The sequence below is a fragment of the Lathyrus oleraceus genome, chromosome 1 (genome assembly GCF_024323335.1).
Source record: "Lathyrus oleraceus cultivar Zhongwan6 chromosome 1, CAAS_Psat_ZW6_1.0, whole genome shotgun sequence".
Classification (NCBI taxonomy): Eukaryota; Viridiplantae; Streptophyta; class Magnoliopsida; order Fabales; family Fabaceae; genus Lathyrus; species Lathyrus oleraceus.
In genome coordinates, this window is record NC_066579.1 from 452571840 (window position 1) to 452643928 (window position 72089).

The 72089-nt window shown below is 36.0% G+C and overlaps 2 protein-coding genes across 2 annotated transcripts; both read right to left on the reverse strand.

Moving 5' to 3' along the window:
* Positions 1-10069: 10069 nt before the first annotated feature.
* Positions 10070-10743, reverse strand: LOC127083592 (basic form of pathogenesis-related protein 1). Its single transcript, XM_051023907.1, has one exon. It carries the CDS (start codon positions 10659-10661, stop codon positions 10173-10175), a length of 489 nt encoding a protein of 162 aa, XP_050879864.1. The 5' UTR covers positions 10662-10743; the 3' UTR covers positions 10070-10172.
* A 25493-nt stretch (positions 10744-36236) lies between these two features.
* LOC127083581 (probable pectin methylesterase CGR2) lies at positions 36237-40775 on the reverse strand. The gene is made up of 7 exons (XM_051023899.1): positions 40480-40775; positions 39087-39233; positions 38507-38546; positions 37913-37954; positions 37120-37494; positions 36822-36877; positions 36237-36740 (listed from the first exon to the last, which is right to left on the reverse strand). Exons 2-7 carry the CDS (start codon positions 39207-39209, stop codon positions 36588-36590), a joined length of 789 nt encoding a protein of 262 aa, XP_050879856.1. The 5' UTR covers positions 39210-39233; positions 40480-40775; the 3' UTR covers positions 36237-36587.
* Between the last annotated feature and the right edge of the window lie 31314 nt (positions 40776-72089).

The following is a 72089-nucleotide window of genomic DNA, read 5'->3' on the forward strand; positions in this document are numbered from 1 at the left end:
AGAGGAGTCGCCAATTCAATTGACGACTCCCTCATAAAATGCCTTTTTTGTCTTATAAATAGATGTGTTGTGTGAATAATTGTTCTACAGCTCATATAATCATTTGGCTATCATGTTTGGTGTTCGTCGCCGATACGGTAAGGTGATTTATGCGAGAGACAAACCTCAAATGCTGATGTTGTTTTGGAACATCACCACGTTCGATCAACTGAAGAGGGAGCTGGTTCGATGGTTAGACGGGAAAATACCAGAAGGGGAAAAAATCAGAAGTATTGAGAGACTTGACAGTATCTTTAGTTGGGTGCGAATGAAGACTGATAAGGATGCTACGGAAATGATGTTTGGTCGAGACGACATTAATTTGATTGTTGTAATCAGTTAGAATTATTTATGTTTTCAAATGTCTTGTACTGATGTTTGTTATGAAACTCGTTGTAACAAGAACTTAATGATATATAATGATTGATTGTTACAGAAAAACATTGTTACAAAAAGCTTAAGATCTAGATGATGCTCCTTGATTGGGACAGTTGTTTTTGTTGTGTCCTGGTTGACGACAGATACTACATAATCTTATCATTTTATCTGTGGAATCCATCTTTGTTCTGATACGTGTGTTGTTTGGCTTTCCTTTCTTCTTTCTACGCATCTCTTCATTGTGTCAAACAATATCTCCTTCGTATGGAGGCCAGTAATCCTCTATTGGTAGTACTGAGAAGCTCCGACTATATACATTCATGATGGTGTTGGCCTTGTACACATCAGATAAATGGTTGTAAGCGTCTTAACGAGTATAAGCGCATGTTGCAATGACATGGGAGCAAGGTATGCGGAAGGCCTGGAATTTTCCACAATCGCACCAACTTCTGTGTAGTCTAACAGCGTAGGCTAAATTTGGTCTCCCCTCGTTGTTGCCCATTGTTTCCTGGACACTGAAATTTTGTCTATGACGGTCAAAGACTGTTACAGCGTGTGTCGTAGCTTTGATGCTCTCCTCTTTCATGACCTTCATGCAACACTCACTGAATACTTGTCCGGACATTAACACTGCACTCCATCTTTCACCTCTGGTTGCGAACATAGAAGCCAACCTATAATAGGTTGATCTTACCAAGGCGGTTATCGGCAGATTTCGAATTCCTTTGAAAACCCCGTTCATGCATTCCACAATGTTTGTTGTCATGTGGCCCCATCGACAACCACCGTCAAATGCCCTTGTCCACTGCTCTACTGGTATGTTATTTATCCATCTCCCTGCGTCTTCATTAGACAGTCTAATTTCATCTCGATAATATTGAAATGACGGTTGAGTTAAATCATACCCAGCATTCACCACCTTCTTGCGAAGATTCTTATCTTTTATAGCACGCATGAAGTTTTGTGCAATGTGTCTGATATAGTAGACATGTGTAGAAGGAGGATCATGCCATCCGTTGTCATGGTTGTTGTAGGCACTCTCAATGGCAACATGTCTATCAGAAATCAAACATAGATTGGCTTGTGGAGCCACATGCGTTCTGAGATGTCGAAGAAAGAAACCTCATCCACCATCCGTTTCACCTTCAACAAGAGCAAAGTCAATGGGAAAGACATTGTTGTTACCGTCTTGTGCAACCGCCATGAGAAAAGTACCCTTGTATTTTCCGTATAACCAAGTGCCATCAATTTGCAAGATAGGTTTGCAGAAAGCGAAACCTTTGATGCACGGGTCAAATGCCCAAAAGAGACGGTGAAATATTCTATTACCTGTAGCACAGGTTCCGTCTGGCATCATTGTTGGCACTGTCTCCATAATTGCCACAGTTCATGGGACATATGTTTTTAGTGCCCATAAAAACTGTGGCAATTCCTTGAATAAATCCTCCCAGTTGCCGAAAACCTGTTCAACAGCCTTTGTCCTTGCAATTCATGCTTTCTTGTAAGATGGAGTATAATTATATGTTGTTCGGATATGGGATATAATTATACTCACCTACACTGATGGGTCTTTATTTACCAATGGCAGAATGTCTTGACATATCAAAGTTGTGCTCAGTTTACGGTGATCTTGTTCAATGTTAGTTGCAACACAACTGTGCGGTGGGTCTATTGAAGCGATCTCCCAGGAGTCATTTTTCTTCTTGTAAGACGCAGCCAAATGAAACTTACAAAGCATGTTACGACATTCGATAACATACCTTCTAGAATCAGTGCGTTTCACTGTAAAGTCAGCAAAGTTGTTCATGTGGAATTTTTTGATTGCCAAAACACATTCTTCTTTGGTACGAAACATGTCTCCCACCTTTAATTCGCCTACTGGTCTCGGATACGGATTATAGAAGACACTGTCGGATGTTTCATCGTCGTGAAGATCCATATTTGTCATATGTTGAGGCGGATTGTAGACATGACTAGGAGGTATTGGTGGTGGTTGATCATCATCTTCATCGTCGTTATTCAGCATGTGATCAACCTGTATCTCGGTCTCCTCTTCTTCTTCATCAACATCGTCGACTTCTACTTCTGCTTTTGGGTTGAGTTCATCTGACCATTGTGCATCATCTCCATCATCTTCACCAGCTTCATCCTGATCGGTTAGTTGAGACTGTTGGGATGGTATACATGGTTGTAGAGTAATGTATAACTCGATACAATTGTTGCCTGAATGTTCATGACTAACAAACATGTATTCAACATCTTCATCGTCTCGTACCTTAAGGGGGAACAACTTGCATTGACCATTCTCAAAAAATATTGGATTTTGATATGTTATCTTTGACACAATTCCTGATCCTATAAAGGATTGTATTCTTTTTTTCAAATGCAAAAAGGTTGCATTTCTCTTGGTCGTGATTGTAATGGTATCAGTGTTTCGAAAACAAAAGCCATGAAGTTCAGACTCAAAAGTTTCACCATTGCAGTGAACGTTGACACTGTATAATGATGAAGATGACATTGTGGAGATGAAAACTAAGAAAATACTGCAGATGAATGTGAGTGAAGTGTCTTGGATGTTGATAGTAAGACACTTAAATAGATGGTATTAGTGTGTCACATGCTAGCTAGTTCTGAGATGATGTGTCGGACATTCAAGCTACTCTGAGATGACGTGTGAAGCATCCAAGCTAGTTCTGAGATGATGTGTCAGTCATGTCAGACAGTATGAGTTGATGTGTCAACCATGCAAGCTATCAAGAAGTTAGTCATCAGCATGCAGGAGACAAGACAGCCACGTGTCGGACATGTAAGACAATCCAGAGATGATGTGTCAGTCATGCAAGATAGTGCGAGTTGATGTGTCAAGTTTGCAAGCTATCAAGAAGTGACTCTTCAGCATGCAGGAGACAAGACAGCCACGTGTCGGACATGTAAGACAGTTCTGAGATGATGTGTCAGTCATGCAAGACAGTTCTGAGATGATGTGGGACCGGAGGTCGGTTAGGTGATCCCGGTCATCACCATTAGGACTCTTTGTGTAAACTCCAAATTTTATTAATATCAAGTCGTATTATATCAAATTTATCTTTGTGTAAACTCCAAACATTAGGTTTCTTTGTCTAAACTCCATTTTGGCAAAATTCACATACACATGTTTTGACTGAAACCCTAATTTTGGGTCAACTACCCAACAACCTAACTCACTCATTTTTTATGATGTTGAGGTGGGACAAAGTGCATTGGAAAGTTTGAGATGTCTACTAAATTTTTTATGTTGGACACAATTTCATAATTCTAAAATAAACACATATGATAATACAAAACATTATAGGCCACATAACAATTGAAATGTCAAAGAGTCCAAGTTCAGGTGCCCATACCTTTCTAAAAAAAATGCAAATGATGCAAACTTTTAGTCCAAATTCATTGTATTGAAAAGATCTACAACTTTTATGTTGAAGGTTTTGTCATTTGAGGCTTTTATCATTCAAACAGAAGGGCTTGAAGTTGGTCCCTTTTGGCAAAATTCACATACACATGTTTTGACAGAAACCCTAATTTTAGGTCAACTTCGCAAGGACCTAACACACTCATTTTTAATTATTTTGAGGTGGGACCAAGTGCATTGGAAAATTTGAGATGTCTACTTCAATTGTTATGTTGGACAAGATTTCAAAATTCTAAAAGAAACACATGCAATAATACAAAACATTGTAGGTCAGATAACAGTTAAAAAAAACAGAGGTCCAACTTCAACTGCCCATACATTTCTCATAAAAAATCCAAATGATTCAAAATTTATGTCCAAATTCATTGTCTTGAAAATATATACAACTTTCATGTTGGAGGTTTTGTCATTTGAGGCTTTTTAAGGGAGTTGCCAATTGAATTGGCGCCTCCTTACAATTTTTAAGAGGAGTCGCCAATTCAATTGGATCCTCCTCCTAAAAGTGGGGTAGTTTGGGAATTTTGCTGAAAACTGGGGTATTTTGGAAAAAAATTCGAAAAACTGGGTTATCTCGGTAAAAAACCGCACTACTAAACTAGTACAAAATCAACATAATGGTGGCACACAGATGGCACAAATCTTGCATATTCAACTCTTTTAATTATTTTGTCTAGAGAAATATATATGGTTAAGGAAGTCAATTTTTTAAAATGAATTTTAGTTCTCTATAAATTAATTTCAAGGATTTTACATTATTTTGTTGCAACTACAATTACAACTATATATCTATCGTGTTTATGCTAAATAATATTATTTACATTATTATAGATTTATTATATAATAATAAAGATAGTTTTTTTTTTTATTATCTAATATTTTTATACTCGATTTTATTTTAATACAAAATTTAAAATATGATCTCTTTTGTTAATATGGTATCAAAGAGTTTGATTATTTCAATGAGATATTTGCAATAATAAAAAAATTCATTTGACTTTGTCGTTAGTGTTTATTTTCTTACTCGTTCAATTGATTAGTCTCGTCAATTTCATGTCTATGATTTTTCTTCATAAAAGTAATTGATTGAATTTCTTTTGTGGTTTATATTTGAATTTGTTTGAGCTTTAAATTTTTAGAAAAGTAGTAATGGTTAGTGAAAATGATGATTCTCTTTGATCGGTTAGTATTCAATTCATTTGACAAAATTATGATTATTAGAGTTATGTAATGAAAAAAAATGAAAGGAAAAAGGATGTCGAGTCATGATGATGGAACTTCTATTTAATTCATGGATAGAAAAGATGATGCAATATATGTGGAAAATATTGGAAACATGGAATGTTAGTAATTTGAAGATTCTTAATTTGATTAAAAATTATCTTTCTCATTTAATAGATGTACAACTATCAAAATATGATATTGCTAAGGAGGTTTGGGATCATTTGAAGTATATGTGTAATCACCCTAATTTTATAAAATGGTATCAGTTGTTGAATGACATTATGGCTCTTACACACAATAATATGATCATTCAAGAATTTTATTCGACCATGACTGATTCACGAGATCAATTGGCTCTTACATAATCAGTGAAATTAAAAATTATCAAAGCATACATCGAGTAAAGAAAAAAAATAATGCCTCGTTCAATTTTTTGTGGCCCTTCAGGATAATTTTGAGAGTCTTCTAGGAAGTATTCTACATTCTAATCCTCATTCCAATGTTAATTTGGTTGTTAATGAGTTATTGAAATAAAAAAATTCTTTACAATCATGCATCTGTTTTTGCTGCTCCTATTCACAAAGTAAAATATCAAGGTAGAATTGAACTTGGTAATGATGAATGTGCTTTTTGCAAGGAGAAATGGCATTGGAAATCTCAGTGTCCTAAATTATTGAAAACAAATAAGAAGAATCTTAAAAGTCCATCATCAAATGTTACAGTTGTTGCTCATACTACCATTGATTTTAGTTCTATTTATGTATATCCCTTTGAGATCACTTCTCAAATATTTGATATTGCATAGCGAATTCAAAATATTCTTGCCACTTAGCCACATGTCATATTTGCCTCCTCTATTAAAGGTTTGAATTCTTCTAGTCTATTAGGTATGTTTTCCTCCACATGGATATTTAATTCTTGAGCATCACGACATATGTCATATGATGATAAATCATGTATGTCTTTAAATCATTCTTCATTTATGTTAGTAATGACTACTAATGGTACACATATACCATCAACAGACATTGATTATGTCTCTACAACTAATATGTCACTTTCTGATGTTTATTATATTCTCAATCTTACTTTGAGTTTTGCTTCTTGTCCGTTTAGGAACCAGAAATAGATGTTTTTGTTTCACGAAGGAACTAGAAATTATGATAGGTTAACATCTTTTGATTTAGACAGTGGCTCTGATCTTCTTTACATCGGCGTGGGGTAGACATGCATGGTTAACACACTAATGTCCAAATCAGTTCAAGATTTAAGATGACTAAAGTGAAATTGGATATCAAAGATTGTGTACTTTCTCAACACATGTGAATTGTTTTTATATTCGAGTCGATTAGAGTGATCTTGGTTGGATTGAGTCTTGATCGATTGGACTCTTGATCGGTCCTTAATAGTTGCCCCCAAGATTTTGTAGGGCAGTAAAGGAGGAGAATTCTTCCTGCCCCCCCCCCCCCCAATTAAACCTGGCATCCCTCCTTCATAGTTTCATAATTCCAAACCTGCCTCTGAAACAAATTTTCGTACGAAATTTTCGGTAAGCATATCAAAATTTTCGATACTGTATTTATAATTTCCGATATACCGAAATTTTTAAAATTTACGTGAACTTAAAAATATTACCGAAAATTCTAAATATTCCATTTTATATCGTAAATTTCAACTAGAATGAAATTTCTGGTAGTTCATATTCAATTTTAAAATTAAAAAAAAATTAACACTATCGGAAATTTCGAATTTCCGATAGTGTAAAAAAAAAATTGGATTTTTTTTTGAAAATTCTGTTATTTTTCATATTTTTTTTTCGGAAATTTTGAAATTTTCGGTAAAACAAATGGAAAAGTCGAAAGTTTTGGTACATATTGAAAATTTCCGGTATGAATAGGTAAATTTTAAAAAAAAAATCTTAATTTTACAAAGGGGTATAATGGTAAAAATGCTATAAATGGGGGGTGCTAGATTTAATTCGGGGGTGTCAAGTTAAATGCTCATAAAAGAGTCGGGGTAAGCCTTAAGCATCATTGATCGACCTTTAGATCGCAGTCCTCTGTAAAGTATAATTGAATTGCTTGGGATTAATTTTTTGATAAATATTGGGGTAACAAGTGCATTTAATGTAGTTTTATCATTAAGATGCTTCGTTTCACATTCCTGACATGTGCGATGATGTGACAAACTAGGGTGTGATACAGTTCATAGAGTGCCTCAGTGCACTTGAGTTTGTCGTGTTTTTCTATGTGGAAAAATTGTAGTCGTCGATCTTGTGGTATATGTTCATAGTCGTTATTGATCTTTCAATTGTCATTGCTTTTAAATAAGGGGAATTGAATATTTTGAAGTTTTTGCAACCCTTTGGCTCTCAAACTTTCGGTCACTTTTTCCTATAAAGGCTTTCATTCCTTCTTACTGAGAACACTACTAGAAGTGATTCAGAATTTTGCTTAAAGCTTTCACATATTTTCATTCCTCCTACTTCATCATTCCTTGTAACCATGGATTCTTCTAATTCTAGTTTTATTTTTAATGGGACCCCATATACATCCTTTTAGGATGACCTAATCAAAGTCCGCCTTGTGAACCAAGATGTTTGTGTTGTCAAACCAAACATTTTATTCCTCCTTTTTGGCCAAAACCTTGTGAACTAAAAGTTGTTTGTGTTGTCAAACCAAACATTTTATCCCTTCTTTTCCGGCCAATATGCCTTTACCCTTTGGTTCAAAGTCATTTAACTTTATGGGTTCCCGTGTTACCATTATGTTGGTACAAGTTACACTATTCATCACTTTAATCAGACCCTTGAAGTTATTTGTCGTGTTAGTCCTAGTTGCTTAGGAAAACACTTCCTTATCTTTCCTTTGTTTTTGTGGTTCCACGGACTACGAATGCTCTGATTTTCTCATTGCATAGTGAGAATACGTGCACGGGGATGTGAATCATTGGTGAGCATAATCCTAATTATTCCTCCCGCCTTAGGGCACCACTCATATATTTCACGATCCATTATCTACCTTCAATCATAACCGTTCACCCCAGTGATATACTGTTTCTTTAAAGTCAAAAATACCTCCTTTGGATATCCCTATAAACTTTTTTAGGACGCCTAACGAAAAGTTTGTGTTTGTACCAAGAGTTGTTTGTGCTGCCAAACCAAACATCTTATTCCTTCTTTTTTGGGTTAATTTGCATGTTTCCCTCTATGGTACAAATTTCATTCCTCCTATGGATTCCAATACACCATTTATTTTGGTTTCAAATTATACCTCTCCAGTCACTTGTTACCAAACCCTTCGTTTCTGAGACCTTGGTCATTCATTCCATTCATCTCCATGATGCAATCATATTCTACCTGCATTCATTTCATGTGATATACATGTTATCTTTGAGTCAAATACATCACCTCTTTGAGCTCCATCTTGTATCTCCATGTGAACCAAGAGATGTTTGTGTTGTAAAACCAAACACTTAATTCCTTTATTTTCGGTTATTCCAATACAGTGATACCATGTCGTAGGCCCATCACTTGTTGGTTCATATCAGTTTTACTCTTGGGTTCATATCTCACCCCTTGTTGGAGTTCAAATCATATCACCCTTTGGTTTAGACCATACTTGTTATCACAACTTCTTTTCACCTCCCACCACTAGTTCTATGAACTACGGAGCTCTGAATTCCTCATTGCACTATGAGGATACATAGGCATGAGAGCCCCAATCTTCACCGATCACTATATTTACTTATTTTCTTTTCCATTTATTCTTTTGCGAGTAATCTTTAGATATCACACCCATTCGAGAATGAACAATCAAAACGGTTCCCATGGAGTATCATTGATGTTAGGGGTGATAATACATTCCCCTTGCATAACTGACTTCCTTACCCATCATATCTCTTTCCTCTGAGTTTTATCGATGTTTTCTCTTTCCTTCAGGAATAAATAAAGTTCGATGGAGACTCTGTTGTATGTTCGAGCGTGCGATGCATTCTAGTATATTTTCGCTAGCTTCAATCATTTTGTATTTCTTCTTAACTTTCCTTCCATTCTTCTTCCTTTGATTTTTCACTTTCTTCTTCTTCTTCTTCTTGTTCAACATTACCTTCTTCACTTCCACTTGCATCAACCTCAAACCCCCCCCCCTTTCTTTAATAAAAAAGCCTATGTATAGGCCACTAAAGATCACTGATGAAATTCTTTTGTGCATGTAGATGATAATAATGAGAATGTGCTTCTTGTATCCTCAGCTCTAATCTACTTATGGAATCATATATGGAAAGTAAACCACTACATTATGCATCACTAATATCCCCGATTTGAGTGAATTAGGTGTGCATGTTGCGATCTGAATCATCAAAACTTAAAGGTTCTTGTTGATGTTGTTGGGGTGTTGCAGGTGGAGTGGTTGCATGGTTTTATGCTATATAATTTCCTTCCATATAATAATGGTGAACAAAATATGTGTCCATCTTTGAATCGATGCGATAATGATGGTAGTTTTGGAGATCTAGTTTATATTTCAACAAATTACAATGATCAATCCCAATCCCAAGAAGGCTAGAGGAGGTTTGAAATTGAATGCACAATGAGAGGTGTTTTCGGATCTTCCTCGATATGCAGAACCATGAATTCCATAGAAAATGGATATTTTTTTATGGTTTATCATAACGTCTTTGATTATTCCAACAAGCTTCCTTGATGTCTTGTCAATCATTTGCAATATTTTCATGGTTGTTTTCTTTTTGAGGTCACCAATTCTTTGAACTACTGTGACTATAGTCAAGTTCACACAAGCATCTAAATCTATGTGTATATTTCTAACTTCCAAATCACCTACAAAAATAGGTAATATGACTACACCAGGATCTATTTCTACAAAAAATAGTTTGATGAAACTCTCTCATTTATTCATTTTATCGTCTCAATTAATTCATTTTATAATAAACAAAATTAAAATCTAGATTTTTAATACACAGGTCTCAATCTAATTATTTATAATATAAATATAACAAGAGGAAACAATACAAGCAAAGCAGGCTACTAGTTATTTTATTCTGAGAAAAAACATAAAAGAAAGAAAAATCAATAAGGTCGTTGTCCATCAACATTGCCAGGTGGTGAATAGCTACAAATCACAAAAACCCAACCATTCTTACATTTGGACTTACCACAACCAAGATAAACAGAATCACGCCAAACAATTTGAGTATAATGCAAACATTCATCATGAACACAGGAGTTTGAGTGGTAGTCATAATCAGGCTTTTCAGTTATCCAAAACTTCACTGCATCAGAACCATCCATTTCACCATAACCCTCAGCAAGATTCTCACCAAAAGGTCCCATAGAGTGCTCAAGTTCACAATCATTCATTCTCTTGTTTGCGTAGTTCTGTGCATAGGCTTCAAGGGTATAGTTCCAATGGAGTGGACCAACACCAACCTCTTCTCGAGCTTGGTTGTGTACTTCAAGAAAGTCTTGAGGGGTGTTTTGTGCTAGGGATATATTTATGCAACAAAAGGTTGAGGAAATGAAGAAAATGGCTAAGATTATGTGATATGAAGACCTCATGTTGATTTGTTCTTAGTTGTTGAAGAGTGAAGGAATGTATGTTGGGGTACTTATAGCAAGAGTGTGGAGCATATCAAGCCGTAAGAACCGAAGGATTTTTAATATTTAACTTTTCCACTCTATTATTCACCTTAATTTTCTAGATTACCATTTTTAATAAATCAAAATAAAGTCCACTAACACTAAGCATGACCACATTATATGTATCTACGTGAATTCACCTAAATCCGTTTTAATATTTGACAGTATGTGTGTATTTTTTTTTAATAAAGGCCACTGTATAAAAAGAGAAAGATGATATAAAAAAAGACTAAGTTAACTCCATCAAAAAAGAAAAATCTAAAAAAATATATATATGTTTAACTTATTCTTTACAAAATCATTTTGAATTTCAATAGAGATAGAATAAAAAAAATGGTAGAATTTATGTATATTTGCAAAACAAACAATACGCGTGTTTTCTTTCCAATATGTATGATTGATCATGATGTTAGAGTTACTATAAAGATCCGTGCAAGAATTTTATTTTCTTTTAAGCCTCCAAGGAACCAAAAGATAGTCCACTAACCCTAACAAATAAGCTCATATATCACAACATTAGAGTTGATACCATTAATCTAGTGAAACACTAGAGTTGTGTGATGGATTAGTGGACTACCACATCAAGAATCAATCCAAAATCTAATGGAGTTATCCAACCCCAGAGACTGTGTAATATTATTGGTCATGACTGATAATTCTACTTTAATACCAGCCCAAGTGGTTGAGAAAATGTGATATTTGATAAGACCGTTGGCCTTGAGAATTATGTCCTTAAGGAGAAGGGCCTAAGACTCTTTATTGTTTATCATATTCCAATGTAACTTTAGATTAGTGGCTTCATTCAAATAGGTTAAGGATCTCAACCCAAACCTTCCATATGTTGATATGTAATTCATGGTGTCGAAGCATGTCCTTGTCGAAACATCTAATTGTCAAAGTGTCGAGGAGTTAGCCTCGACATAGATTTTTACTTAGGTTCAATTTTGCAGTGTTAGCAGAATTAGGTATTTGGTCTTTGCTTGAGGAGAAAGCAAGCCCAAAATCTATAAATAGGGAGTAACCATTATTGATTGTAATGCAACACAATAGAAGTGTAGTTGCACAAGTTGAATAAATTCTCAATTTAAGAGCAGAGAGAAACTCTGCAAAAGTTTCTTCTTCTTCCTTTCTTCAAAAGATTATTTGGAGGGAGACTGCGCAGAGAGAAAAATGTTTCTGAAAAACCATGTCTTGTCAGTCTCAACTAAAACTTTGTTATATGCAGGATGACCTATTTTAAGAAACATCATTCATTTTACTTATGATGAAGGGACACCGATTCAACTAGGAATTGAAGCATTGTAGATAGTTTTCACTCGCTCATTAATCCCATAGAGCCACATGTAATCATTCTCATGAGGCGTTAACTCTTTAATAAGGGTGTGATGCACAACACTTTAATTATCGTCAAAGCTAAAATAGTATGAAATCGGCAGTTACCATCAATAGGCACATGCAGTTTTTTCAATGTCTTTGTGCATAAAAATAGGAATTTCCTCAATGTATCTTATTTTTTGGAAATGTGGTGAAGGTGATGGTTTTCTAATGCATTCACCCTTGCTAGAATCATTTTTAAACTATGATGAAAATTATGAAAATTATGAAAATAGAGTATTTGGATGAAGATAGTCGACATACTCGTATAGTGATGGTGACCGCTCAGTTAAGCTAACTTTATAAGCATATTTTACCCTCTTTGGAGCACCTTTTGATTTATATGTTTTGTAGGTGGTGTCATCTAAGGGGTTTATGTATAGGCTATCTGAAGTGTGTTCTCTTAGATGCAAAACTTATAATCAACATTATTAAATATTTCTTAAATCATCTCTAACTCTAATATAATAAGTATATTTAATTTATCATCTTTGATTACACTGTCATTGTTAAATTAAAGCCTTTTGCAGTGAGTGTGTACTTCATCTATATGTATCGGTCTATTGAGTCAAATCATATTGAAAAAGATACAAGCACGTGGAAGATTGTATGTTTTTCTAATTGTACAATCATACTATGAGCTATTAAGACTAGTTTCCATTGCTTGCGCAGCTTCATAATAAATAAAATTCAATCTCCATTGCTTGCTTCATAATAAATAAAATTCAATCTCGTACGATAAATATTACAAACCAACTAAGAGTACAAAACCTTATTCTTAAACTTATGTATAATACAATGATGTTATTTATAAAAGAGGTTTATATTTCATTATGTTATAGTACAATATATTTTTAATTATTTACTAACCCTTGAAAAAATCACCCTCACTATTTAACAAATATTGTTTCAATCTACCATGAGAAGATTCAACTATATTTACGACATGGTTGTCAAGATGTCTAATTAACTCGATGAGTCCAAGAACTTTCTAATTTCTCATATTCATCAAATCTAAGATTGTAGTTTCAATATATTTTAAAAGCTTTGAAAAACTCACGGTCACACTTTTAAATTGCATAATAAAATGAATACAAGACTCTATTATAGAATATTATTACAATATTCCAAGTTTCCTTTATGGAATCTTATAAATATTTATATTGGACACTTTCTCTACTCCTAGCCTTGAGATGTTGAGTTTTATAATCAACTTACATCTAGATATCACATTTTAATGTGATATCGACACCTAGATTATTAAAATCATGATTTAAAACCTAAACTCTATAGGTTTTACGTTTTTAGGTCAGCATTTCGTGTTAAATCGTTGGTTAAAACGTTTTTTTATATAAAATAATATCTTGCGACGATTTTAAACGATTTACATCGCTTTAAAATTAATGAAATCGTGTAAAATCGTTGGATTTTACTCTTTGACCCGATTTTACCTTTTTTGTCAAATTTCAAAAGGTCCACTTTATATTTTCGCTCATGAAAGCTTCTCCCACGCTTTTTTATTTTATCTTTTTTGGGTGTTACTTTTGTGGGTAATTTATGTAGTTTGATACAAGTTTATGAATATTATACTATATTATGATGATTTAATATAGTATATATGTCGTGTATATAAAGCTTATTTTATTTTAATATGAGATAAACTCTACGACTTTACGTTTTGATTTTACTTTGACAAAATGAGTCAAAATAAAAACTCAAATCTGACAACATTGATCGACACGGTAAAGCAGATGAAGTAGAGAAAAAGCTTACAACAAAATTGACAGTGCAATATCACAATAAGTAACAATCATCTGTGGAATATTTTTGGGTCCTTTAACAAATTGCGGCATGTTTCTAGAGCCAAGTAATATTATTATCCTTTTCATATTCCATAAAATCAAAATCAATTAAATATATCATTTGTGTAGAAGTAATACCAACAAATTCAAAAAAAAAAGGTAGTTTGTATATGTTGATCTTATATTGAATCCATTAGCAATATAGTGGAAAATATGTTAAATAATTTGTTGGATTCTTAATTCTACCAAAATACATCTTGAAAAAATTTCCCTCACCATCCAACAATTTCAATATATAATATATTTTAATTCTTGAACCCCTTATATCCTTGTTGTTTATGTATCTGACATTATAAACTTTTTAAATATTTTTTACTCGATCAACCTTATTTGTTTTCAAGGTCGTGAATATGTTATTGGGTAAAATCATGTTCACTGTCATCTAAGCATGTCCATTATCATCTCAACAAAAACAAATCTATTCTTCAACATCTAAACGACCAACAATCAGATGAGATGCTAACTTGTGATCCAATTCAAGATTGTCTACACCACACACCATAATAAATTTTCAAACATTTAAAGTCAGATAGTATCCATGTAACCTGAACAAACATCCACACTTTCTCGATCTAGTGTCATCACATTTTAAATTTTCTATTTTTTTTCTTTATACTACATTCTCCATAACAATGTTGAGAAACAAGTGTGATTTGTGTTCAGAAACAAGTGTGAGTTCTAAGTCTCATATTGCTTTGAAAAGTGGAGGTTGATCACTTTATAAGTAAGAGGACCCATACACATATCACTTTAAGGTTTTGAGTGAATATGTGATATCTCTCTCACTTGTTTGGGTGAGTATTTGACCTTTAGGTGGGTGTTTGACCCAATGTGAATATTTCCCCTTCATGATGACCCATCAGTGATATCATAGCCTGGTTCGAGTAAGGTATCGACTCCTTGTGTCGAAAGTCCTCCTGACACAGTGGTCAAGCGGCGGGTTTTGTTGAAGTGTCCATGACGAGATAAGGGTGTCTTTCAACAGCGGTACAAGTATGTGAATTAAAGAACTTCCACTTGAGGGGAAACATAGTGGATGGACTTAAACTTGAGGAAAAAATTATTGAGAAACAAGTGTGCTTTTTGTTAAGAAACAAGTGTGAGTTCTAAGTCCCACGTTGCTTTGAAAAGTGGAGGTTGAGTGCTTTGTAAGTAAGATGACTCATACACCTATCACCTTAAGATTTTGGGTGAATATGTGGTGTCTCTCTCACTTGTTTGGGTGAGTATTTGACCTTTAGGTGAGTGTTTGACCAAATGTGAATGATTCCCTCTCATGATGACCCATCAAATCAAACCAAGCATAACAAAAGACTTTATTCTATAAGAGCGTTGATCAAACCTCTCAATAACGACATCAAAACTTAACTTAACAGTTACAATAAATACCCATTTAAGAATATCATCATGAAACTTAAACTTTTACTCAATGATAAAATATTTTCCAATGTCAAATTTATCAATATCTAGTTTAGAAACATCAAGCTCAGAGACACTTGATTCACCAACATCTAGTCAAATAACATATGGTTACTCAAGACTGGGTTAACAACATCAGGTTACACCATATGTATATCGGTTGTGTGTAAATAAAACATAATCAAACAAACACTCACATTGTTCCAAAAGGATCTTTCCAAAAGGGATTGAAGGGATTTAGAATGATCCTTATAAATTATTTCGATATTATTATTACAACAATAATCATAATATAAATCAATAGAAACACGTGTATCAGAAGGAATCTTCAGAAACGATCTTTCTAAAAAGGGTCGATATAAGGCTTGAGATCCTCAATAAATGAAGAGGAGGAATGAGAATTTACTTGCACCAAATAATATTGAAATCGTCTCAAGCTCCTGGATGATCAACAGGAGAATGTCAACTTCCCTCTCACTAATACATGTTTGTTATTAAAATACTTTGTGTGTTCATTGTGCACATGTAGGTTTTGTGACATATATTCAACAACATCAACCATTTTCTAACCTTTGGAACATGAAATGTGAGATAAGAACTCAAATAATTAACCATGCTTCAATGTACTTCTTGTGAATATGGTTCTTTTTCATCTCTGGTAGCACTTATCACAAAATTTCCAAACTCTAACGTTAATTTAATTAGCCAAGATTGTTCTCCAGAAAATCCCAATCAACCAAATTAATCCACCAACAACAACCACAAAAACAATATATGAAATGAAAACCATAAAAAATATGGTGGTCAAACCCTCAGAAGATGAGGTTGAAGTGACGTTGGTGGTTCAAGCGGCAGTGGCTAGTACCATTTTAATGGTGGAGGTCTTGGATATCAATGGTAGTAATAAAATCTACGTAAACATTGGGCTCAATGTTCACCTCCTCATTTCTCGTATCCTTCCTAATACTAGGCCAGATCAAATGGCGCCACTAGGCCTTGGCAACTGGGTATGTTGGGCGCAAGGCCACAACTAGTTACTTTCCATGCAAATGGGCTTAATCCAATTGATATAGAATTGGATTTTCATACTCTTAACCTTGTTAAGCTTAATCGATTATGGTATATGGAAACTATAAAAACATTTTGTATGACATTCGTATAAGGTACTCTCTCGTCTTATTTTAATATGACAAAAATAAGGTATAATTGTCGGAAATGATTATTCTATTCCAATTCATGTTTTTGGTAGTGCTAAATTAGTTCATCAACCCCCCCCCCCCCCCCCCCCCCCCACACACACACACACATTTCACCTCCATAAGTGTTTAAAAAAATGTCCTACATCCTCCAAACCTAAACCTATTTAAAATTTTGAATTTTATTTGTAAATTCACTGCAGATAACCATGTTACGATTGAATTTGATCCATTTGAATTTGTTGTGAAGGATTTTTGGGCAGGGATGACATTAATCATATGTGAGATACAAATATAGAAATATCCGTTTACCACCTCCACGACAAGAAAGAACCAAGACAGATCACCATTCTCCCTTGCAACATTGCGTTATCCCCTTTAGCATGGTCGCTTAGGTTTCTAGAGAGCACCTATTTTAGACCCCTCATGTGAAATAAATTGATTGAATATACTAGGACTAAACATACCAATTCAAGTTTTTGTCATTCTTGTCTTGTTCGTAAACATTTAAATTTTCATTTTATGATTCTCATAACTCTACTTATATGTCATTTGATATTTTACATAAGGATGTATGGACATCACATGTATTTAGCTCCTTAGGCCACAAATATTATGTGTTTTCTGGATGACTATTCAAATTACTTTTGGACTTTTACAATCTCAAATAAATCTCAACTGTATTCATATTTTCAAATGGGAACTTAAAAACGTTCAATGTGATAATGGTAGAGAATATGTTAATTGTCAATTTTTAAAATAAATTTTGAAGCAAATAGAGTATTATTTTGTCTCTTATGTTCTTACACGTCCATTCAAAATGGTACAGCCGGAAGAAAAAACAATTTCATTAATAGCATCATCTGCACCTTATTAGTTATTACTTCACTATCATCGTGTTTTTGGCATCATACTTTGTATATGACAACATACTTTTAAAATATTTATAAAAAAAAACAAAAGTCTCATTTGTCAATCACCTCTTCAAATATTATACTAGAAAGACTCATTATACTCTCACCTAAGCCTTTGTTTGGGAGTTTGGAGGAGAATGGATGGGAAGGCTTTTAAAAAAAAAATAACTGAGTGAAAAGAATAGAAGGATTTAGGTGGGGAGTGTTTTTAGGGATTTATTTTTATTAAAAAACCAAAATCTTCTTAATTTCAGCGAAATAAAATTTGTATTAGAGGAGGGGTTTGGAGGGTGTTAGTACCTTAGGATTGGCATTAGTTTTGTAAAACAAATAATGTAATCACCTTTGTTGTTTTAATATGTTGGGTTGAAGAAGTTCAACATCCGGACCAACATGTCATGTAAGATGTCATAACATCGTGACTGTGACATCACGCCTGTGTGTAAAACTGAATTAGTTAATTCTGTTATGTGTTAACTGATTCAATATCCTGGGATTAGTTAGAATCCTATGTGGCGTTATGTGTGGAGGTCTTGAAGACTCAATCAGAATATTTGGTGAATATACAGTTTCTAAATATGGAGATATTTTAGGAAGTAAAAGATTGAAGACCTTGATTGTAGCAGAAGTTTTCTGCTGGCTTTATAACAGCAAAGGAGAAGTTTGCTGCGATTTCTGTAGGCCCAAATCCAGTTGGGTGTTTAGGTTATAAATAGCAGATTGTAACCTAGGTTTGGTAAGCCTCAAATAATGTAAAATTAGGGGTGTGTGTGAGGTAAACCTCCCAACCTGTGGGAAGGTTACCATGTGTTTCTCAGTGCTCGAAGGCATGAGATTATTTGTAACTCAAAGCCTGTAGGTAAGAGTTTGTTATGGTCTTGAACGAAGCTGTGAAGCAAGTTCAAGTTGTTTAGCATTACAGTGTATTTGTAGTGATAGGAATGGAAACTGGAGGTTTCTATCTAGGAGTTCCTAGGTATAAATTGCATTGGGTAGGGATTAAGTGAAGAGTTGTAAACGGGGGAGTTTAACTTTGAATTAATACTGCTGATAGTGGATCTTCTTCCTGGCTTGGTATGCCCCTAGAGTAGGTGATGTTGCACCGAACTGGGTTAACAATTACTTGTGTTTTTACCTTCTGCATGTTATAATTTTGTCTGTTATAAAATAAGGTAAACCTGTAATGTTGTAACAGGTGATGTTCAAATCAATGTTGAGACATCATGTTGATAACTGTGCAGGCTCAACAAAAGTAAGTGCTATGGTTGATCTCTGATGTGTCTTTGTACCAGATGGACAGAACTGGGTGTTCTTCCATACTATGGTGATATAGTAGCAGATGTCGTGACATCTGTGAATGTGTGCATATCAGTGAATGTCGTGACATCTGAACTCTGACTACACCAGAATTTCAGAGGGTTTTGGAGGGCTTAGATAAATTGTTCAAATATAATTTTTGTTGTTGTAGTATTCAAAAAAATTAAAAATATGTTAATGATGAACATTATTTTATCATTCTATACAAAATCGTTTTTTTTAATGTTAACAATTTCTTTATATTTTTTTAAAATATCGTTTTTCGAAGCCCTCATTTCCCTTCCCCACCAAACTCCCAAATAAAGCCCAAGAGTATTTGATTGTTTGTGTTATCAATTATTCCATCGACTATAATATATAAGCTTCAACCTCGCTCCACACCATGTGTTTTCTTAGATTATCCATCACATCATTGTGGCAAGAAATCTTATAATTATCATCGAATAAAAAAATTCATATGCTCTTTTATGAAACTCAATTTCCCTTTTCCAAACTACATATTCCAATATCTACAACATAAACTTTTTTAGATAATGGTTTCTCACTTTACTTCATTAACCATTAACTCTAACTCGCAAAATCATATATCGACACAAACATCGTCTCCTTGGTCTTTCTCTCCAACCCAACCTCCTTATCCTTCCCAACAACCAAGTACCTCTCCATCTAAACCACCACCATCATTTCCTACCAATCTCAATCCATAACTATATCAAACATAACATTTTCCTCCCATTTACCAATCCACTTTGAGTTCACAAACTAAACTTGTCACGAGAAGCCAACATGATATCTTCAATCCAACCACAAATATTACGATATTCACACACAAGTTACAAAATCCTTTTTACCTCGTAACCTAATGCCTGCACCTAAAGACTCGGATTGGAAAATAGATATGGATAATAAATATAATGCATTTATTAAAAATAAGATATGTGATTTAATTCTCCATCCATCTGATTTTAATGTTATTGATCTTTGTGGTTTTTTAGACAAAGAAAAATTGAACAATTATTTTGAGAGGCATAAGCCTAACTTGTAGATGTGAATGTCAACGGGCTAGGGCTAGTGTGATTTGTAGAGAGTCATGTCGCCCAAATTTTAAACCTACAATCATCCAAATTATGCTCAGTATTGCTCTCTCTAAACCATGACACATTTATCACTTGGATGTTAAAAATGATTTACTACATGTTAAACTAATACCAACACTTCATATGAGGGTCCATTTATTTATCGCATTCTTGCAAGAACTCTACAGTATCTTACTTTCATAAGGCCAAAACATCTTCTATGATATACAACATCTTTGTTTATTTAGGCATAATTTAATAAATATTCACATGCAGACTCTTAGGTGCATCTTGTGATAAATTAAAGCGCTAGTCAATATGGGTTGAACCTTTACCCATCATCCATTACATCTTTGATCTCTTACAAAAATCCATATTAGGGAGGTTGCCCAAATACCAATAAATCAACTTTTAGTTATTGTGTATTTCTTAGTGACAACTTACTCTCTTGATCCTCCAAATGCAAACCGCAATATCCCACTCTTGTGTTTAGGTCGAATATGGTGTTGCAAATGTCGTGTCTGAATCTTATTGCTTACATAATAAGTTTTAGAGTTGCATTTCCCAATTCACAAAGCTATCATGATATATTGTAATAAGATTAGTGCAATATCTATCTGATAATTCAATTTAACATCAACAAACAAAACACATCAAAATGAATATTCATTTTATTCGCAAAAGAAAGCATGTATTTGGTTTGCGTCCTTCATATTCTCCGTGTCATCAAATTGTAGACAAATTCACAAAGGTTTTTCGTTTATACTCTTTCAAAAGTTTTAAAAATAGACTCAATTTAGGACAATCTCCTGCCAAGAAGGCAGTTAGGTGTGATAGAATATCTTTTTTAATAAGTATTATTAATTTTGTATATTTATTAAATAGAATTAGTTAATAATCATCTATATTTTTAACTTTTATGGCTCATGTTTAATATGATATATTTTTATTCTTCAACTTATATATATATATATATATATATATATATATATATATATATATATATATATATATATATATATATATATATATATATATATATATATATATATATATATATATATATATATATATAACACTTGAGTGCATCAATACCAATTATTAAAAATATGTTTGTTATACAAAAAATAAAAGGTATTTTGTTTTCACAAGGGATGGCAATTGTAGTTTCTGCATACAGGAGAATCTTTCTTTTTAAATATAGAACTACACAGGAAATTTGGAAAGATATGTTAGATTGGATAAGTTAAAATAGGAATCTCATAGGATGGACAAATGAAAAGAAGTGGCTCATCCATGAAACAAAGAAGAAATCTGTTAAAGATTGCAGTAGCTGAAACAGTATGAAATATAAATAAGTAGAAATGAAATTATATTCTCTCAAAAGCAAATACACACAAACTTGAAAGAAAATATTATTCATAGTAATAGGAGATGCACTATGCATAAAATTCTAAAGATTATCGTAAATGCTAGGACATTAAGCATAGACTAGTTATGTTGGTTGTTCTTGGTGGAGTGTATTTGTTGTTTTTGATAATGAAAAGTTGTTTTTATTAATAAAAAGTTATTTTTTTTTTCATTTCTTTTAGAATAATCTATAATTATTAAATACAGTCGAATTCTAGTAATAGTAAACTCATGTGAGTAACTATATTCTTCTAATATAGTATTGTAAGCATGACTTCATGTCTAATTTGATATACATGTGAGATGAATTTTGCAATTCGGTGCGGAGGGGCCCAATATTTCACATGCGTTTTCAGTTACTTGTGGCCACAAATTTCGGAAGCTCTTTTTCTTTAAGCAGAAAATTAAGGGTGAAAAATATTAAAATTAAATTCACTAAACATTCACACATTTTTAAACATAAATTAAAGTAAAAATAAGTTGGATGAGTTAACTTTGGTCGAATTTCATTTTTGTCTGTTAAAAGTATTAAAGTTTAAGTTTGATTTATAATTTATCATTGATTTATTTTTAAGTGTGAGTTTGATTTTTTTGAAAATCTCATTAATTTGTTAGTCAAGAGAACTTATATAGATTATTTATGACATTATTCATAAATTTTTAATTTACTTTTATGGATAATGCTAAATGCTCCAAAGGCACAAGTTAATAGATAAATAAAATAAAAAAAATCTTGAAATTTGTATGATAAATTTAATACAAATTCATAATTAATGATTCTATTATTTTTTTTAATAAAATTTTTTTATTTATGGATTTCTTAACTTGTGTCTTAAGGACAAAAGTTAGCATTACCCTACTTTCATAAGTTCTTAGATAAAAAAGTTTTGTTTTTAAATTTTAATTCAAAATATAATATATAATAGAATAATAATAAAAAATTATTTATATTTATTTGAATAAATCAGTTTTATAAATTTAAAAGACTTTTTTATAGCATAAAGTCTTGTCTTTTTTAATTAAATAGATTTATAAAAAAATCAAAACTTTTTCTATTTAAAAAAAACCATTTGAGTCTTTGTAGGCCAGGCCTTAGAAACTTTTTTAATTGGTTTGGCATATTTTACCCCATAAGTTACCATTCAATCTCAATCAGAAAATTTTATTAAAAAAATTTATTTTATATATTAAATTTTAAATTTTAAAATTTTGATTAAAGGTTTAAATAAAACAAATTCAAATAAAAAATACAAGCTCATACAAAGAAAGGAATTTTTACTCAACTAACCCACTTTTTCAAAAAAAAATCCAAAATAACTCACTTTTCAGATTAATTCCCAAACAACCCCACTTTGAACAGGTGACGCCAGATAAATTGGCGTCTGCTCTCTAAGTTAAAGAGGTAGCGCCAATTGGATTGGCTAGTGCACCTGGTGTTGCCAATCCAATTGGCGCCCATGTGTAAAAAATGAGAGGAGGCACCAATTGGTCTGGCGCCTTTGTGTATTGCGTATTTTTTTTTGAAAAATATTATATGTTTTAGATAAAAGTTGAAATCAGACTAATTGATATTAATATTAATATGTGTTTACATACGAATATCATAAAGACTAATGTCGTTGACCAGGATGACCTAACCGACCTCCGGTACCATATCCCCTAGCTACCCGAACGCGTGACTCTAACCCACATTGATGATTCATCCCAGGTGTTTGAGGATTTGAGGGCCCAGGAACATCACCACCACCTGCAATGAAGCGCTACCGTCATAGCTGAGTTCGTGACTCATGCCAGAGTAGTTGGGATGTGTTTGAGTTATTGGAGGACGACCAAGACGATTGAAGAGAGACATTGGTGTGAATGATGCGTCGAGGAAAGGTTGAAATGATTATTGTGGTATTTGGTAGTCATATGATTGTTGCATCATCCATTGTATATGCTTCACTTGTCTGGTCAAGATCCATTCAAGGCCCACTTGTTCATGGTCTATTATGGAATTTTCTTTGGTCTGTTAAGCATTCACTTCTTGGCCTTACATGTTCATCTTTTGCTTGTCTATGTTCATTGGTTCAAGCCCATTTCCATGGCATCACCACTTCCACTTGATTCAATTCATCCTTAGCATTGCATCTGATCATATCGTCATGCTTAGTCCATGCCTAACCTATTTCATCTAGCCAATGTCATTCATGTCATTTGCATTGTCATTGTTGTTTGGTCCATGAGCCTTTGATTATGACCTAGTTCATTGTACATCTTGTGCCTTGCTAGGGTTTTTGTTTCATGCTTGGCATTGTTCATCCAAGTTATGGTCATGTCCATTGATCCATGACTAGGTATTCATCAAGTTCATCATTTAGTCTATTCCATGTTGATTCATGTTATCATGTTCATTCATTTCAATATATTTCATATCCATACAACTCATTTCAAATAGTCAATGCATTCAAATATCAAATATAATTTCATACAATCACATTTAAAATTCATACATGTACAAAGACTACAAAACTGACCATTTATACAACAGTTGACTTTTGGTCAACAATTGACTTTTTGCGCGACAACCACAACATTTCTAACTAATTACAACAATCAAACTGATACCATTTGGTCCAAACATCACTTCCATAGCATCCTTATTATTTTTTACTCGCACACATCCACGTAAGGCATCGAGTCTCTCAATACTTCTAATTTTTTTGTCTTAGATATGTTTCCGTCTAACCAACGAACCAACTCGCATCAATGTGGGTTAGGGCCACGCATCCGGGTAGCTTGGTAATGTGGTACCGGAGGTCGGTTAGGTCATCCCGGTCAACGATATTAGTCTTTATGGTATTCGTATGTAAACGCATATTAATATTAATATCAATTGGTCCGATTTCGACTTTTATCTAAAACATACATTATTTTTCAAAAAAAATACGTAATACACAGAGGCGTCAGACTAATTGGCGCCTCCTCTTCTTTAGTCAATCCAATTGGCGCCACCTCTTTAACTTATAGAGCATGGGCCAATTCATCTGACGTCACCTCTTCAAAGTGGGGTAGTTTAAAAATTAATCTGAAAAGTGGATTATTATGAGTTAGTTGAGTAAAAATTTCACAAAGAAAAAAATTACAAATATTTGACGCATTTATTTGAATGTTATTTTATAAATATTACTCGAAATATATTGAATTGATTTTTAAAAATAGATTTGAAGTAAACCGCGTGCATATATTTCAATTTATGTATATATTTTAATATTTATTTGTTTTGTATTCATATAATTTCGTTAATTTCTTATTTGTTAAAAATTAATTTATTTTAATATTATTTATTAATTTAATTAATCTATTTACTTATATTATGTCATTATTTTAAAGATAATCATCATCATTTTATAATATTATTTTTAATATACTATATGTAATTTATATCAAATTTATTATTTTATAGTATTTTATTAATATTCAAAAATTAATTCAAATTAAATGGTATAAAGTTGAGTTTGATCGGATTGAAACTTTCAAATTTGAAATGAAATGCAAACAATTTATCCTTCAATTAAACTATCTTTTACTTTAAAATTGACACAAAATGCTTCGTGTGCATCACAAACAGTCTTACTTTTAATGGTTTAATCTAATAGATGTCTTTGTAGGTCGGTTTAATTCAATTTTGAGATAATCTGATCTCAGATCAACTAAAAATATATAAATTGATTTAGATTAGATTGACAAATTTTTGTGAAAAAATTCAAATTGAATTGAATCGAAAAATAACGAGTTGATTAGGGTTCGATTGGTCAAATACATTAATAAAGTGAAAATAAATATTTGAAAAAATTAATGTATTTATGGAAATTAATTTTCATAATACTATAAAAAATTATAGCATTAATATTGTTGAATTATAATTACTAGATCAGAAATTCTTCTATAATAGAATCAAAAATATCTAATTAGAAAAACATGAAACATAAAGGCTTTTGAATATACCATTAGTCAGTTGATTTAGTATTGTAATGAAGTTGTTTCATAGCTTTAGGATTAGTTAGCACAATACACCAGCAACTTTTTAATAACAAATATAGATATCGCTTCACTTTTTTCTTCTTGTTACTAATTTTTATTATAATTATTATATGAATTATGATAATTAATTATTATTACTCAGATAGAACATTGAAAATCCAAAGCTTGAACCAATTGTTATTGGATTTCATTAATTTAATTCGATTTTTGCCCGTATTAAAAAATGTTCAACCTAAATGCCACAGTTTGGTTCGAATTTCCAGATTTGATTTGGCCAACATAAATTATAAAAAAAAAAAATCATTAATATGTCATGGGATTAAGTCAAAAATAAAAGTCATTATTTCATCCCTAATTTGCGTTCTGATGGATCCGTAAAAATCCTTATTGGGATTAAGTAAAAGTCATTAATATGGACATGTGAACTTTCTTGTTCCTTTTACTTTGTGATTAAAGTTGAGCTCTGAAGCAATTATCTTATCCACAATTTGCGTTCATGTTATATTAACTAAAATGTTTAGTAATTAAATGAAGGAGCGAGTTAAAATAACACGACACTTTTTATTTACTTAACAAATAGTTTAGGAGAAAAGGGATGATAAGTGTAAATTTATTTTATACTATCAATCAATGACGACCCTACATTCAGTCAAGTCAGATTGAAAATTTTAAAATAATTGTATAACATTGTAAAATAATATATTTTTATTGGATGACAGTGTAAATTTTTTTTACCATTAAACCAATAATTTAGTAATTGTGATTTGTAAATATAAATCACTAATAAATATTTAATGATATTATGAAAAGATGAACCTTTACCTCAAATTTTGAACGGTATAAATTATGATATAACTTTTTAAACAAAATTATAACTTTTTGTTATTTGGTCAATCACAAATAATAAATGCACGGGGAATTAACAACAGCTAAGAGGAGCAGTGTGAACATGTAAGGTTAACATTTAAATATTCAAGTTAATAAATAGTGGAATAAAAGTGATAATGCAAGTAGAAGTGAGATTATATTTATGCGTGGTTAAGCTAATATATAGGAGATAATTAAAACTATCTTGTATCCCTTAACATGAGATGCGAGGAACAATGTCTGATCAAATTTAATGACGAATGATTTTAGGACGGAAGAGATTAAGTGTCAAATCCTTTGGCGCGGTTCTACCTGATCCATTGTTATTTCGTGAAAGTGCATTTTTGGTTGAACTCATGTAATTAGGTCTCATGTGCCTTTTGAGTTGTACTCTCATGTAGCTAAGTCTCCTGTCTTTTGCACCTTGTGCCGGTCTAAAACAGTTGTCCCTAAGACTTCACTATTACTTATTAATGTGAGGGTTGAGATTGTCAGTCTGTCGTCTTGGTCTTCCCATTAGCTTTGCTATACATAATTGATCGCAAGCCCAAATAAAAGGAGAGGATTGTGTTAGGCAGTCGACAATCAACATAAGACTTTGTTGAATCTCTATGACAATCAACTACGAAATAGTGTGAATGTTAGGTCGTTACCTGTAAGCAATGTGATGTATGGCTCGAGTTAAGGATGTCAATTTGCATCTTTTAATGGGGATCTCTGTGGGAATTATCTGTGTGGAGTTCTGAAGTCAAAGATTTTGCCCCGTGGGAACGAGGATAAAGGAAAAAGTTTCCTCGATGACAATTCGAGGCGGGGATCGGGGAAGAACCCTCCCCTCGCGGATTCCCCGACCCCGACCATATTATTTAACTTTTATATATAATATATAATTATATAATTTTGCATGTTTTTTTTATAAAAATAATAATTAATATATTAGAAAATGAAGAGTTATCAGTAGATTTTTTTTCCATTATATAATGTATTGTTTCACTACCCAAGTATCCAACCCTAAAAAGTTCATCAATTACATACAGTGTACACACCGTCTCCTATTCTTCTTTTCTCAATTTTCTTTGCCTTCTTCATTCCTCATCTCCTTTGTTCTCATCATCATCACAACAACCACTCTCTTTTGTTCATTGTGCTTATGATATATACTTTTCAACTTCACTATACTTCAATTAGTAACCTATTTTTCATTCAATTAGTAAATAAGTGGTTATGTTTTTGTAAGTGCAAGTGTTTTTGCATTTTTTTGTTATTGATACAAGATGTGTTTTTATTTTTTTTAAAGAAAGATGCAAAAAATAAAAGAAAAACACAACGAAATAATAGTGTCATAGTTTTGATCATAAAATATTTTAAAAAAATTAAGACTCGATCTTTGTGGATCTCTGATTCTTCATGGGGATCTGTGGGGATGCGTGCTAGACGATAGGCAACGATCTAGATGGGGTGAATAGATCCCAAGTTAAAAATTTGAACAAAAATTGTTTTGAAAAATTTTATGACGTAACGGAAGTGACCTGAATCGAATCGTCTAACCGAACCGCTATCAAAAAACTCGGATATGAGTAATAACAATAAAAGTATGATAATGAACACAAATTTAATAAATAAACTTTCAACCATAATCAATTGAATGCAATACAAAAAGTAGAGACTATTTTCAATGATAAAATACACAAAAATACTATAGAGACAAATTATCGAATATCTTGTGTACAATCGATTTCGTTTAGAAATTTGTATACACTACACCAAATAAGGGAAAAGAGGGCGCTTATTTTGGCCTATAACAGCGCTTTTAAGCGCCCTCTAATCTGGCGCTGTCATAGGTAAAGACAGCGCTTTGTTTTCCTGGAGAAAGCGCTGTTTAAAGGCCCATATTATAGTGCGCTTTATGAAAAAAGCGCCCTCTGGAGTGGTCCATAAAGGGACACCTTAGAGGGCGCTTTCTGGAAAAAGCGCCCTCTAAAGTTGTCAATGTAAAGTGTTTAGAGGGCGCTTTCTGGAAAAAGCGCCCTCTAAAGTTGTCAATGTAAAGTGTTTAGAGGGCGCTTATTTTTTTAAAATAACTAACACTTTAGAGGGCGCTTTCTGCAGAAAGCGCCCTCTAAAGTTGTCAATGTAAAGTGTTTAGAGGGCGCTTTCTGGACAAAGCGCCCTCTAAAGTTCTCAATGTAAAGTGTTTAGAGGGCGCTTCCTACAGAAAGCGCCCTCTAAAGTGTTAGTTATTTTAAAAAAATTTGTTTGAAAAACAGTGGATATTTAATTGGTAACCTGTTCGCATGCTGCAAAAGTGTAAAATTCATATTGATTTCATCCTTTAATCCAATGTTATACACCATCAATCCATTGATATATACAACATGAATCCATTTATATACAACATTAATCCTCCATATATACAACATTAATATATGATTCTTTGATCAACAATATACAACAACATATTCATGATTTAGTAAAATTACAACACCATACAACATCAACATTCCATACATATATGTACAACAATATACAACCTAGCTATATGATTCTTTGATCAACAATGAATTGACACAATTCATCCTTGATTTCATCCAAATTTGCTCTTGAGTAGGTTTTGTATTCCTCAAAGTACTACAATTAAGAGAATAAAACATATTCATGATTTAGTAACAAATTAGATGAAATATTCGATAATATTAAAATAAACCCTAAGTTATTATTCCATACCATTTTTGGGATGTCTATACGATTCAACGCAATGATGTCTCTCATAAATCTCAATACAAAAAATCCGCAATCGACCGAATTATTTTGCTGAGGACACTACACAGAAAAACAAACAATATATATATAGTTAATTTCTTACAAACACTATTATAAGCAAAAAAACAAACACTATTATAAGCAAAAATAAGATACTTAATATATACCTGAACTCTGACCCAGGTAATGTCCTTCCTAATGCGGTAATTCTTTTTTGATCTAAATTTTAGTATTGCCCTAACAAAATAAAAACGTATATTGAGATCAATCTGACAGACATAATTAAATATAGAAATACACACGAATATTTAGAGGAATTTCACTTACGTGTCAACCGTCTTCTTCAAACCCGGATATTTACTCCAATCACCCGATAACGAATCGAGATAATACACTATTAGTCTCGAAAGATCCATAGCAACCAACACCCAGTGGCCACTGTAAAATAAAACAAAAATTTAGATGAATGAAAATTTTCTACGTAAAAGATATACATAGATTAGAATGAAATTATTAGAAAGAAAATCTAACCCGTTGCCAGAATTAAACGGTAAAAAAAACAAACTGCGTGTAGTATTATCGCCGGCCGCCATGAATCTATCGACTAGATCATTCTTTACGGATGTTGGATTTTTCGATATTAACGTTGCGTTGACACGGGAAGCAGCAATAAAATTGAAACGGTTACACAATTCAGTTCCCCGCATCAATTTGTCATACATATACCTTAAATAGAAACATAATAAATATTAGACTACTCATTGAAATGTGTAAATAAATTGTTCAACTAAGTAAATTATAGATTGATCGGAGTACCATATGTATGTATGAATGACAGCGATGCCCAATTCGGTGTGTTCAAAAAGTTGTTGGAAGTCCTCCTTTCCAATTATTTCGAAATGAGCTTTTCCGAAAACACCTTCATCAAAATCTATACTACGAATGGACCCGTCCATAATATCGGACTCTTCCACCATTTTCTCAAGACGCATCATAATTTGAGATTTTGTCCCGGCCGTCGTTGGAATATCCTTCGTTGGAATATCCTTCGTTGGAATATCCTTCGTTGGAATATCCTTACCATCGCTTTTCAACTTTCGACCGGGAACCTAAAAATTCATATAAAATAAATCATTACTTTTTGTGATGCAAAAGAATCGTTGTGTATATAATTCAATGGGTATATATATTTGTACCTCTTTTTGAGATGCAACCGACTCGATGCGTCTTGAAATCCCTTTACCAGCTTTAGGGGTGGGTCTTGTAGGAGTCTAACATTACCATGTAATAAGGATTGATTAAATATCATAATTGTAGCTGAATTGAAATGTGAATTCTAAATATTCATAATCATTTAGAACATATATACCTCGGCATCAGGGAAAATTAGATCTGACGGCCAACCAACAAAGGATCCGACTGCTTCTCGCATCAACGTTGTCTCTGAAACAACGTCGGGTAATGGTAGACGGGCGTCCGTATCTAATACGAGGTCAACCGAAACTTTCATAAATCCCACCGGGAGGGGATTATGGTGAAGTAATTCACCCGAAGTATTGTGCACTTTTCCCTTGCCAACCATGCGATAAGTTGGTGACGATAGATACAGCTGACAAGGTGAAATGCCCTAAACCAATAATAAATGTTATTGTTAACTTGTATATGTGTCAAGTAAAAAAGTGCTATTTTAATTTCATAATAACATATATAATTACCTCGGGAAATTTCGGTTGATGATTGATACTAGCTCGGTCACTAGTATCTTTTGCCTCGAAAGCGCACCTTTCCTCTCTATACCTTGCATTCTCGTTTTGCAGTTGGAGTACTTGTGCCCTTAACTCCGCCAAGGTCTCCATCACCTCTTTGTTGGTAGGATTTTTTGTTTTTGTTTTTTTAAAAAATGACGACGGAGTCACACCAAAACCCTTACCCCTCACACGACCGGAATACTCAGGAACATTTAGTACTCGACTAAGTACGCTCCTGCAATCCTGGACCTCGGTTGAAGGGGTTTGGGATAAAGTCTCCTGAAATATTATTAGAGGAGATTAAAAATGAATTATATGTCTAACAAAATTTTCGATATAATTAAAGAAATAATGTTACATATACTTACACATTCGTCATAAACATTTTGGACCGCTTCAACGACAGCCCCATCCTTCCCAACCCGAGCAGCCTTCCATAATACGTGGTCCGGAAGAGATGTTGCGTCACTTTTCTCCTCGGCTAGCTACACATTGAATTAGATTATAAGATCATCAATTATAACATATTGTGACAATGTATAAGCTCATAGCATTTGAATATACTCACAATTCTTTGTTGTAACCGTGCATAACCCGTACGCCCTTTTTTGTACGGATACGCGGGTTTTGATGCCCTTTTCCTATTTATGTCGCTTATTTCCTGGATAAAAAAGTTTAAGGCATATTAGAACCAAGTAACTTAACAATTGTATAATACCATAATTAATAGACATTACATGGAATTTTTCGTTTCTTCGTTTGGCGACAAAGTTATCCCATTCATCGGCTGAAATAATCTCGGCATACTTCATTGGCCGTTCTCCTTCAACAAATTTTCCTTCCTCATCCTTGAGAAATTTGTTGCACAAAAAGGATCGAAATCCTCGGAGTCTTTTTCCGGCCAATTGAATACAATATTTTTGCCGGCTTTCATCGATGTGAAAGGATCTCTAAAAAACATACAAATGGAGTGTGTTATTATAAAGTAATATTATAACAATATATGGTTAACAAATAGTTAACAAAAAAACATATAACAATATATGGTAAGTACCTGTATCTCCGACCATATTTTTTCCTTGCCAACCTTCAAGTCCGGACTTCTCCAATTATCACATGTAATCGGAATATGTTGGCGAACAAGGAAACCAATGTAACTTGCCAACATTGAACCGTTAGGCTCAATTAGTTGGTCTTCAGCACTCCAATGTACTTCAAATTTTACACCCTTGTCTCTTGCACGAATGATTGACTTCATAACAGTCAATCCTCGTTTGATTTCTTTTTCAACATTATTACGTGATTCATTCGCGGCATGGGTATCGTCTTGGTTAGCCATTTTATTTGTAATATAGAAATGATTCAATAAGACCCAAGTAAGACAATGATTCAATACGTGAACACATTTACTGCATGCACAAACTTACTGCATACACATTTACTCACACACACCTACTGCATGCAAAAGACCAATGCAAACTTATGGTGTTTGGAACATGAACAAACTTGCATCCATAATCATCAAACTTCCAAGCACAAGCTCAAACACACTTCAAATATATCAGTTTTCAATCAGAAATAAAAAACTCAGTTTGCCCTAAACAACATTAATCAACATAATGCACAAAATGAAAAACTAAGTTTAGAAAATGCCCTAATCAAACACATGAAGAAAGTGAACGGTAACGATGGAGAAGAGAAATACCTTAAAGGTGACGGTAACGATGGAGAAGAAAGTGAACAGTGACGGTGGAAGAGGTTAACGCAGTGAACGTGAACGGTGAGGGAGGGAGAACGAACGACGACGATGACGGTGAGGGAGGGAGAACGAACGGAGGACGAGAGTAATCGCAGTAGAGAGTAATCGCAGTTGAGAGAAAACCCAGTTACGTAAACGAAATAGCTTATAGAGAGGGAAAATAAAGAGACATGCAGTATATGTTATAATTTTAATGTTTACTAAAGGGGACCTTAGAGGGCGCTTTTTTAAAAAAAGCGCCCTCTAAAGGGTGCCTAAGAGGGCGCTTCTGAAAGCGCTCTCTAAGGCTTTCCAAAAGCGCCTTCTAAACTGGAAATGTACATGGACTTAGAGAGCGCTTTTTCAAAAGCGCCCTCTAAGGGTAACCTTAGAGGGCGCTTTCACAAAAGCGCCCTCTATTGTTGTCCCTCCATTTTTTTTTGGCTTCACTTTAGAGGGCGCTTAGTGACAAAAGCACCCTCTAAAGGGGGCCTAAGAGGGCGCTTCTAAAAGCGCTCTCTAAGGCTTTCCAAAAAGCGCCTTATAAACTGGAAATGTACATGGACATAGAGAGCGCTTTTTTAGAAGCGCCCTCTAAGGTTACCCTTAGAGGGCACTTTCAATAAAGCGTCCTCTATTGGTGTCCCTTCATTTCCTCATTATTTTTTCGCTTCACTTTAGAGGGCGCTTTGTTACAAAAGCGCCCTCTAAAGTGCGCTGTCTATTCAAGTTGTTCGCTCCTTATTTTTTCTCTTCACTTTAGAGTGCGCTTTTGTAATAAAGCGCCCTCTAAGGGGCGCTGTCTATTCCAGTTTTTGGCGTAGTGATAATTTTTTTGATCTTCAAATCCAACCACGATCTAAATGATTGTGATCAACTCAACAAAACCTTTTTCAAATGGTTTACAAAAGGACTAACCAAACGTATTGATCTCACAATCGATGAATTCAATAATCTGCAAATGAAACATAAAAGAGATAGATAGATAGAGTATACAATGATTTGTTTAGACAGTTTCCCAATCGACCTCGCTATGGGTACGTCTGCCCTCAATTCGAACTCGAATTGAGATAATGAAATTAACATTACTTTGCAAAAGTACAATACAAGAGAAATGTAGCAACGAAACCATACAAACCCTAAGTTTGATGTTGATTCAAACACTTTCTCTTTCCTTGATCTGAGCTTGACCAAGTAACCCAACAATGCCAATTTGATCCATTGTCCCATGCTACTCCTTTGCAAGAACCTTCTATTTTTTAAAGTCTTCACTCGATCAAATCCAAATTGTGAATTATTGTAATCCAAGATTTACCAATATGATCCACCGTCTCACGCTACCCCTTTGCAAGAAACTCCTGTTCTTCAAAGTCTTCACTTGATCGGATCCAAATTGCGTAATCTTGTCCAAAACCTTCAAATCCCTAATTGATCTTGAAGGAAAATCCCAACTTGGTTTTCTTATTTGAAACCCTCAAAGATCTCAATCCAATTTACAACTCAACAACCTAAATTGGACGTTATCAACCGATTCTAGATGGCACACAAACAAAGAATGAGTATGTATACTTTGTTTGTGTGTATGCATAGAATGAGGTTGAAGATGATTAGAACTCTTTGAAATTCTGGTTTTGTGTAAGTTTATTCTAGAACCTTACTAGAAATTATGCATGCATGAAGTATATATATGTATGAAAGTTTGAGACAAAATGAATGCAAAAGATTTGAAAAAGTCATGAATTTTTGAAAAAATATGTTGCATTTATCGACCTATGTAAGTGATGTATTGACATGTTTGATGCATGTGTCGACCTGTATAGGTCATGTGATGACCTGTATAAGTCATGTGTCAACTTGTAGAGGCAGCACATCAAACAGAATCTACAGGCTTTAAAAATGACTTACATGTGTCGACCTATAACTCGTATGTGTCGATACATAACTCGTATGTGATGACACATAAACCTGCAGGCTTTAAGAACGATCCACATGTGTCGGCACATAACATGTATGTGTCGGCACATAAACCTATTTTTCCCATAAAAACTTGTTTTTAATCCATGAAATCTTTTCTAAACCTTTTCTAAACCATTTTAAAAATATTTTTATGTTTTCTAATGTTAAGATGCACATTAAGACTCAGGGTATACAGTCTAATATACATAAATATTAAAGTATCTTAGTTTTGACATCATACAAAATAAATCTAACGGGAAGTTGCACTCACAATGTGGATGGGAAATAATATTCTCCCGTGACGGGAAACGGGGACGTGGATGGGGGAAATATTGGGGGCATGGCAAGGAGTGGAGAAACATCATTCTCACATTCCCTGTCCCGTTGACATCCCTAGCTCGAGTACAGTGTCAAAAGAGCAAGGGCTACTACATCGTCGCTCGAATGTAGTGAGAAATAAGGAAGGATTCCCATATTTTTCGTAAACAGGTGTGGGTAAAGAAATTAGTTCATGAAAGGAGAATTCGCTTTGGATCATGGAATATATGCACACTTATTGAAAAATCTATGGAAATAGTGGGTGTTATGGTTAGGAGGAAGATCGCTTTTATGTGCCAACAAAAAATTAAGTGGACGGGTAAAAAAGTGAAACTAAGTGGACATACACTCTGTTTGAAAAATTGCAGGAACATGAGATGGAGATAAAGAGACTTGTTGATGACGAAGATGGCAAGACATGTTTCATTGAAATACAAATTTTCATTGTTTTATTTTTAATCTAAAAATTCTGAAACATCTTCATCATCATCCTTGTGAATCTTGGTGAAGATCAAATGTTGAAATATATTCTTAATAGCTTCTCATTCATTTGTCTCTGATATCTAAAATTAACAAAGATTAGATAAGAAAACTAGTTTATCATATAAAGACAATGGATTATAGAACACATTGAACCAATTTTTTTGCTCTTGATATCCATCGTGAACGCTCCTTTAAATTTCACTTTTTTTTCTAATCCTAATGTATTCATTACCCAACTAAATTAATTTTTATTAGTATTCGTAATTAGATTTAATTTATCTACAACATCTATTATAACAATGTTTTACATTATTAATTAATCATAATCTTACAATGATTTAAAACATTTAACTTTAACCATAATTACTTCTAAAATTATATAAACGAATTATTTTGATTTAGAATGTTGAGAGAAATTAACTTTGAGTGTCTTAAAATCAATCAATTTATAATTTAGACCAACCATTATTTTATGATTTTAAGTACTACCATTTCTTATATTATACAATATTAAGGATCAATTTAATATGAATATTTTTAAATGATATAAGAGATGAACATATACTATTTTTAATGAAAACTAGATTTTATAATAATAAAAAAAATAGGAAATAAATATATAGTCAGTTTGTTTTAACTTTTTCTTCTTGATTTTTATAGCATTACATATTTTTTATAAAAATATATATATAATTTTTTTAAAAAACTTCAAATAAAACTTCTCCTGAACCCTTTAAACTTTTATATGTATAACACTTGTGGTAATGTAAAGGGAGGGGCCAGGACACTTGCTTGTCAATCCCCTAGGTCTGTACATTAATAGTTGGTGCTAACTTTTAGTTTTAAGCAAATCTTTCACAGCAGTTGTAGTCAACCTTGCATATATTAAAATAAATAAACCATGCAAATAAAATGAGTTTACTGTTGCAAAGATGAAATATTAAAAAACATGATAACACTATATATGAAATCATTAGGAAAAGAATAATAGCTCCTATGGTTGAAAACAGGTAGTAAAATGTCACTTAGGACATAGGAACAAAACAAGAGCTTTGTGACAATATAAGGAACCTCAAATAAGGTAAACAATTGTAGAAGTCATCAAAAGTGTCAAAATAGTAAATTTCCTAAACTAGTAAGTACTATAGAAATAGAGAGCTTTTGTAAATACATATGAAAAAATATCAAGACAAAATAGTTTACAAATATAAAAGACAATAAAGTACATAATTTAACCTAATACCATCAAGATCAGATCAAACAAGACTATAATTTGAACATAATGTATGTATGGAACTTTTACCCTTTGGGTGCTCAAGGTGCCAGCCTCATCAAGTATGGTTTCTTACCAAAAAGTCAAGTTTAAAACAAGACAGTAAGAATTTCAGGAGAATGATTTAAGGTGGAAAACTTGGCAAGCTGGTGCGTATGCCTTCTTGGCTGAAGCTTGTTGAAACTTCTTTCCAGCAGTATCATTTTCTTCTAAACTTGTTTGAACGAAAAACCTTATCCACCAAGATGAGCTCCGCAATTTGGCCTTCATAAAGAGAATATCAAATCTTAAGAGAAGAGAAGCAGAACAAGAAGATATCAAACTAAATAAATAATAGTCACTTACGGGACGACCAAATTTGGCCAATTGTTCACCTCTAACCCTCTGTTGACCAGGATAACCTATGCATGAAAATGAGAAATCAGGACAAAGATATCACAAGTGAATTAAAAACTAAACGAGCGTGATTTGTTACTGACTGCTAAGATTATGAGTTTATTATTGCTGGAACTGCCTAGGTGAATATTGGCCTAGCCAGCCAAATATATATTGCCAAAATAAATACCAAAGATAAATTCAGTTCCGGATTTAAAGCGTTCAAAAGCATAAACTAGAAGATCAGAAGATTCAGAAAGGACGGTACCTGAAAAGATAACCACACTGTCAGAAGATACTCTCACTAACTCTGGCAGGGTTTTATTCAGGTATTTTGGGGATAAGTAGTCCAATGCATCCGACACAATGACAAGAGAAAATGACTTTGCGCGGTAAGGTAAAGGAAACTTTATGTCAGCCACGCGCACAATGCCCTTTCTTACAAGACTTTTGCACTTTGCGCCTGCATCATCTAATTCGTAAGGTTCTACTCCCCAAGCTTCGGTATCCTCTTCTGCTAACAAACTAGATACCACAGTACAAGTGTCGGGGCCAACGTGCAAAACCTTATGCATGCTGTCTCCATATGCTTTCTTCAAAATGGGCAATGCTTGTAGTACTTCTAATGTACATGATGAACCACCTGCAAAAACGCACTAGAGCTGTTTTAAGTGCAACAAAATTTTCAATATTTATAATTTGAAATCAACATTTCTACTACAAATGCTAACTAACTTGTACCAACTGATCATACAAACAAGATATTAATAATTACAGATTATGATACAGTGACTTCAAGTCCCAATAAATAGTATGCACGTGAAAACTATAATGATGGTCGAGACAAAAAATAACCTCATTGTGTGCATGTTGATTGGAGAACAATCAATGAATTAAAGGATTTTATAGGTGACATCCAAAACATTACAAAATCAAGAGAAAAAAAGACACTTAAACAATCCAGTGCCACGGTCTCATAAAAAACACTCGCCCAAGCTTTCTTCTGCAGGAAATATTCAGGAAGCATGAGGTTCAAAATAACAAATTAATGGTTTTTGTACCTTCAAGTTTACTCACATCCTTAATATCACTACTAGCAGCACCTGCCATGTAACCAAACAAATCAACGTCAACATCAGCATCATTAGAATTTTAAAGCAAATGTCAATTAATGAAACAGCGCATGTTCATTGTTAGTTTATGCAGTGATGTGAGACACTTTTTTCTTTTCATTTAATGTAGATATGTTGACAATATGAGAATAGCTGAATGATTATGACGGTGTGATCTAGGTTCTATGAGGCTGGTGCAAGATCTAGGCATCTACATGATGATGTAAATAAATTTTCATTTGTATTCCTCTACTGTTTAGCTACATTGACTGTATTCATTTTGAATACACCACTGTATTTTTGTCACCGTAGCATCGTCCTAAGTCGTAATGAACAAAAGACTGGATCCGAGATTATTAAACCCGAGGAAGTTGCAAAATACTCAGGTCTAAAAGACCAGATCCAGAGTCAAAAGTTTCGCGTTTGGCATCTGAAACATAATATTTGGAGGGCCAAATTCAAAATCCTTGTCTTATTCTTTGGTAAAAGATCTTTTTCTTTATGAGGGTTTTAGAACTTAAAGTTAACAGATTAATTACAAACCTGAACTGCTGTAAAAATAACCAATCAGAAGAATTGCACCCTGAAAATTTTGCAAAAATCAGTTCATTAAATTGGCTGTGTTGATGGTAAGCAGGGAAGAATATATAGGACCCATTTGGATAAACAACTCATTTGCAGCTTATAATACAAGCGCTTGTCATGATAAGCACTTATGTATAGGTTATTTTTATAGCAAAAAACAAAATAAAGTTAAATTATTTTCATAAAAGCTGTAAGTTATTTTCATAAGCTATATTGGAAAACTTATGAAAAAAAAAGATGAAAACAACTTATGAACAAAGTCATAAGTTGGTTTAACAAGTTCTCCCAACAGTCTTACAAAATTTCTGTCAGTATATAAGTTCTAATAAGTCAATCCAAACAGGCTCATAGTATAAAGTAGATTAAAAAGATTATATACTGAATTACGTGAAAGAGGGAGTGGAATTGGGTGGAAAAAACATAAATGCATGAAGTACATCAAAATGATATTTAGAAGTGAGAAATATTTCAAATTAAACCTAATAATACCATAATATTTCTGTATTGACATTCAATTTTCAAAAAGAAAAAAGTATACCACAATAACAAGCCCAATAGATATCAGAGGAGAGTTGTGAGATTTAGACTGGATAGAGGCAACAAATGGTATACTTCCACCATCACCTAACCGGCGTGAAGGATTGACCGGCCTCCTTGACATGATAACAGCAATGAAACTTCAGACCTAGCACAAGTTTTAGCAACAAGTTCAATTATGATATTTCAAAAACAAAATAAAGTTGTTTCTTCTTGTATACTTTGTCAAGTGTTTTCTTTCATTATTCTGACTTGTAGTTGTATCACACGGTACATATATCTTCTCCCTTAGTTGTTTTATTATAGTTAAATTTCTCTTAAAAGCCAATGCCAATGATTCAATAGTAGTTGAGACGTAGTTAATAAGAAATACATAAAAAAATGCTAAAAAGCTGCCCAGCTCAGAGTACAATCGGTTATTAACTCATGACAGTATTCTTTGAACCAGAATCCCATATCATCTCTATGAAAAAAAAACGTAAATAAAGGCTCGGCAACAACTGTGATCCAAGACCCAAACTTCCTACATTAACCACATATTTATACACCAACAGATCCCGGCCATCAATTCGAGATTTGTCGGTTTCCACTATATCTTCACTAACAACAATAATAACAACAACAACAACAACAACCAAACATTATCTCACTAAGTAGGGTCTGCTACATGGATCAATTTTCTCCACAATGTTCTATCCAGAACTATGCTTCTATCCAAATCATTAACCTCAATATTTTTCTTAATAACTTCTCTTACGGTCTCCCTAGGTCTTCATCTTCCTCTAATCTTCCCCTAGTTGTTTGACTTCTCTCCATCTGATCTACTCTCCTTACTACATCTTCACTAAATCATCTTTAAATAACTTTCATCATTGATTTGGAAAAGGACAGCCAAGATCAAGAAACGCAACCGACATTTACTGCGTCGAATCCAGATCCGTCCATAGTTTCCAATTAAAGCCATGATTTGCAAGCAAGATACAAACTTACAGACAGTATAATCCCCCAAAACAATACCATCAAGCCCAATGTAGCAAAATACAGAACTTCAATTTTTCACACACTTTACATCAAACACATTGCCTACCAAACCGTTTCCAACTACCTTAACACAATACAATTACATTATACAACAAACACATCACTCATTTACTCCAAAATCAAGAACCCTAAGTTAAAAATCAAACAGAATAAACCAAATCAATCACAATGAACTAAACCTAGAAAACGGATTTAGCTTAAAAACAACTACAAAATCGAAAAAATACTAGAATTAAGCAAATTTTATGGTTATGAAGTTAGTTAACAAAGATAAATTGATAAAACTTCAGAATGAAATCGAAATCTTGAATGCATAAAATGGTGAAGAATGAAAAAGAAGCAAAAATGGTTACCTGATAAGGAAATCGATAGATTCCTTCAGATCTGATCTTACAGTGAATGAGCGGTGACTGAAAAAGACTCTGAAAGCCGCGTATTTAAATTCAAGCACAGATATTTATTTTTTTATTTCTTTGTTTTTGTAATAATTTGTGTTTTTATAAGCTATGCTTTTTAATTTTAGAAAAAGCTATGCACATGTTCTCTGCATTTTTATAGTGAGTTGAAATAAGATTAGACTATACTATGGAGTTTGTTCAGTTTCCTCGTTGAGTTGGAGTTTGACCCGATGAGGTTGGCACGCACCCAAAGCGTGTCGGTGTTTTATTTCTTTTCATATGATTTCTATGGTTTATATTAATATGGTTTTTTAATCAATAATTTATTTCATTTCTATTAAATAAAAACTTTATTATAGTTGGCAAATTCTTAGAAATACCCTCAAAATTGGTTTGAATTTCTTTTCGGTTTGAACCGAAGCTCATTCCGTCTAGTTCCAACAACATCTAATAAGTTATAGTGTTGAAATTATATGAATTTATGATATGGAATTTCATCAGATTTTGGAGAATTCTGAATCAATCTTGATGAATAAAAATTAATTTTTCTGATTGATTACTCATTTTGTTCTTCACTTGAGTAAATCAACCACACATTAATTGCAAGATGATTCTGTTGCCCGGAAATTTGAGAAGAAAAAAAAGGATGAATTGGGGAAGAAAAAAGAAATTAGGGTTTAAGAGAAAAGGGAAAAGCAGAATATTTTTACAGAGTTTCTCTCTACTTTAAAACTGAAAAAATCTCATTCAATTTTCTTCATTGTGCAACTGCATACAAATAATAATAGGGTGCCTCCTTATTTATATGTTGGAGATTGTTTACACATCAATCAATCTATGACAAACTAACTAACTCAGCTAAAATACAAAATAAATGTTGAGTTCAATTTTTTGTATAAGACACACTTTTTCAATATTTTGACAACTATACAAATTCAGCACGTAGAATATTTCGACAACAACAGACTATGTCGAAATGGTGCTTTGACACAAAGAATTATATTCTCAACGCACCATTTAATTTATTGTGTCTAAGTTATCTACATTCATCATTGTTCTTAGTCTTTTGAACACTTTGATATGCACACCTTTTGTCATGATGTCTGCAATCTGATGCTCAATTATGCAATGTTCCAAGTTCAGCTTCCCATTTGCTACTTGCTCTTGAAGATGATGAAACCTCATTTCGATGTGTTTGTTTCTTCCTTGTGCTATCAGATTCTTCGTCAGATTGATAGCAGACATGTTGTCGATCTTCACGGTAATTGCTCCATGATTCTTCCTTGTAATTTTTTCGATCAAATTCACCATCCACGTTGTTTAACATGCACAAAGGGAAGCAGTTATGTACTTTGCTTCACACGACGATAGTGATACTAGTGGTTCTCTTCTATTGCTCCAAGCTATTGGTGCACCACCTAACATAAACACATAACCAATTATGGATTTTCTATCCTCATCATCACTTCACCAACTTGAGTCGGTGTAACCCACTAGCTTGCATTCTCTTCCTTCATTAGATGCATGAAACATAATTCCATAGTCAAAAGTTCCTTTGAGATATCTTAGTATCCTCTTCGTCGCTGCTAGATGTGATACCTTTGACTTCTACATGAATCTACTAACCATACCTACATTGTATGTTAGACCGGGCCTTGTGTGACAAAAGTATCTTAATGACCCAATAAGTCTTATGTATTGTGCTCGGTCGATATCATCTTCATATGATTTTTTCGATAATTGCAATCTTAGTTCAGCAGGTGTCGAAGTTGCATTGCAGTCTTCCATCTCAAATCTCTTAAGTATTTCATTTGCATATCTTCTTTGATGCATTATCAGGCATATGCTACTCTTGTAGAATTCGATACCAAAGTAGTATGAAATATTTCTCAGATCATACATTTCGAACTCCTTGTTAAGATCAACTTTGAAGTCTTAGATCTCTTTCTTACAACTACATATTATTAACAAGTCATCAACATAGAGACACAATATGATAAATTCACTCTTGCTTCTTCTTACATAGACTTCATGCTCAGTTGTGTACTTCATAAATTCCTCCTCCCTTATGAAACTGTTTATCTTCTTATTCCAAGCTCTTGGAGCTTGTTTGAGTCCATGCAGGGCTTTATGCATCAAGTATACTTTTATTTCTTGGCCTTGTTTCACAAACCCAACTGGTTATGTAACATAAACTTCTTCATCTAATGGGCCATTCAGGAATTCACATTTCACATCTATCTAACACATATGCCAATTGTTCATGTTAGTTAGACCAACAACCAACCTGATTATTTCGATTCTAGCAACAAGTGCAAAAACTTCGTCAAAGTCGGTTCCTTCTTTCTGAAGAAATCCTTCCGCCATAAGTCTTGCCTTGTGTCGAGTTACTTCTCCTTTTGGATTTAACTTCACCTTGTATACCCACTTCACATCAATTGCCTTCTTGCCATGAGGCAATTCGACAAGTGACCAAGTGTTGTTGACTTCATGGACTTCAGTTCCTCATTCATTGCTTTCATCCACGTCGAATATTTTAATGTCTCAGTTGCATTGATCGGTCCAACATTTGCATAGTAAGCATAGTGTACCAGTTCACCTTCATCGTTGACCATATCATCTGATGTAATCACACATTACTGCAACCTTGCAGGCATGTGTCTTTTTTTTTAGGTCTGCTTGTGCTTGCTGGACCTCTAACTTCTTATTGTTGAACTTCTCTTTCTACTTCACTTGTTGGTTCTTCACATAATATTTTCACTGAATCTTTCTATGATCATGTCCCTGTTGATCACTACTTGCTTGTTCATTGTGTTGAGCAGTTTGTATTCACCAGTCGAATGATATCCTATTAGAATAATTTGACTCGACTTGTCATCAGGTTTTCTTCTCAACTGATCAGACACATGTCTATGTGCTATAGATCCAAATACTTTCAGATGACTTAAGTTTTGGCGTGATTCCTTCTAGATTTTTCGTCGGACATATGTTCAAAGTGTATGTTGCAGTCGACACAACTTCTCCCCATAATTCTTTGGGTAGATGCTTGCCTTTTAACATATTTCTCATCATATTCATGATGATTGTATTCTTCCTTTCAGCAATTCCATTTTGTTGTGGAGTGTAGGATGGCACTATCTCATGCATAATCCTTTCTTTCTCACATAATGTGTCAAAGTCTTTCGACACATATTCTCCACCACCACCAATCCTCAAAAACTTGAGCATTCGACCATTTTGTCTTTCGACCATAGATTTAAACTTAGTGTTAGCTGGTATTTTCGACAGGACCAAAATCTCAGCATAATAATAGAGACTTAAATGTTGAAAGGGTTAAAGGACATTTTCGACATGTTGTTTTGGCCAAGAAAGTTGAAGTCTCACGATGAGAGATAAAAATTGGGATTTAGTATTTTCTGAAAAGAAATATTTCGTCCAGAATTTCAACGGAAGTATTGCTCAAGATTTCGATGTCAGCATGACATGTCGACCAACAATGTTTTGGCGCGAAGAAGCATTTGTTCAAAACGAGTAACTACTTCTCAGTCATTCCAAGGTACATGTGGAAGACACTTCAGAAACGAAGAGCATGCAGAAATCTACGTGGCAAATGTTAAGGAGAAGAACGTTACAAAATAGTTACTTTACAAAACTCAAAAAACTCAAAGTACCCAGCGTAGCGAGAAACGAGTTTCACTGAGCAAAATGTATAATTTTTTAAACACCGTTTCTTTTCAAACTCAAAGTATTTTACTTCATTTTATCTTCTTTTCAAATCTTCTTTCATTCCTTTGTTAATTTCATTGTTACTTTACATTTACTTTTAAAAAGTTTGTCTTTTAGCATTGTCGAAATTCCTTACATTTCCAAACAATCTACCTTTTTGCATTAACTTTACTCAAAGATTTCGACCAAGTTGAAATCCTTTAATTTTCTACACAAAACTTAAGACAACTTTTAGCACTATGTCCTAGGATTATTTGCTCGATCCTACAAGTAACCTTCAATAAGATATTAGCGTCTGCTTACCAAATTTCACAGTAAATAAATTGGCACGCCCATTAGGACTTGTGCTAAAACTTTTTATCTTTTATAAATAGTATAATTTTATTTTATAAAAGTGTTATTCATACATAAAATGTTCTGAATATTTTGTATGCGTCTAAGAAGTGGAAAATCTTTACCAAAAATGACATGTCCTTCTGTAGATAATTCTAATTCACATAACAATCCTCAAAATGTTATAGAACAACAAGCCAGATTGACGGTTGAAGAGGCGGTTATTTCAACGCCTATTAGAACAACTGCTTATGTGGTATTATCAATGCAAGTTGCACCGATACCATCACAGGGGATAACCCTCTGATCAGTGCATTTTGATGCACATTCTTCTATAATTGTACTTAGGCATTTATCTAATTTATTTTGCTTATTTTACTATTTTATTATGTTTTTAGATTTAAGTTCATGTTTGCCTTTAATCTATTTTCATTTGTTATTTTCAGTTTTAGCGGTTATTTGATACATGTCCACTGTTCGGATCATAACTTGAGCTACGGGATGTCGTTTTGTAAGTTCTGACATGTGTTGGAAAGCTAAGAGAAAGACCTACAACTTTTATGTTGAATCTAAAAGCTGATTCAGAGTTCAGACATCTCAAATAATTCGTTGAAGTTTCGTACTTTAGGAAATATTTTCTTTTGGGCCATTTGTTGGGCCAAATTTAGGTTTTCTGGCCTAGTTTGAATTATAAGTGAAACCCTTATTCTGTTTAAAAAGGCAGCCGCGGTACTGTAGCAAACACACATTATTCACGATAACTTTTTGCTTTTATGCGATCATGAAGAGGAACTAATCTCCTAGAGTCAATCTGCTGTAACCGAATTTCCAAGGCTTTGAGGTTTTTATTCTATCAATTTAATTTCGTTCTCTTTCAATTCTATTCTGTGAAATTTCATTTGCTTAATTTGTATTTTATGGAATGGTTTTGATTAAATTCGTATGATTGCATTCCTAACTATTAATCACCGTTTTCGTCACTTTGTCGTTAAATTGCGTTTGTAAATCGTGTTTGCTTAATTCACGATTGTATTTATTCGTTTGCTTAATTCGGAATATAGGAATATAAATCTGTCATATATCTATTGCGCTTGTCAATCGAATTTGAATCGAATAGAGATCGAAGCCGCTTAGGGAATTGGTAGGTAAAAACCAATGATTAGCCGGAAACCGAAAACAGTATATTGGCTTATTTTATAATCGCTTATTTTAATCACTTTTTTTGCTTTGTTTTCTAAATCGACCACTAAAACATAAACCCCCCTTAAATCGATTTAATTAGGTTAAGAATAATACAAGAATCCTTGCGATACGATACTCGAGGTGTCACTTCCCATTTACTATATTTTATTACTCGTTTTTGACATGTGTGCGACAGCGCATCAAATTGGCGCCGTTGCCGGGGACTCTTGTAGGTTTTAACCATTATTATAGTCATAGATATTATTTTTTTAGCATTTTTTTGCCCTAACTTTCTTGGGTACGGGTCTTTTTGCGGTTTAGGAAAAAAATCTGTTTTTAAGAAAATTGTCTCAGATTATTCCGTTCTAAAAATCCGAAATTCCTTATTTTTCTATTTTTTATGATTTATTTTCTGTTTTGATAGTTTCAGAAAATTTCGTAAAAATTCTCAAAATTCTTAATTGATGTTATTAGATTAATTTTAGTGTTTTTGTATTTTATTTTAATCTTTTTTTTCGTATTTCAATTGTTTTTACTTAATAGGGACATTGTCAGTATTTTTCTATTTGTTGTTGCATTGGTGAATTAGTTGTGTTTTCTCATTGTTTGTTAATTATTTTTTCTTTTCTATTGAGTTTGATATGACTGACCAAAGAACTCTGAGAGAACTTGTTTTCCCTGATGTTGATTATAATGCTTTGTGTATTGAATATCATGTTGCTGCCAAATCTTTGATTGGAAACATGTCACTTAACTCCCAATAGTTCACAACAATGGATAATTTTATGGTCCAAGCAAAAGGTGTGAATGAGATTCAGGTTTCGTCTTCCAACAAAGCTCTAGAAACCAGAATTGATGAACTTACCTCTTTAGTGAAACAATTGATGCTACCCATTCCACCACCACCACCATATAACCCTCCACAAGTAATCACCTCTTCACCTTCCGGACCTTTATTAGAGGAGCTTGTCAAATAAATGGTTGTTAACAATCTCCAATTTCAGCAACGAACAGATTCCAGTATTCAGACTTTGCAGACACAGATTGGACAATTTGCCACTTCGATGAATGTCATGCAGCAAGCCCAAGGATCAAACCAACTTCTTGCCCAAACAATAGTTAATCTAAAAGACTCTAATATGAGTGCAATTTCCTTGAGATCCGAAAAAGTTGCAAAACCAGCCCCAGAAAAAAATTAAAAAAATTGTTAGTGTAACACCTGAAAATAAACCTGAACCTTCTATTGTTGTTGAGGTTGAAAAAAAAGTATGTATCACCAATCCCTTTCCCACAAGGAGTACTGAAAAATAAGAAGATTGACGAGGAAGAGCATTCTGTTTTTCAGATAGAGTTACTTTCTGAAGTTGTTGATGAAGCTTATTCTGATTTGTTTTCAGCTAATTTTCCAACTTTATCTGGTTTTGATGATATTTACTCATGTTATGATTGTACTAATACTAACCTTTGTATTGTTTGTGCTGAGATTGATGTTGCCTTGCAGGGTGACAGTGTAAATGAAGTTGTTTATGTAGCTGAAGTTATTGATATTCCGGTTGTCCCAAACATACCATTCATTGAACAACCATATTCTGTAGAGCCTAAACCACTTCCCGAGGATTCATATTATTCATCAAAGCTTCAACTTAAGCAGAAACAGAAGAAGGGAATTGGATGGACCTTGGTTGACACTCGTGATATTAGTCATTTCATATGTATGCATATGATCTCACTTAAAGATGAAATAAAAGTAGTGAGGCAGCCCCGTAATCCTTTGATTCTTGATATTGTGAAAAAGGAGATCACTTTCACGCGCCCATTAAACACTTTTACTTATCAAAGATTCTTCTTTGATCCTGGAATACAAGGCGAATGCACTAATCAAAATTTCAAGATCAATGAACACTACCCAAAGCTACTATATGAGAACCCGATTTTGGAAGAAGAGACTATAGAAGAACTCTCTTTGGGAAATGCTACTTATGCAATCACTTATCCGCCTTGACTCCTCGGATGTGTTCTTTCCTTTCTCTCACTCTTATTTTATATTTATGCTCTTTCATTAAGGACAATGTATGTTTTAAGTGTGGGGGAGAGAACCATTTATTTGTTTTGTTTTCTTTGTTTTTTCTCTGTTTTGGTTTTGGTTTGCTTTCTTAAAAAAAATAATAAAAAATTACATGTTTTTTCCTTTGGTTTTTGAGTTACAATTATGAGTATTTTTCTTAGTTCTCTTGACTAAAGTCTTGCGGTGTGATGTGAAAAATTTGTTGTGCATTTTTAGTATGATAGGAATGACTAAACTCTAAATTGTACATCATTTGTGGTAGATCAATTAACCTTGTGAGATTTTGAGCCTTATATAGATAACATACAAAAATTCATCTCTTTCTTTCTTGTGTGGTTCACTCATGTCTGTTAGTCTCTAGAACTTGAATTAACTCTTGTTGATGTTATTGTTTACTTGTGCACACTGATATGATAAAGGCAATTTTGTTTTCTTTTGTTTTTTTAGCCAGTTAGCCAAAAAGTCAACCCTAAAATAATTGCATCCCTTGTTTGAAACCCCCTTGAGCCTATTATCTTTTTTTATTTAAAACTCATTACAAGCCAAGAAGTGAAAAACAATGTTATCATCCTACTCAAAGGGTTGAAAGAGTCTTGCTTGGAGTTGTGTGGGGTTGAATAATTATGTTTGTAATATTTCAAAAGTTGGCAGAAAAAGAAAAAAAAAATAGAAAAGAAAAAAAAAAGAATGAAAAAATAGAAGGATAAGAGGAAGGAAAAAAAATTATGTTTGTAATATTTCAATACATGTCAATACATACTCCTTCAAAAAAAAGAATAAAAAGAGGAAAGAGAAGAGAAAACAATTACTATAGAGTTGTTCAAGTGAATTAAATATTTTGTAAATTCAACTCCCGCAGTTTCTTTCAAGTCTCTTTTATCTCTTTGAATTTTAGCCTAGTACCCCTTAGGATTTATCTCACCCTTACCTTGGTCACGTTACAACCAAATAAAAGTCATTTTGATCTTTGTGTGCATGTATTTCAACTGTGGATATTAGAGTACTTTCAAGCTTATGGTAGTAATAATTTTCATGTTGTGCTTTGAGTGTAAACAGTTAATCTAAACACTTAAGAATTGAGTGGATTATATCCTGTGAGGATCTTACTGCTGTTGATATACTTTTTGGTAATCTGTTTTTCTATCTACTTTGAATGTCACAAAAAGTTGTTTACTAACACCATATTATTGAAGCTTAGACTTAGAATTATGCTTATACCTTGTATCTAGAAAAAATTTGGAAGTGCATGCTCTGTTTTCTTTTCTTTTGTTTTGAAATTGTAATTTTGCTCGGAGTGCAAAAGTTCAAGTGTGGGGGAATTTGATCAGTACATTTTAATGCACCTTCTTCTACTATTGTATTTAGGCAAATCTATGATTTATTATATTATTTTTACTATTTTAGTGTGTTTTAATATTTAAGTTTATTTTTGGCTTTTTTTTTTATTTTCGTATTTTATTTTCAGCATAAATAGTTATTTGATACCTTATCACTATACAGATCATAACTTGGGCTATAGGAGTCGGATTGATGCATTCTAATATGAGTTGAAAAGGTAAGAGAAAGAACTACAAGTTTTATGTAGAAGTCAAAACCTAATTCTAAGATAAGGAGGGTCGAATAATTCGTTGAAGTTCCATACTTAATTAAAATAGTTAGTTTGTGCCAGTTTTTGTAATTTTCGAGCCGGATCCTATAAGGGCCCGAACTTCTCTTTTATTATATTAGGTCTTTCACTGCTACATGAATCCAATTCTTAATTTTGATGATACAATATTGCTTAGAAGATTTCATTGAGAGCTAATTCCCAAAGAGTTGATCTGTTGTATTCGAATTCCACTTTGAGATTTTTATTAATTTCAGTTTAATTCCAGTTTCTTTTCAATTCTTCTTATAAACTCGTTTGCTTAATTCGATTACTTTTGTTTGCTTAATTCTTCCTAAAAACCAATGACAGTCTCAAATTCAAGGAGGAACACAGTTTAAAGAGGAACCAGAGACATATATAACTCAGCAACACAACTCTGAAATCCAAACCTTGGTACCACATGCATATTGAAGGAGAATGACATAGAATTTCATTGCATTATATGTATTGTGAGTGTGGATTATTATCTATGTCGATGTGATTTTTTAAAAAACTATCCTTGTTCTTTAATACACCGATAACATCTGTAAAGTTATTCTCACCCCTTTTAGTTGTTGTTTTGTTCGTTATGTTGGTATTGCAGATACTCAGGTAGAAGAGAACTAGGTGCTACTTGTTGCGAAGGATTGGCATAAAGGCCGATTTCTTTTTTTTAATTGTTTTGAGTTTAGTTTCCTACAATGTCAGTCGAATGGTGTAACATCGAGATAAGTTTCATTATTGGTTATTTTCTTAGGTTTATGAATTATTTATTTATGTTCATATGTTTTCAGTTGAGATGTTATGATTGGAATTTCCGCTGCTTTATTATAATTTTGTTTGAAAAGTATGATTATTTGAGGGAGATGTGTGACACATTTGTTGTTTAAATATGATTATTTCATATATTTTTTTTATTAAGAGTTTTTCGGGGGTAGGGTGTTACAAGGCTCGGTCCCAAAAGGACCAGTTACTAAAGTTTATAAACAACTTGGGATACACGGGGGGAGGTATTCCAATTGAGGAGGACGAAAATAGATGCTGATAGTGCCTTATTGATGTTCGGTTGCTGATAGGAACCCACTCTCGAGAGGAGAAAAAACCATCTTTGGAAGCTCTATGTCATACCCCAATTTTGATCCTAAATCACGGATTCCGTACATTCATCATAGCTATTGCATCTCTACATAGCATACCATGCATTCCATACCGCACAGTGTCTAGAATATATCAGTCGAAATAATTTTTTCGGATCTACAGGCAAACCGGTTGAATTAATCGACGAATGTGCGTCAAATCAGTGGACGGAAAATTTTAAAATCAAGCTTCCAGACATCAACTTTATTAATCTACGTTTCGCGTAGTTTAACCTGGTATGCTCGATTTATTTTTCAACTAATTTTTCGGCCACTTTTTGATCAGCTCAACCTGTTAAATCGGTCAAAATTTATTTCAAAATTAAAAGAAACGTTGTATTTTTCCAATAAGTTTATTTCGCACTGATCATTTTGGTGCATTCATTTTAATTTTTCGAGCATTTTTGCGCCCGACTTTTATGCATTTTGAGTCCGTTTATTTTTCTTTTTTTGCCAAAATGTTCGAAATAAATAAATAGGATTTTCTATGTTTTTGTTTCGAATTCATTTTGATTATTTAAATTAATATTTTATTTTTAATTTGATTTGTTTCTAACTCATTTTTACTCTAATAATAGTCATTAAGGTCTTTTTAGTCAGTGTAAAACTCACATAACCCTAACTAGCCCCTACTATATATTATGTGTGGCTGATGAAAAAAAATACTCCAAGCGGCGCCTCCCCACACCTATCCAACGTCTCTCTCAGTAAACAAAAGAAGAAAAGTAAAAAAAGTGACCTCTCACAAAAGAGGAAAACGTGTTTGTAGAAGTAGAGAAAGTATCTCAACTTCAAAACCAAAAGCTACTACAACCATTACCCTTTTTCACAAGAATGTTGAAACATCTCTGAACATCAAAAAGTTGGTCACTCCCATTACTATCAAATATCCATAATTTGAATATAAAAGGGAGAGGTTTTTTTCACATATGGGGAGGCGAGCACGAGAAGAATTTGCGGATGTTCTGGCATGCAAAAATTTCTTGCAGTTCACAAACCACTTTTAAACACGTCTCTTTCCTTTGTGCGTAAACAACTCCTCCTTCATCTTACCATATCTCGCATTCCACTCGCATATGACACATAATAACCCCACTCTCATTTAATAAACTAAAAAAACAAGGTGTGTAAGAAAGTGCAGAAGTATGATCCATTCCTTTTGGTTTCGACGTGAGCAAACATAAACAATCATTTGTGCTTCAACCTTACCATCTTCATTACACCAAAACTTCCATTCAATCCAGGTAAGTCCATTGTTTGTCTTCTCTCTTACAAGCTTACACCATTTCTCTTTAACACCATCATCCTTTCTATCATCTTCATGTTATTCTCACCCTTCATCACCCTCCACCATCTCCATCCAAAGACCACCAACCATTCCATATTTCTCTTCCACAACCCACTGTGCACCATCCACGTGACTATCAAAAATCCTCTTCAACATCTCCACTAACTTCACCCCCTTGAAAATTTTCATGGCCTGACCACCTTCAAAACAATCGCAAGCTCGTCGGACCACCATGCCATAACAACACCTATAAACCTTCATCTCCATGGATCCACATACAAAACCATCAGAGACTCTCCTTGAACCACCACTGACCTTCATAAGACCAATGCAACAATGAGGTTAAACACACATTAAAAACTGAGTTCCACCACAACATCTCTCCCTTCGTCGTACAACAAACCCGCTTCTGATCTCCCTACTCTTTCAACCAAGTTTTCCTCTCACAACCCCGTTTCTGTCGCGACCCTCCATCCAAATCATATGTATTCCTTATCTCCGAATAACTTCAATCACAACACAATCACCTCGCTATGAAGACCATTTCGTCGGCCACCGTTTAATTTTCATAACCCTCTTTCAAACAACAAACCTTCGCACATACTCGCACAACCAGCATCTTCAACAAAACCTCTAAACAAAATTCAAACAACATCTATGTCTGACCATCAACCTACAATCGAAGGATCACCACCTTCTTTTACTTATTTCAAACCGCCACTAAACACTACTCACCACCACTAGCGTGCCATTTGAATCGTTACCTTCGTCGTAGTAATAGAGAGATCGAGAGAAATAGGTAAGCGTGTGAATTTGTTGTTTCTGAAAAAGCAATGAGAGAGTCGACGGAGAGCGTATGTTCATTCACATTTTGTTTTCCTGCAAATTATCATTTAAGAGAGGAGGTTTTAAATTTGTTTTTCTTGTTTTGTCTTATCCTTGCCACATGTCGCCTTGCTACAAGCTGACTTTGAATTTTGAAAATGATGTTTGGCTAATGATTATAAGAGACGTTGCCCTCTTTATTCGTACCTTTTTATGTTTCTTTTATATATATTTTTGTTATTTTTGTATCATTTTAGAATTAGGGTTGTGTTTGAAAATTTTACCTTGTACCCCTACAATTAACCCCATACCCCTACAAAAATTTAAAAATTCTCATTTTATCCTTAATTGGTTTTAACCAATTTACCATTTCATTTTTACCATTCAGTTGAAAATTGCAAAAATTACACTTTCACACCCCTCGCACCGGAACTCTTGCAAAAAGACTTCCGGTATGTATTTTTCCAAACCGGAAGACTTTAGGAATGACTTCCGGAACACACAAAAAAGCAAACCGGAACACTTAAGGAAAGAGTTCCGGTTTAGATAAAAAAAATTTCAAAACCGGAACACTTCTTAAAAGAGTTCCGGTGAACAAATTTTGCATACCGGAATTCTTGGGGGAAGTGTTCCGGTATGTATTATGTGTGTTCCGGAAGTCTTTCTTTAAGTCTTCCGGTACGTTCTTTTTTTTAAATTTTTTTTTTTTAAAATTTTTTTTTTTTGCAGAAATGGAAAATCTTCCCAAAATATGTGTAGATACTACTGATGCGTTTGTGACGACGGAAAGATTTGGTACACGAGAAGAGGTTATCAGATGGATTAAAGAGGTTGAAATCGACAATAAAGTAACTGTTATTATCAGTCGTTCAGATACTGAAACGGGGAAGAGAGGGAGAAGTAACAAAATAATATTTGGTTGTGATAAAGGTGGGAAACACAAGATTAGTGATAGTGGTACCCAAAGTGCGTCCAAGAAATGTGAATGTCCATTTAAAATCAGGTCGACTCCGGCGAAAGATGGATCTGGTTGGAAGATTGATGTAAAATGTGGGTTACATAATCATGGTTTACCTGATAGATTAGAAGGTCATTCGTTTATTGGTAGGTTGACCACAGATGAGAAGCAACATGCCGCTGATTTGGCAAAGAGACATGTAGCACCTAGAAACATTTTGCTTTCCTTGCAAGACAAGTTTCCTGAGAATGTCACTTGGATTACAAAGTATACAAGCATAAGAGTGTGATAGAAAAAGAGATAAGAGGTCCAAGGAGTGAGATACAACATATGTTTAAGCTTATTGAGGATGCAGGATATGTGTATTGGAGTAGAAAAAAGGATGACTCGGAAGTGGTGAGAGAGATATTTTGGGCACATCCTGATTCAGTTAAGTTGTTGAATATATTTCTGATTGTGTTAGTCATGGATAACACCTACAAGACAAACAAATATAGACAACCTTTGTTTGAAATTGTTGGCATGACATCGACTGAGTTGACTTTTGCTGTTGGATTTGCGTATATGGAGTCTGAGCAAACAGAGAATTTTTGCTGGGTATTGGAGAAATTAAAAGAGTTGTTTGTGAAGAAAGACATGTGTCCACAAGTGATTTTGACAGATAGAGATCTTGCTTTGATGAAAGCAATTGAAGTTGTGTTTCCCAACTCGATTAATTTGCTATGTAGATTTCACATTAACAAAAACGTTGGTGCCAAATGCAAACAACATGTGGTGAATGACCTGCAAAAGACGATAGACACATTATGGATGGAAGTTGTCTGGGCTAGTGATGAGGTTGAGTATGGTCAGCGGTTGCATCAACTTGAGCAAGCATGTGTTGATTATAGTGGATTTATTAATTATGTGAAAGACACATGGTTGACTCCACATAGGCATAGATTTGTTGGAGCATGGATTAATCGAGTCCTACATTTGGGTAACACAACGACTAATCGGTACGTCTTATAATTTTGTATGTGTTATTTTTATATCTGATATTATTTTTATGTTTTTTTATGTGTTATTTTCAATATCTAATGGTATTTTTTATATCTGATATTTTTAGGGTTGAATCTGCTCATTGGAAGTTAAAGCAGATGTTAGGAAACAGTATAGGTGACATGGTCAAATGTTGGGAAGCCATGAATAACAACTTGAGGTTACAACTGGGAAACATTAGAGCTTCATTTCAAAAGAGTTTTTACGAAGTTGAGCACGCGCATGTAAGTCCCTTTTATGGTTATTTGCGTGGTTCCGTATCTCGAGCTGCTTTGAGACGTATTGCTGAAGAGTTATTGAGAGTTGATTATGTTAGAACTAACAGGCAAATATGTGGTTGTACTCTTAGAACATCTTATGGGTTACCTTGTGCTTGTGAGTTAGGAAGATACAGAGTAGGTGGTATACCGATACCCATTGATGCTGTTCATGTTCATTGGAGGAAACTAACTATGGAAGTTGAGTTAGAGATAGGTGAAGATGATGGATCAGAGGTGGATATGACGACTGCAATGGATGAGTTGTGGAGACGATTTAGGTCATTAGATGTTATTGGGAAAAGGGCATTAAGGAGTAGGGTATGTGAACTAGCATACCCAACAATGACAACATTGTGTCCACCACCTGAGAAAATAAAAACCAAAGGAGGAGTGAAGAAGAAAGGGAAAAAACCAGCAGATTATGATGTTTATAGGGACCCTTCGTATCATGAGTATGTTGATAAGGCATCTCGATCTTTACAAAGGCAATCTCAACCATCACAGACTTCGAAGAAGATCAAATTATCAAAGAAGCAACCACAATTCATTGTTCAATTTCCTAATCATATTAGGTCATACATTGAAGATGTAGTTAATGTTGAATCAGATGGTAATTGTGGATTTAGAGTCATTGCATCATTGTATGGATATGGTGAGGATGGTTGGCCAATGGTTTGCAGAGAGTTGGGGTTGGAAATAATAGACAAGGATAGGTCAACTTTGTATGACAAGTTATTTTCTAATCGGTTGTCAGTTGTGAGAGAATCTTTGATGATAGAATCGTTTGGTTCACAGCCACCTGAAAAATGGATGAGTCTACCAGATATGGGTTACTTGATAGCGAATCGTTATAATGTTGTACTTGTCTGTTTAGGCAATCCGTGCATCACTTTCTTTCCGATGACAAGTTCACATTCACCAAATGTCTCTATTTATTGCATTGGTTTTGTTAACCAGAATCATTGGTGTCGCATCCGCGAAAAAACAACCGGCGGGCTAAAACAAAAACAACACAGAGCCGCCACTGCGCGTTATTTATCCCAAAATAGGGAAAGGAAACGCTCAGAGAAACCCGGAAAAAGCATGGTCTCGCGACCAAAGAGAAAGGGTAAGGGAGTCGGTTACGCAAGGGGAAGGTATTAGCACCCCTCACGTCCGTCGTACTCGACGGGATCCACGTTCTAAAATAAAGACTAGGTTGCTAAACATCACACACACACACGCAGGGAACGCAGGTGGGGTTAGGAGAAGGGAGCTCGATAGGGCATCGCACCCTATGCCTACATATCTCGTCTGGAACGAGAATCAGAGCCACTGTAGTTCGGCTTACGCACGCCAAACAACACAAAACGCACAAACAGACAAGGGTGGCAAACATGGAGCCCGACAACCACTGGATGGAATTACGTCAGCATCCGAACCAAAACACAATCAAAAGGGCAAACGTGGAGCCCGACAACCAATCACTGGACTTACGTCGGCATCCGATCCAAACACACAATCAAATAACAAGTAAACGCACACAAAAAAGAAAAAGGTTGCCCGGAGTGGTCTCGCACGACCACCTGCCTACATACCTCGTCTGGAACAAGGATCAGGGCGATGTAGTTCCCCCTAAAGGGAAAGAAAATCTAGCCAGAAACCAGGGGAAGACACACTACCAGGGAGCTGGACTCGAGCCTAGTGTTGTCATGCATCATTACCCTAAGTTGAGGTTCCTATCCTACTTGCATAAGCAAGCTACTCCTAACCAGGAAAGAAGCAAGCATACAAGCATACATCAAATGAGAACAAGCATCTCAAACAAGCATGTCAATCAGATATCCACAGAGCACACACTATAACCAAACAAGGGGCTCAATCAATAGGTTTGACTGCCTCAGCAAGTCATCTGTACCGGCTGTGTTTGCTCTCAACCTTGCCATTACGAGGCTAAGGTGAAGCAGATGAAAAGGTGAAGTGAGGATGAGACCTCACAGCTCTTATCCCTAACCAGGGAGAGCTTCTGACAAATGAGCATGGGTCCAGAATGGGGGAACCCTTCTATACTCAGAGACTCCGACACAATGTGCACTGCACAAGATCTTGGGCTTGTGATCTCAATGCTACAACCATGTAATGGGAGCAAGGAGAAGACTCACAGAATAGTGGGGGATAGATTGCTTATCCCTAACTTCCACCAATTGCCTTGATTAAGGACTTTACCTGCTTGGGCTTAAAAATAAACAACCACAATCATTGCCTCTTAAGGAGGACTTCAGACAATTGCCCGGCCAAGTAACAGGCCGGGTCTCCCAGAATACATGAAGTTAGGAAGCTATACCTCAATGCAAGTTGCTTAAGAAAAGCAAAGCAAAAGTTCACAAGGAACTGAGCAACTAAAAGTACCTGGAAACAGTCAAACACAGTTAGTACTAAGACAGACAAACCATAAACAACAAGTGTTCAATCAATCAAACTATACAAAGCAATGCACAACAAGGCAAGCTCAAAGCTCAAGCCCAAACTTCACAACCTACAAAACAATGTTATGTTAGTGTACAAACATCAAACAACATCAATTGCATTTAACTTGATTCATTCTCCATGTGCATTATGCTTTTGATCCTGAAAAATCAAGCAAATATTAGCAACAAGACCACTAGGCTAAGCCTAGGGTCCAAAGGCAAGAAAAATTCCTAAACAGCAAGGTATTCACCAACCCAACTCAAATTAATGTCAAACCAGAGCCAACACACTTGGTCTCATGTTTATATCATTCATCATGTTCATTTTAAGCACAAAACAAGGCAAACTAGTTCAAATGAAACACCAAACATACAAACAGAACTATTGCATTCAATTCCATATCAAAACAATTCTAAAAATTCTCAAATAATTTACACCTAAACAGGGGATACTCAAGGTATGGCATGTCCAATTTTAGCCTAATTGGGCCAAGGGAACTATGTCAATGAAAATCAACAAAAACAGACACAATTACATGCTCCAAATCACAACATCAATACATGCTTCCACTTCAAAAATTCATAACTCAATGAAAACAAAAAAGAAATGGATAGGACCAAAACAGGGATGTCACATTATGTGTCTATTACAAGCATGCCAAATTTCATGATCATTCAATACCATATGAGCATTTCACATCAAATCTACCAACCTATGTCACACAAACTTGCATAATTGGCTAACAGAGATGAAAAATAGCAATCAATTTGAAAATGCCACATAAAATTTCCACAAAAATTCACATAGCATCTTAACATGTTAATCAACCATCATGCAAAATTTCATGTCATTCCAACAAGTATAGGTCACTCAAAAAAATCCAGCAAGTTGACATAATGAGGTGTGACACACATTGTCACACCTAAGTTCAAAAATTCACATCTCAATGGCCAGGTATCAAAAATTCATGAAATTTACATGTAAATAAACATTAGCCAGTCAACAATCATCACAAAAATTTTCAAGAATTTATTTTACACTATGAGCATTTCATGAACAAAATGGCAAAGTGTATCAAATTTACATACATGTGAAAGAACCCTAAGTCAAACAATAATTCTACCATGCACAACTTTGACCAATAGGTCAAAAAACATCTACAGTCAACAAGGAAGTCAACACAAAAATTTCCACATTTTTCTGATTTTTCTATGATTTTTGGTGAATTTTTTAAGGTGTTAATGATTTTTTAAGATTTTTATTAAATCAAATGAAATTTGTAATGGCATAATTGTAAATAAGTTGCGCGGGGGCGGTAAACGCCTGATTCAAATTTTCAAACGGATTTTTGGATCAAACTCATAAAATTTCCAGAAATCTTCTTCTTCTTCACCAGCCACGCCAAGAACACGCCAATCTCAAATCATCACCAAAATGGACAAGTGGATAACCGTTCGAACCGTCTCACTACGCACAATCCAAATATCAACTTGATTTAACCTAAATGTTGCTATGTCTCTCAAATCGAACGAGTTAGGGTTTTGACACGAAATTTCAAATCCAGATTTCGCACGCTACAGTTCATCATTCACAAATCTAAAACCATCACGATGCTCTACAATCAACGAACTATAGAATGCACATGATAATTGAGCAAAGCTTGAGATTCGAAATTTTAGAAACCTGATATGGCAGTGTAATTCTTGCTGTTCTTCGGGCGTTTTAGCTCCAAACAGGTGTAGTATATGCTCGTGGAAGGTGAGTAGAAGAGTTGGATTCGAATGTAGTGGCTTCTAATGCTCGAATTCAAGATTCACCATGAATGATGCACTTTTGGACAGCTGCGAATTACCACTCCTTGTGCTCCAATGACCAAAAACAGTTTGAGATGATGATGAGAGGAGTTCAAATCAAAAAGAAATTCGCAGATTGATCAAGATTTGATGAAGATTGATGAGTTTTTAGGTTTTGGTGTTCTTGAGATTTTGAGAGAATGTGATGAATTTTCAGATCTAGTTTTGGAATGTGTGAGTTTCTGTTATGATTATCATGTGATTAGGAATATATATGTGTGCTTAATCATCACTTAACCATGTAATTAACCAAATGCCTTTGATTAGTGAAAATGCTTAATTTCAAGTAAGGGACAAAATGGTCTTTTCACATACAAGCCAATGTCAGCTCATGGACAGCTCACACACTCTCTAAATGACATGTGTGAGCTGTTGCAACTTGTCTCACTCTCATTGGATGCACCATTCTCATTTTCACCTTGTGATTGCACTTTATCCATTTTTGCACTTTCATTCCACAAGCCAATTTTCAAACCATAAGCCTTTGCCATGTAATGATGATTCCAACAAGTTTCAAATACCATTTATGAGGTATTGCAAAAATCCCCACTCAAAAATTCCAATTATTTCACAAGTTGGACAATTTTGCCCCTGGTCCAATTTAACTGTCCAGTTGAAATTTGACTTTTTGCATTGGCCACTTTTGAGAAACTCCAATTATGCACCATGAAAGTACATGTCAAATGGAGTTTGTGCATATAAAGAACTTGCAATTTGGACAAACCATGTGGAAATTATGGCCTCCTGATTATGGGTCATTTTTGAATTTCACTGAGCCATAACTTTCCAACCATACATGGGATTTTCAAGTTCTTGGACTTTTTGGAAAGGTGAGAACAAGATCTACAACTTTCATGTTGAACAAATTTTCATTTGAAGCTTCCTTGGACACGTGGCTTTGAGGTCAAAAACTTTCCATTCTTGGAAACTTCTATTTTTGGCAGTTTTTGTCCTGACTTGATTTTCTTCATTTTTAAGCTTTGCAATGTCATATAACACTTGTTCCAACATGAATGAATTGTATTCAACTTATTTCCACCTCCAAATTCATCAGATCATGTATAGTTGATCACAGTTGACTTTTTCAGCTGACAGATGAATTTGGCAATACATTGATCAAATTGAACCCCAATCTCCAACTGAAATGGCTCAAGGGTGAAACCCTAGCCTCAATAAGCACAATATAATCATAGCATGAACCCCATAACCATCATAAACCCCATCTCCTGATCCAGCCCTGATTGGCCCAATGCAACTGATTAGGGTTGACCAGTGGTCAAAACCCTAATCTCAAGGAATCTTCTTCAATCTCCTGATGACATCCAACCATGATGATGATGATGTATCATTGCAACCAAGATGAAGATCAATCTCCCCTGAGAATCATGAAACCCTAATTCACTGCCCAATCCTCAGATGGCCAATGATCAGTCAATAAACCCTAGGCTTGCACTTTGACTTCTCCATCTTCTGATCAAGACCTGGGAGAATAGCTTGCACAATGTAACCACATGGTATGCAATATGCAATGCCTAATGACCTAAAAATGTAATGCAATATGTTAAGCTTAGTCCCAAGAGAGGAGGGCAAATTTTGAGGTGTTACAGCTGCCCCTATTCAATCCACTGTGAACCTGTCGATACGAAATAGCCTCGGCTTTCGGATGATCAGGGTGAAGAGTGATTGAATACCAAGAACAGACGAACAATTTGCACTCTGATGGGATAATAATTAACAACGCCTGTCAGCATCGGCGAGGAAACAAACTCTAGAAACGTCGACCTGGATACCAAAATAAATGGTAACACAGGGATAACCATAGCTTGAACACCACACATCCACTCGGGATTACTATTCTTTCTTCTTTTTTTCATTTTCTTGAACCCCGAAATTTTCTCTGCGCAAACGATCCTCGGATCTCTGCATTTGAACCCCATAAAAATGCCTCAGCACTCCTTTTTGCCAAAATAATGAACCCCGATCTCCAGTTTGAACCCCAGTCGCCTGACGATAACTCGCGATCGCCAATATGAACCCGTTCTCCAAAAAATGTCGCAACATCTCCCTTTCTCCATTTGAACCCCAGGAAAACGCCTCAGCATATCCTTTTCTCCATTTGAACCCCAGGAAAATGCCTCAGCACATCCTTTTCTCCATTCTCCCGTGATAATTCCGCTGGCAACATCGGAAATAACACCAAACCACTCTGAGGGCGACATGTCAGAGGGTAAACCTTCACAAAAGGAAGGTAGCATGTGTATCTCTTCCTCAGAAGACACCTATAACGACCTCCATTGGCCTCAGCCAGAGTCTAAGGCGACACATGAACAGAAGATAATCCTAAGGACCTCATCCCGGATGTAATCTTCAACTCCAATCTCCATTTGAACCCTAGAAAATACCTCAGCATTTCCTTTTCTCCATTTGAACCCCAAAACTCGCGCCGATCGCGTAACGTCTTCTAATTCATTTCCATCTCCGCCCGACGGAAACATTTCCTCCAATATCGCACTACCGGGGAACATTGCTGATCTGACGTCATGATGCTAAACTCCTCAGAGTAACATCTTCACCACCTGTCTCGCACGACAGAACCCTCCTCCAGTATCGCACTACTGGGGAAATACCTTTGATCTAATCGTGAGGCTAAACTCCTCGGAGTAACACCTTCACTGGATGGCCAGAACCACTTCTCAAACGGTAACCACGGCTTGAGACTAGCTTATGCTTGTAATGATGCATGATTGATTTTTTCTGCGTAATGCTCCACAATTATGGAAATGCTACGCGATTATTTATTTTTCTATGCAATATGCCATGTTATTTTTCATGATGAATGCATAAAAAGTAAAAACATCCCCCTCAAGGGACTCTTCTGGGGAATACGAGACACTCTGCTGAGGAACTCGTTAACCTCCGATTTCCACCCTGCTGGGGAATATCACCGCTGCTGGGAATAAGGCAACCCTTGCTGGGGAAGAACCTCCTTTGCACCCAATCCACTCGAGAAACCGCTGGGGATAAGCACCACCAACACTCTGTGGGGATACAACAGTCTTTGCCTTGCTGGGGAAACACTCACAGAGACTCTGCTAGGGGAAACAGCCACCTCCAGACTCAACTGGGGAAGCATCATTCTATCACCTGCTGGAGATACCCATCCTGATCCTGCCAGGGAACCGCATACCACTCTGATGGAGACAACCCACGCAATCCATAGGTAGAATCAGCTCAGCTGGAGATGCAGATCCGTCCGCTACGGAAACTCGTTCAATCCACTGGTAGAATGAACACTGCTGGAGATATATTTCATTGAAAAAGACCCGCTCCACTCGGGGAGCAACAACCTTCTGGCTCGGCTGCTGATCTGCCGGGGATAACCATCCTGACTCGACTGGGGAAGTCACAGATCTGGAATCCGCTGGGGAGTTGGTCCTCTAACTCTGCTTGGGGAACTAGCTGGGAAATGAGAATAGTTGGCCCAGAACACCCGTCGACTCGTCGAACCACGGCATCTACCTCCCAATCTCGCATCAGCTTTCCACTTTTGAGAATTCCCAGACTCATCTGGACCTTTTCTGCTCCATCATCTTGTATTCCAAATCGCTCCGCGCTCGACGGAAACGTACTCCTGGGATTATACAGAAATTTCAATCCTCCGACTTTGAAGAGTCTTCTTGGTTAATTCCAAAGGTCGTCGTACGTCGCAACGTCTTCATCGTTCTTCCTTTCATATATTCATTCCTGAGCGAACTCTCCGGGGATTTATTACAAAGCTTTCACATCACAACCTGCAAGTGAGTGAAAATATCTAACAGTTCCTGCAAAACAGACCATCAGATAAAACCGTTCCCCAGGCGTGTCAAGATTTCAACACTTGGGTCACTCATCCTTCCAAATAAGATTTCAAGCTTTCAATCTTATAAACATGCATTGGAAGGAACCTGTATGTATTAAAATGCAAAGTTCTTTATCAAAATAATCGGACGTTTTTGCAATCAAAGCGGTAATGAAAAACAAAAACAAAATTATTTGACTGAATGTGCATTTTATTGATTGGAAAGTGTGGCCCAAATGAGCAATACAAAAGGAAGCAATCCCTGAAAAGAGGTAATTGCGCTCAAAAGGAAAAATCTATCCTAATGGCAATGTGAAACCCGTGATCTCATCGAGTTCCAACTCGGTTACACCCCATATGTCCTCAGACTCTCCATGCTTTCTGCCTTCTGAACAAGACGCTTCCAACTGATCCCCACCGGGTATTATCCATGGTGCTTTAACCAAAGCGCAAACGATCATGCTAGACGCAGTTGTTCGTTTCAATCCCTCTTTTGCCTGGACCGCCCTTTCGGGTTTTCAATCCACCGGGATACCCTTTTTTGCCCAAGTCGCCTTTCCAGGTTTTCGACTTGCCGGGTGTACATTTTTTCATTTTATCCCTAACTTTTGCCCGAACCTTTCTTCTGTTTTTGGTTCGCCGGGATGCCCATTTTTGCCTGGACTATTTTATTCTTTTCGTCCAGCGGGTCTCTTTACACGAAGTATTTTTTAACTGCGTCCGCATTCACAGGGGATGGAAAATCTTCGCCATCCATGGTCGTTAACAACAAGGCTCCACCAGAGAAAACCTTCTTGACCACGAATGGACCTTCATAATTGGGTGTCCATTTGCCCCTTCGATCGTTTTGAGGAGGAAGGATCTTTTTCAGCACCATATCACCCACGTGATATACCCGAGGTCGCACCTTCTTGTCAAATGCACGCTTCATCCTCTGCTGATACAACTGCCCATGACAGATGGCTGCTAGCCTCTTTTCCTCTATCAGGCTCAACTCTTCATACCGGGTCCTTACCCATTCAGCCTCTTGCAATTTCACGTCCATCAGGACTCTCAACGAGGGAATCTGAACTTCGACAGGCAATACAGCTTCCATCCCATATACCAATGAGAAAGGAGTTGCCCCAGTAGATGTGCGCACCGACGTTCGATACCCATGCAATGCAAACGGCAACATCTCATGCCAATCTTTGTAGGTTACCACCATTTTCTGCACAATCTTCTTTATATTCTTGTTGGCTGCCTCAACCGCCCCATTCATCTTCGGACGATAGGGAGAAGAATTGTGATGCTCGATCTTGAATTCCCGGCACAACTCTGCCATCATCTTATTATTCAAATTAGAACCATTATCAGTAATGATTCTCTCGGGAACCCCATATCTGCAAATGATGTCTCTTTTGAGAAATCTGGCCACGACCTGCTTCGTCACATTCGTATAAGAGGCTGCTTCCACCCACTTGGTGAAGTAATCAATAGCCACTAATATGAATCGATGCCCATTCGAAGCTGTAGGTTCAATCTTTCCGATCATATCAATGCCCCACATAGCAAACGGCCATGGGGACGACATTAAGCTCAACGGATTTGGAGGCACGTGCACCTTATCAGCATAAATCTGGCATTTATGACACTTCCGCACGAAATTGAAACATTGGGCCTCCATTGTCATCCAATAATAACCTGCTCTCAACAGCTTCTTCACCATTGCATTCCCACTGGCATGGGTACCGAACGATCCCTCATGAACTTCTTTCATTAATTGGCTTGCTTCTGCATCATCAACACATCGGAGCAAGACCCAATCAAAATTCCTCTTGTACAAAACCCCATCCTTATTTAGGTAAAACACCATGGCTAACCTCCGCAGAGTCCTTCGATCTTTCTTCGATGCTCCCTCAGGATACTCTTGCGTCTCCAGATAGCGCTTGATATCATAATACCACGGCTTCTCATCATCATGCGCTGTATCGACAGCAAACACATAAGCCGGTCTATCCAGACGACCAATCTCCACACTGGGGAACTGATTCCACCTCTGTACCTTAATCAAGGCAGCTAGAGTAGCCAAAGCATCTGCCAAAGGATTCTCCTCTCTGGGCACATGATGCATCTTCACCTTGGTGAAAAACGTCAACAATCTCCTCGTATAATCTCGATACGGAACCAAATGAGACTGATGCGTATACCATTTCCCGTTAACCTGATTTATCACCAGAGCTGAATCTCCATATATGACAAGGTTCTTGATTCTCAAATCAATCGCCTCTTCAATCCCCAGAATGCAAGCTTCATATTCAGCTACGTTGTTGGTGCACTCAAATGTTAGCCGGGCAGCAAAAGGAATATGGGATCCTTTCGGCGTAACCAAAACAGCACCAACACCGCTTCCGTTCACGTTAACGGCCCCATCAAACATCAGAATCCATTCGGATTCAGGGTCAGGCCCCTCCTCCGGGATCGGTTCCTCACAATCTTTCGATTTGAGAAACATGATGTCCTCATCAGGGAATTCAAACTTCATCGGTTGATAATCGTCAATGGGTTGCTGGGCGAGGTAATCAGACAATACACTCCCCTTAATCGCCTTCTGAGAGGTATACTGTATATCATATTCTGTCAAAATCATTTGCCATCTCGCAACCCGTCCGGTCAATGCTGGCTTTTCAAAAATGTACTTGATCGGATCCATCTTGGAAATCAATAAAGTGGTATGAACCAGCATGTACTGCCTTAGTCAGCGAGCAGCCCAGACCAAAGCACAGCAAGTTTTCTCGAGCAGTGAATATCTTGTTTCACAGTCGGTAAACTTTTTGCTAAGGTAGTATATGGCATGCTCCTTTCGACCAGACTCGTCATGCTGCCCCAATACACACCCCATAGACCCCTCGAGGACTGTCATGTACAGAATTAACGGTCTTCCCTCCACAGGAGGCATCAGAATCGGAGGCTCCTGCAAATATTCCTTTATTCTTTCAAATGCCGCTTGGCAATCATCATTCCACCTGACCGTTTGATCTTATCTTAACAATTTGAAAATCGGTTCACACGTGGCTGTTAGATGAGATATGAACCGTGAAATGTAGTTCAATCTACCTAAGAAACCACGAACCTCTTTCTCTGTTCTCGGTTCAGGCATTTCTTTTATCGCTTTTACTTTTGCAGGATCAACCTCGATTCCTTTTTCGCTCACAATGAACCCCAGCAATTTACCGGACCGCACTCCGAATGTGCACTTGTTCGGATTCAACCTCAGTCTGAACTGTCTCAACCGGTCGAACAACTTGGCCAAATCTATCAAATGCCCCTCTTCTGTTTGGGACTTTGCTATCATGTCATCAACATAGCATTCAATTTCATGATGAATCATATCATGAAACAAAGTCACCATGGCCCTCTGATAAGTAGCACCGGCGTTCTTGAGACCAAATGGCATCACCTTGTAACAAAAAGTACCCCACGGTGTGATGAACGTTGTTTTCTCCATATCATCTGGCGACATTTTGATTTGATTATAGCCAGAAAAGCCATCCATGAAGGAAAACACCGAGAATTGAGCTGTATTATCTACCAACACGTCAATGTGAGGCAGCGGAAAATCATCTTTCGGACTAGCTCTATTCAAATCCCGGTAGTCCACACACATTCTTACTTTCCCATCTTTCTTCGGGACTGGCACAATGTTCGCAACCCATGGCGGATAGTTAGTGACAGCAAGGAAACCAGCATCCCACTGCTTCTGCACTTCTTCCTTAATCTTCATTGCCATATCAGGTCGAGTTCTGCGCAACTTCTGTTTTACTGGAGGACAATCTGTTCTCAACGGTAGCTTGTGCACGACAATATCGGTATCCAACCCTGGCATATCTTGATAAGACCAGGCAAAGATGTCGACATACTCTTTCAGCAATGCCACCATTCTGCTCTTTACACTTTCCTCCAAAGCAGCCCCAATTTTCACCTCTTTCTTAACCTCGTCGGTACCCAAATTCACGACCTCAATCTGTTCTTCATGCGGCTGAATCACCTTCTCCTCTTGTTTTAACAACCTGGCTAATTCCCCTGGCAGTTCACAATCTTCTTCGTCTTCTTCTTCAGCGAGATAGATCGGATTGTTGAAGTCATACAAGGGTGTAACAGGATTGTTATCGATGAGATCCGGAGAGGAATTGCATCTGCATGAATGTTGATTCATGCATTGCTTTAGAACCGGTGTGAGAAATTGAAAAAGAAAAATGAAAACATTGCCATTTTTATTTGTTTTTATTTTTAAACTGCAAAAATAAATGAAAAACAGGGAACACCGCTTTTAATTGAAAATCATCCTTTTATTGATGATGCAAAAATCTTGCAAATTTAAACATGAGGTGGCCCTTACAATGGACCATTACGTGTCGGGCAACACGTATGACTTTCATGCAAATAAGAATGAAAACAAGAAAAATATTACTCTTCGAGGAGAGTGACCCGGATGATTTCTTCGGCCTTCCAGTTCTGGATTTCCATCTCTGGTGTGCACGGTTTTATCCATTGGTCCATGTCGCAGTCGCTGTCAGAGTCTTCACCCAGCATACAGATGTGATCCGGATCCAGCATTCCGGCTCTTGTGAAGGTTACCGACGTACGACGTCCTCTTCCTCGTCCTGAGCCTCGGCCCGGTTGATATCCAACCCCAAAGCGGTCCTTTTTCTCTGGGACCTCCATTATTCTGCCCCAACCGGGAGCTTCTCCACTTTTCACCACCTCAGCAGCCTGTCTATATGAAGCGATGGACGGTTTCTCTTCTTCCTTCGCGAACAGAGCATTCTCCACCTTAACGGTCTCGAATGCCTGGCTAGGCGTCTCCCATATTTCCCCATCCATCTCAACGTACTTGAACGAAGACAGGTGGCTGACAAAAATGTCCTCCTCTCCGCACACAGTGACGACCTGACCTCCCCAGACATATTTCAGCTTCTGGTGCAAAGTCGAAGTAACTGCGCCAGCAGCATGAATCCATGGGCGACCCAACAGGCAACTGTATGCCGGCTGAATATCCATGACATAGAATGTTGACTTGAACACCTCGGGTCCAATCTTCACCGGCAATTCAACTTCCCCGAACACGGCCCTTTTCGACCCATCAAATGCCCGCACAATCAAATCAGTCGGGGTCAAAATCAGCCCATCACAATTAAGCTTCGCCAAGGCTTTCTTAGGCAACACATTCAATGAGGAGCCGGTATCAACCAGCACATGCAAAAGCACGGCTCCCTTGCATTCCATTGCTATGTGTAGTGCCTTGTTGTGGTTTCTGCCGTCCACTGTCAGGTCCATATCCGTAAAGCCCAGCCCATGGCTAGCATGCACATTGGATACGACCGTCTCCAATTGATTGATGGTAATCTCCTGAGGAACATACGCCTTCTTCAAAATTTTCAATAAGGCCTCCCTATGCCCCTCCGAGCTCAGCAACAACGAAAGAATTGAGATCTTGGAAGGAGTTTGCTGCAAATGATCAACCAGTTTATACTCCGACTTCTTAATTATTCTCAGGAACTCTTCCGCATCATTATCAAATTTGTTATCCGACCCCGTAGGCGCCGGTGTCACCACAGGAGTACTTCCACTATCCACCACAACCTTCCCCTTTGCCCTGGCTAAAGCCTCGGCCTTTTCTTTTTTATCTTTTTCTTCCTCCCCCCTCCTCAACGCATCTGGAGCAAACAGCCTACCGCTGCAAGTGAAACCACTGGGACCGGCATTATCCACCTTTAGCACGGTGGTTTCACTAGCAGATTGCTCTTCCAACCTCTCCCCGTTACAGTAAACTTCCCCACCATAATGCCACGGCACGGCATCATCTTTGTCATAGGGAATCGGCCCAGGTACCGTGATGGTAACTGGAGCCTCTTCAGTAAGATTAGACAAATCCACCGGGTCGTAGTAAATGGTTATGGTGGAGATCTCTTCCTTCTCTTCTTTGTCAGCCCTCTCAATCAGGATATCACCACTGTCCATCAGACCCTGGACACACTTCCGCAGAAGCTCACAACCATTCACAGAAACGGTGCACTCAGCACAATCACGGCCGCAGCCCGGATAAACCCCATTCCTTAACAACTGCCTCTTGACCTCAGCCAAAGGTGTCTTCAACTGATCAACAACAGACAACCCAACTCTGCTCTCCTCAGAGATTGCGTTCACCCCCCTCTGACCATGCGCCGGCATGGGATTTGCATTGACATTAGGAGATGGAGCAAAATTGATGGCCTTGGAATCCACTAAATCTTGAACTGTGTGCTTAAAAGCTTTACAGTTATCAATGTTATGCCCAGGCGCCCCTGAGTGGAATTCACACTTAGCATTCTCGTCATAGCTGGCTGGCCTTTGATCAGGTCTCAAAGGTGCCAGAGTTCTGGTCTGCACAAGGCCCAAATCTTGAAGCTTCTTAAACAAGAAAGCATAGCTTACCGGAGGCCTATCAAACTAACGATCCTGCGCTCTGCCCCGGATCTGATAACCAGCCCTTTGCTGCCTCTGCTGAAAGGGTTGTTGTCTCTGTTGCTGTTGCTGCTGTTGTTGCTGTTGCGGTTGTGCTGAATGAGACTCAGCAGGGATTGTTACCGCAGCAGTGTGCTGAAAGTAACGGTCCCTACTGGGTTCGCGCTGAGTATACACGGCGCTGGTATCGCCCTCTTTCTTCCTCTGCCCACCGTTGTTACCAAACGGCTTTTTCGAACCGGAAGAAGATGCGGAAGCATTACCCTGGATTTTACCCAGTTTCAACCAACTCTCTATTCTTTCTCCTGCCACCACAATGTCGGAGAAATTGGTGACAGGACAGCCCACCATCCTTTCAGCAAATGACCCTTGCAGGGTCCCCATAAACAAGTCAGACATCTCACGATCAACGAGCGGAGGCTGAACCCTCGCAGCCAGTTCTCTCCACCTTTGGGCATACTCCTTAAAGCCCTCATTGTGCTTTTGAGACATACCCTGCAGCTGGGTACGACTCGGAGCCATATCTGCGTTGAACTGGTACTGCTTGAAGAACGCATCCCCAAGATCCTGCCAACTCTTGATATCAGAAGACTTCAGCTTGGTGTACCATTCCAAGGAGCCTCCGGACAGGCTGTCCTGGAAAAAGTACATCCACAACTTCTGATCTGCCGTGTATGCAGAGATCTTGCGGATGAAAGCTTGCAAGTGAGTCTCTGGGCAAGAGCTCCCGTTATATCGGTCAAAAGTAGGTGCTTTGAATTTCTGCGGAATAACGATCCCATCTACCAGCCCCATGTTTGACATATTCACCACTCCGGGCGTGGCATAGCTCTCGAGCACCTTGATTTTCTCAGCCAGCAGCTGAATTTCTTTGTTCTGAGGGGGAATGTTGTAAGGCACAAAAGGCTCATTTTGCATAGAGAATTGATCAGCCTCTCTATCTTCTTCCTGATCTTCGTCAAACCCATAAAACGGAGGCACAAAATTATCCTTCATATTCTGACCCGGTTGGCCACCAACACCACCAGCATTATTCACAAGGCCCACGGTAGTCCTCTTTCCACCGTCTCTGGATCCCTGCCCCTGGTTGGAGACTCCATCCAGGTTGACCCCACTGTTGGCTGCAGAAACCCGCTCGAGTTTCTCAACTTTGTCCGCCAGAGCCTTCTGACCAATTGCAAAGCCTTGCATTATATTGATCAGCTCATTCATCTTATCTTTCAATTCAAGCATATTTGCGCTGGGAAGCTCCATGAGTCTGGGAGTATTTCTTCGGGTATAATATATGTGAGGGCGAGTTGAGTGCAAGGGTACTGTTCTTCGAGCGCGAGCAATGATTCCTGTAACGAGCAAGCACGTTAGTAACAAACACCTGCAAAATAAAGCACAGTTATTATGATCAATGCATGGATGTAGTGTCTATCCATATGAAGGACACTTTGTCTCTCGATCCTGGCATCATCGAGACAAGTCATAATCCGGCATCAATATTCAGTCATTCCGCATTTGATTTCATCGTGCAGATCGGAGATATGTGATTTAGCATGATACCCCCAACCATGTGTGTGCTTGTGAGAGTGCATACAGCAAAGCAAATAAAACTTGAAAACCAATCACTGAATAGAAACCATCACATAACCAAAGAGTGCACAATCAGTGCCATAGTCATACATCGACCAAATATCAAATACAATCTTCCAGAATCAGGAAAGAAATACAGACAAGTGAATTCCGTCAACAAGCCTGACGGTAATCCAACACAAATGAAAGATCTAACTGGATGAGGGTCCCGCAGGTGGCCCTATCTCATCTTCCATCCTCGCGAACTCTGCAGCGAACCTGAGCTCTGTGTTCTCCTGCTGTAGTCTCCCAACCTCCTTCTGATGAATCTTCATCTGCCTGAAGTAATGGTCTCTCTCTGCCATGTAGTGATCTCTTTCAGCCCTGATCTTCAGATTCTCTGCTTCCTTGACCTTCAGCTTGGTCTCCCACTCAGCAATGAGGCTTCTGACTCGGTCATCCCTCTGATCCTTCACTAGGATTTGCCTTCTCTTCTCATCTTCAATACCCTTCGACGCTCTGAACAGCTTATCCTTCGTGATGTCGTGCTCCCGGTTGGATGATGCTAAAGCTTGGCTGATCTTCCCATAGTAGGCTGTATCCATCTCAAAGCGCTTGGCCTCCATGGCGTGTCGTTTGTCTCGATCTTCCATCCTCACTTTGATCTCCTGATTAGCTGCCTGAAAATGAGCAACACTTCTCTCCAACTCAGCTTTCTCTGCAAGTAACTGATCTCTGGCCCTCCTCACCTCAAGGAATTCTTCCATGCTGACGGAAGAACTTGGACCCTCGATCCTAGGACACACAGGATCACCCCCAGGAAACGGTAGAAATGTAGCTTCAATCCTCTTCCGCAACCAATCTTCAAACAAAGGAAAATACCGACAGTTGACTTTGCCGAACGGAACCTTACCCTTCCTCTGAATGTTGCGCCATGCCCCG

Excerpts from the sequence above, each read along its gene's own strand:
- LOC127083592 (XM_051023907.1), bottom strand. The coding sequence starts at position 10,661 with ATGAGGTCTTCATATCACATAATCTTAGCCATTTTCTTCATTTCCTCA.
- LOC127083581 (XM_051023899.1), bottom strand. The coding sequence starts at position 39,209 with ATGTCAAGGAGGCCGGTCAATCCTTCACGCCGGTTAGGTGATGGTGGA. Across the intron at positions 37,955-38,506 it reads TTATTTTTACAGCAGTTCAG|GTGCTGCTAGTAGTGATATT; the intron begins GTTTGTAATTAA and ends GTTACATGGCAG. Across the intron at positions 36,878-37,119 it reads CAGTGTGGTTATCTTTTCAG|GTTATCCTGGTCAACAGAGG; the intron begins GTACCGTCCTTT and ends TTTCATGCATAG.